Source organism: Capsicum annuum, chromosome 3 (genome assembly GCF_002878395.1).
Source record: "Capsicum annuum cultivar UCD-10X-F1 chromosome 3, UCD10Xv1.1, whole genome shotgun sequence".
In the NCBI taxonomy this organism is placed as follows: domain Eukaryota; kingdom Viridiplantae; phylum Streptophyta; class Magnoliopsida; order Solanales; family Solanaceae; genus Capsicum; species Capsicum annuum.
Window position 1 is genome coordinate 78,900,721 of NC_061113.1, and position 72,089 is coordinate 78,972,809.

A 72,089-nucleotide genomic window follows, 5' to 3' on the forward strand; every position below is an offset into this window, starting at 1 on the left:
TCAGACTCGTGACTTGGAGATGTTCCTTGTGGTATTCGTATTGAAAATCTGGTGTCTCTATTAGTATGGAGTGTATGTGGATATATTTTCTAGTCATAAGATCCTACAATATGTATTTACTCAGAAAGATCTAAACCTCAGGAAAGGAGATGACTTATGCTGCTCAAGGACTATAACATGAGTCTTTACTACTATCCAGGTAAAGCTAACGTAGTTATTGATGCTTTTAGTAGGTTATCCATGGGGATTCTATCTCATATGGATAGAAGGAAGCAGGAGTTGGTGAAAGATATTCACTATTTGGCTAACATTAAGGTTCAGTTTTTAGACTTTGAGGATGGTGGTGTATTTGTGCAAGAGGTGGCATAGTCATCTCTTGGTGTGGGGATAAAGGAAAAACAAGTGTTGGATCCTATCTTGATGAGGATCAAAGGTGATATAGGTGGGAAAAAGGTGATGGCATTTGCGATTTGTGGTGATGGTACCTTGCAGTACTAAGGGAGGTTATGTGTTCCTGATGTAGATGGTTTGCGAGAGAGTATCTTGGTCGAGGCATATGAGTCGTATTATGTTATTCATCCTAGTTCGATAAAAATGTATCATGACCTTAAGGAGAGGTATTAGTGGTACAATATGATGAAGGATGTGGAAATTTTATGGCCAAGTACATGGTGTGCTAGCAAGTAAAAATTAAGCACATAAGGCCTGGAGGATTGTATCAACAAATTGTCTTTCCAGAGTGGAAGTGGCAAGTGATCAACATGGATGTCATTATCGGTCTTCCTCGGTCTCTATATTAGTTTGATTTGGTTTTGGTCATCATGAATCGGATGACAAATTATGCTCACTTTTTGCCATTAAGGACTAAATTCTTGGCTAATGTGTTTGCGAGGTTATACCTCTAAGAGATTGTAAAATTGCATGGGGTACCTATTTCTATTATCTTAGATTGGGGTACACAGTTTTCATCTCACTTTTGGTAGTTGTCTCTGAAAGGTTTGGGGACCGAGGTGAGTCTTAGTACTGCTTTTCACCCGCAGTTATATAGGAAAGCAGACATGACTATTCAGACGTTGGAGGATATTCTTTGTGCTTGCATGATTGAGTATGGTGGTAATTGGGATCAGTACTTAAAACTTTTAGAGTTTGTTTATAATAATAGCTACCACTCTAGCATGGCTATGGCTCCGTTTGAAGCCTTGTATGGTAGAAAGTGCAGGTCTCCGATTGGGTGGTTTAAGGTTTGTGAGGCGGATTTAATCCCTAAAGCCTCATCTAATCCCTAAACTTCAATAATCAAGACTAAGTTATCCTACCCATAATAAAACATAACATTCACATTCACATGGAATATATAACATGCATCATCTTATGAAGAAGAGTAGACAAAATCCTACCTCAAAGACAAACCACAAATTCTTAAATCATTAACCAAGTGTCCGACTTTACTTCACGATCTTAAAATGTGGTAACTCTATTAAAATCATAATCTACTCATCAATACGAGAATAATGATACCCAAATATCACCATTATATTTTATGTCAAAAAATAACAATAGAAACCCCAAGTGGGTCCTACTTATGGAAATTGCATTTTTGAGGTCAACCCAATGTTCATACAGGATCAAGGAATCATAACCCCTAAGAAATGGGTGTAAAACAAGCTAATTTAGGGCTAAAATTAAGTCATTAAGCTAATTGAGGTTTCGGGTCAAGAACCAAGAATTTCACCAAGAAAGGAATGAAATCTTACCTTAAATCTGCACATATCCATGAAAATAAATGTTAATCAAACTCCCAAGTCACCCCTAAGACTCAATTTTAAGTTAGCATATTCTTTTAGGGCTCTTGGCTCTCAAGAATGTGTTCAAAATGGCAAAAACGCAGCCTAAGGGATTATTTAATACCCATACCAGGTAATCAGGTATGGCAATCACATACCCATGTGTGCAATCGCAATACTTGGTTGTAGGAGTAGGTATGGCGATCGTCATCCTACCTTGTGCAATTGCACTACTTAATGACAGTACAACTGATAGCTAAAACTTCAAAAATTTTCCATGTTTTCGGCAGTACCTCGCGATTTATTTGGAATTTGTCATACGTAAATAAACTATGTAACCATTCTAATTTTGATATTTCAGATGCAATGGAAAAGTTGGATTTTCCATCTGAGGTTATTTCGATCAAATATGGGTCTCATACACAAATTTCCAACTTTTTGACCAATAGATCGAAATGGACTTGGGTTCCTCGAGACCTGAACCAACGGTATACCTATCCTAAAATCGATATTCCAAAGCTGCTAGGCCAGACAGAATTTCTATACAAGATTGTTTTACTGATGTTTTTCTCGGTGGACATTTGGATCCAGTAAAGACTTCAAAATTGGGAATTAGCACTAAAAAACAAAAGAAATGGTCGATAACCAAATTGTCAATCCCAACATTTCATAAATGACTTAGTGCAGCTTTAGGAAAGCTCTAACGATGAAAATAAGAAAAATATGAAAAATTAACTGAAGAGTCATTACAATATCCCATACTAAAAGAACTTTCGTCCCCAAAAGTCAATGCATAGAAGGATCTCAAAATCTCCAAAGGATGAGGTACTGGGCACGCATGCTCCGAGCATGATTTCTCAGATACTCTCCCCAAAGAGAGAACATTTCAAAGAGATTTTGCCACAGGTATTCCTTTTTCAACCATTTCTTTTACTTTGCTTCTAAATAGTAAAAAATTAACTTCAACCACAAACTGGACTCCAACTGAATAGAAAAAGGATGATGCATGCAAATCTGAACTACAACACACTAATACCATCTCGACACCAACACAAATCAATCTAAGGCTTATCCAAGAAAAAACCAAATCAAGGCAAGAATCATACAACCAACTCCAAATATAAACATGACTTCTCTTACTAATCCATGCTTGCCATTTACTCCAAACCAAAAGGAAAGTCACTTGAGTCATGTCCATGCAATCTAATCACAGAGAACTTGAAGAACTAAAATTGGTCCATTAAAAGTCTATACGAAAAATAATATATGCTCATAGCGTGCTATATGGGCTCACTAATAGAGATAACCAAGGTATAAAATCCATGTCAATGCTACAACTAGTCCTGATGGCAACCAAAACTGGAACCCATAAGATCAAGACATAACTACTCATCATTGAACGATCTGCTCCAAGATTTCCCATTAACAGAGAATAAAAAAATACTAAACCAAACTCAAGAATACTACTCCTGCTGAGTACATCATCTGAAAATCTAAGCACCAATGCCACCAACCCAAAAATGAACAATCAACTCAATAAGCAATCACAGGAAAGTCTGCCTTCAACTCTCTAACTCTACTTTAGAACTGAATCACATCATGACAAGAATGGAGCATATAAATACACACCAAAAATAAGGGTAAACCATCATTAGGAGATGAACCTAACAAATGGCTGAGAACCCACGGTTAATTTTTGACCCAAAACATGCTTGGTCCTCGAGCCCACAATCAAAATCGTGGATTATACCACATCAATTTGGTTTTAAAATAACTCATTTACATTATTTCATGCATATCTAAAAGATGAATGCAGCACATATCAATATCAAAATCCAACTGCTATCGGGTAAAGAAATAGCCATAAATGTAGAACTGACCTAAAACTGGTAAAGCTCACAACTGGGCTATATAGTAAGGGATATCTAAAGCGAGAACCTTCGCACATAGGAGACAAATCTAAGTGTCTCAAACTCAAGAATGATAAATATGGCTAAATTGCTAACTCTATAACCATACAAAACCACAGAAGGTCAACTTACCTTTCATATCATAGTACATTTGTGAATCAATTAAACAAATCTAACCAAGAGAGAAAAATATCAACCTCACTTCACTATAGGAAAAGAAATCATCAAATCGAGTTATAGCTACTCAAGCCACTGAATAAGAATCGCAAAGAAATGAAATTCTAGCTAGATAACGCTAGTCTATACAGCTACCCAACAATGATCAATACCCTCAAGTAATAACATCAATATAAAAGCAATGACAATAGTAGAAAAAGAGATATCAACATCAATATAATGAATAGGTTGGACCAAAATGAACATCCAAAAAAAGGCTAATATGACACGATAAATGGGACTCAAACCCAATGCTATACCCATAGGGAGAAAATATCTATACAGATTTACACCATGCACTACTAAAATAAATAAGCCACTATTATGATCCATTTTTGAAAATTCAAAAATGTTCCATAACTTCTTGGAAAAAAGAAAAAGAAAGTCCGACAGATTTTATTTTGGAAAAAAATAATTTAGAGTCGCCGCTTAATTTTTAGAAAAATTCAGAAAACCATTTAACAAAGGTAAATTTTTAAAGAGAACCTTTAATAAAATAACTAGAGTTTAGGTAAGCATTTATGTAATTTCGAAAGAAGGTGTTAGGCACTTTAAAAAATTAAAAAAATGTGGTTTCCGATGGATTAAATTTCTTTGGCTAATTTTGAAAGTTTCTTAAGTTACTTGAAAAATATTAAATTAATTTTATGAATTCTTGAATTTATTCATAATGTCATTTGAAAGTGAATAAAATTTATTAAAACTTGTCCATTCATTTTATTTCAAAGTAATGGAATAAACTAAATCTCCAAGTTCCAATATAATTTTAACTTTAATAATTTTATCTGAATTAAGAATTTGAGTTAAATAATTAATTCAATTTCTTAATATGGATTTAAGCTACTTAATAACTAAGAAGGGATGTAAAAAATATCCCCAAGTAATTCTTCGATCTTAAGTTTTCCTAATGGAGTGAATCAAAAATTAAAAATATTAAATAACTATCATAAATGAATAATTTCAATATTACTTGCTCCCCAATGATTCATCTAAATTAAATTAAATATACAAACAAATAATTGAATTAATTCAAGAAAATAAATGGAGAAAAGATGAGATTGGGCCCCTTGTTATCCAATTGTTGAATTTGCCGAGATTTGGGCCTTGCAAAGATATGGACTCTAAGTCCATTTCCATTTGTCTATATCATTTGTACACTAACTATATATTAGCCCTTTTGTTGCCTATACTATTGTATATCTTTGTATATCAGTGTATACCTGTCCGTTTATTCACGACTTTTGTTCATTTTTTGGCCTTTGAGGAGGCTTGACTTGATAGGAAAGGGACTTGTCCTAAGAAAATATGGGAAATGGGGTCCACATGGACTCACATGAATTCATATGTATCAAAAAAGAATATAAGAATTAGCTATCAAATAAAATTGAATTAAACATTTTGGGACGTCAAATTTATCTAAGTGAACATGTAGAGCTTATAGAATGGGCCAAACAACACAACTAATTGACTCAAGTAATTATCAGTCAGCAAAGAATGCTACTCAATACAAGTACCTAATAAGCTAGGAGAATAACTTACCAAAATAGGACTTAGCGCTCTTTTTAAATTTGGATTATTCCGCGCAACTGTGATCCTTGACCAATTCAAATTCAGGAATCATGGTATCTCTGTTGAAACACAAGCAAGACCAGGAGAGATCCATTATGGGATATTTCATATTACCCAAACAAATTTATCAGTGACAAGAAACTACTTTGAGTAACTTTTGAAAAGAAATGATAAATTTAAACATTATTGAAATGAAAAAAAAGAAACAACTAAAACTTTCAACATTGTATCAAACGAAAGGAGTTTTAAAATTTAAAACAACAACTAAGTTGACAACTAGAATACCTGAATCTAACTTAACCCAAATTGCTTTAAAAATCAATCTGATAAGGCACAATGAAAAAAGCATAGTGTATTTTCAAGCACGAGAAGAAGAAAATAAATGACTTGCATTTGGGAAGAAATTATGTGAAAAAGTGTTTTACAAATAAATTGACATGCCTTCATAATCACATAATCCATATAGTTTTAAGTGAAGCACGCGATCAGCAAAGCATGAGCATTAACTTATCAGAAGTCTCTAACAAATAACTTGTATAATATTATCGCCCTCTCATTTCAAGACATATCCAAACTTCCCAAAAAATAGGTTCAAGGTGAGGTCATCTAACTATACACTTTGAATAAGTTTGAAAGTAAACATAAGGGAAATGTTTCTGCCTTTCACACATGGATATTCTGATTAGAAGAAAACTGATGAATCAAACTAAAACAAAACAATCTTTCAGACTAGATAGGACTATTGATTAATAATTAAATAAAATCACCATAAAGATGAACAAAGGATCGTGAAATCAAAAATAAAAATATCAACTCAAAAAAACAAATAAAACACCTATGGCCTTTGTAAAGCCTTCTACAACACATACTCCCAGCATCACTGCTAATGCGAAGAAAAATAATGAAGAGAAAAGATATATTTACCTTTTATAAAGCAGTGAATGGGACAACAAATTGATGACGACTTCCCCACTTCTCTTGTCCCAAAAACAAAAATGAAAATGGCACTTAAGCTACAATTCTCACAACTCTAAGGCTGAGGTCATGAAGTCCAAAATCCTAGTCGAGTGAAGAGAACGTTTAGATCCTTTTTTAGTTCTAAAAATCCCACCAAAGAACAGTGAAAAAGATGGGTTTATATAGAAAACAAAATTTTCCAAATTCTTGAGAAATGGTGGGATAGAAATTCAAGGGTGTTATTTGGAAATTTAGCTGAGGGGATGAGCTTGAATTGTACCATTTTTGTACAAATTTGAATTTAAAACATTGGGAATTTTGGATTTTGCTTACTGAAATCATGGGTTGGCTGGGTATGGATTTGCCGAGTTAAAATTTGGTTGAAATTTTAGGTTTTTTTTTCAATTTTATTGCTGGTACGATTTGGTTCACAGGTTTGACTAGGTGGGTTTGTCGTCATTTTGTTGAAGGTATGTTTGTACGCTTGAGTGGCTTTGTTGTTTTTGCTGGTTGTTGAAGTTGTACCACTGGTATTATTGTTGTTGGATTACATCTAGGGGAAAATGGGGGTAGTTGGGCTGGGTCAGCTAGACTTGGGCTGATGGGGTGGTGTAATTATTGTTGAGCTTGGGAAGAGTAGAGGGTTACTGAGCTTTTAATTAGGCTATTTATTAAACAGCCAAATTGGAAGGGTTTTAGTCAATTATGTTTAAATCTTAAACTAATTGAAAATCAATAGGCCATTTGTATTGTACTTGTGGCCAAGTTGATTTCAATTTAGTTAAATTTAATTAATTGGCTAAATTTAATCAAAAGTTGAAACAAATTAACAACTAGTTTAATCTCAAGCTTTTTGGTTCAATACAATCAAATAAATATTTTTCAAATAAATTTTTATTATTAATATTTTAGGAACAAACTATATTTAAACCATAATTTTACCCATTAGAATTATTTTTGAGACAACCCTTTATTCAAATCCCATTTTTAGTAAAATAGTTATTTAAGTAACAAAAAAATATGTTCTCGTATACATTAATACGAAAATATATAATTCATTACTTAATAACAAATTTTACAAAGATTAATAGTTTAGAAAGAATTTATCCAATAAAATAAATAATTTAATTTTATTTAAAATCGAAGAAACCAGAGTTAAACTTAGTCGTTGAGGGTAAAATTTAGGTGTTAACAACCGCCCCCTCATTTTTGGTAGGGTGGATGCAAGTAATCTTGGGCCAAGGTAGTTTGACATTCTTAGTTTTTGATCAACCGCAAATTTATTTCTCGAAAGAGATTAGTGTTCGAAGGAGTTTTAGAGAGTTATGGATGCACCTCGATATTGAGTTTCCTACATACCTCAGGTTACATTAGAATTCTGGACATTTGTAGTTCATAAAGCTTGATTTAAAAAATGATTTTTAAAGAATTCACAAGTTATTCTAAATTTCAAATTTTTATGGAATCGAAAAGCTAAGGAATAAAAGGATTGGCGGGAAGTTAGAATATAGTCAAGTTTTCAACATGGAGCCCAGCCTGCATATCCCAATGATTCAGGGAATTATATTGCTTGTAGTTCAACTCGATCGGTATAGATTCATATTGTAATTTTAATTTCATTATCTTGATTTGATATTGCTGAAAGATTTCAAGAAGATTATTGAGAATGTAGTTTTGTCATAAATTTCTAAGAATTTAACATGTAGTATAACCCCTAAGTACAAGTATTGAGTTTACATGAAGATTATGCTCTTAAGCTCCATTGATAAGTTTATTAGATGATTCAAAGCAAAGACTAATTTTTTTGATCTCAAGATAAGATATGGAATCTACATTTGTTCATCTTGATTATGATTTAAAGTAAAGAGATGCATAACTAGTTTTCAATGTATAAAACTCTTATGCTAATTTAAGGTGGATTTCCTAAAATATGAGCATATAAGTATTCAAGGAGTAGTATTTAGCACTGACAAGGAAATATGGATGAGCGTATCCTTAATTCCTAGAAACTACGAACAAATGTAGGTTAAGATTTTTTCCAATATAGATGAAGTTCAGTGATAACTTAAGATGAAGGTTCTATTCTGATGGAAAGGGTAGAACAACTCTCCCTAATATGGGTAAGACGTTAGACTCCATGGTAGCTCACATGGTTTATGTCGGTTAGAAGACTCTCCCAAAATAAAGAATAAAAAGTAAAACTTTTAGAAACTAAGTTTTAGGGATTAAAAAGATATTCTTATGCTTCATTACTCATGCTTATGATCTTGCAATTATTGATTTATTCAAGTTCAAAGTGAGTCATTTACACTTAGCATGCATCATTGAAAGTTTATATGAATATTCAGTTATTTTTGTAATCATGCATTCATCCCCACATACTTAGTACATTCCAGAAGTACTGACCCACATATACGTCTATGTGGCTACATTATTTCATAATGTAGGTACAAGTTGAAGCTCACACATCATAATAAGATAGTACGTAGCTTCCAGTCAGCAGGTGATAAGTTTTTTTAATTCGAGGACTCGAGTTAACTGTAGTTCTAGTATCACTCTTTATTTAATTGTATTGATAAGGATAGTTAAGGGTCATATCCTGGCTACCTATAGTCAATATAGTAGAGGCTTCATAGTAGGTCATTCTGAATTGATGTATTTTCTTTCAGTTTTGTATTGTATAACCAAAGTTTAAATGTTTTAAATAGTTTTGTATTGAACATGTTTAGCCAAGACAACTCTTTTGCTTATTTCCTTTATATTTATGCAACATATTCTGTTGCTCATAAGTTATGCATGTATCATGGGTTAGATTAAGTTAACTTGTGGTTCTAAGCATCGTGTAACGTCTAGGGGTTAGTATCAGGGTGTTACATATGATCTATGTCCAATATTGTGAAACTTATAATCCTACCTTGGGATGCCCAGAAACTCACCTCTGATGTAATAAGAAAGAATAGCTTACATGAATCAAAAATTTTCTCTCAGACTGAACTTTAGTTAAACATGGTACACACCAGAATCTTCCCCTAGACTTATCAAGACAAATAGCACAATCACTTTTCAAAACTATAAATTAGTGATAAAGGTGGTACTAACCTTATAAAATACAAAATCTACATTTTTCATCCAAATTGTACCATACTCTATGTATATGAATGCATGATTATGAGTTCCCATAAACCAGTATATATGTGTGTATAGAGATCCACAAACATATGCATGAGATTCACCCCTTACTTAGGAATAGAAAATATAGCATATCACAAGAGTGAGGCAAGGGTTGAAACCCTGCAAAGAGAGGGACACCCTGCAAGCTGCACTTTTAGAGATGAGATTTTTTAATATTCATATTTATATCCTTTGGAACAATTATTGGAATTGACTTTCATGGAAAATGTAACCCCTTTATCGGATTGGAAGCAATGTGTCCTTCTATGTTATTTTTTGGTTTTTTTGTTTTTTTATATTTATAGTTGTCCCAAGTCATTATAACTTGTTACAATTGATAGATTAGTTCTTGGGTATTTAATTTAGTTTTTATGTCAGTTTCTCTATTTTGGAGCTTTTGAAGTTGAGAAGAGTGACTTGGGTCAATACATCAGGTAAACAACCTTGGATAAAAATTCCAATAATTTTGTTATCTCTAAAACTTCAATTTTAAGCTAAGGGAACCCTTTGTCCGGGTATTAAGGCTTGTAGGATTATTTTGGACTATCAGTTGAATTTTGGTAAAAATTAAACCTTAGGATGGGACCTTTTTCCTTTGAAATGACCACTATTTGAAATTTCAATGGTTTGTTGAGTCTAAAATGCCTAATTTTGCAGGGATCATTATTTATTTATATGCATAAATTTTCAATTGAATCTTGAATACCCGATCGAGATGTTAAAAGTTAGCTGAAGATTTTTTATTTGTAAAATTATCTAGTGCAACCACATAACCATTTTTTTATCTTCTTAGCAAATTTGATTTAGTAGCTGGGGTTCTACTTAAGCGATACCTATTGGCGTTAACACTAGACCCTTAATCAATCTTTTTTCCTCTTTATCAGATTGATTTTAGCATCTAAAGATCCGCTTATTAGATCTAGCTGACATCACCAACAACCTTGTAAATGGTCACCCTTTTGCTTTATTAATAAAAGTGTATCTTTAGCTCCAAATGTAGGTGATGTATATATATTGGTCCCTTTTATGATATATATATATATATATATATTGATTCCTTTCATGATTTTTTAGCCAAAAATTCCAAGTGTTTACTCCATTGTTGAGTGTGGGGAGCTCAAAATAGTGTGTGAGTGTTGAATTAGAGATCGAGCTAGCTTGGGGATGTAAAAGTTATTGTTTTTCCATCATTTCCCCGTAAGTTACCGGTCTAATTTTCCATTTAATTCTCTAACTAGTTTGTGATATTTTTGTCTATTATTTGAGGTTATTTTAGGATTATCACAGAGTTGTTAGCACTCAAATCTTTAGCTTAAGCTTACTGTTCACCGCAGGATATTGTTGTTGCTCTAAATTTTTGATTCCACAAGTGGTCTTGATTGGTGAAATTTAGCTTGATTTTTGACCTGGAATGCACATTTTCAATATAGGTATCTTTGTTCTTGTCTTAATGCCTAGATTATTATTTTTATAATGTAGCAGCGATTAGAGGCTTCTTGGAAGGGAAAAACTCCAACTTAGAAAACTTTCAAGTACTTTCGATAGCATCCAGGTAGGGTAGGCTTACTTTTCATTAGACTTGGCTCCTTCATGGTACTAGTATGGTATTGTCCTAATTGTTGGTGGGTAATTACGGTTTGCGTAGTCATTTTCTAATTATTTTAATCGATTAGGGGGCTTTACGATAGATTTCAGACTTGAATTCCCTTATGCTTGTGGTTGCTTCTCCTTTAGGACTTGACTTAGCATACTAAGGGCATTACGATAGGATCTAGAATGTTAGCCTAGGTTCAGGCAGATGCTTTCCTTAGGTTAGATTCTCAGGACTTGTTGTTAGTCTTATCACCCTTTCAAGGTAGGTTGCTTTAGAATAATTCCTTCTTTTGACATGGATTATTATAGAATTATTTTGAGAGATCAACTATTGGATTTGGTTGTTATAGTTTCTATATTAATCTTGTTATCTTTGTTATCATTGACATGTAAGCATTTTGGCCCTAATCCTAATTTTAACCTTAATAAATGGAACCTTGCACTCCTTTAAAAGAATTTAGCCTTCCAAAATGGAAAGAAAAACTAGATATACTTGGGATAAATTAGAAATCTAGATTATTATTGTCTATTGCTTATTTAATTCTTTTTTGAGTCTAACAATTGCTTACTTTTTATTGCCTATTAGTTCTAATTTGAGTCCAACATATGGTGTACTGTCTATTATGTATCAATTTTGATTTGAGTGTTGTATTCATTATTATAGTTCTTTTGTTGAAAATACAATTTGATACCAGTAGTATTTATGGTTATAGTAGATAAAGAATATACGGTAGGTTTATCGAACATTTTGGCTCATTTTGTTTTCCTTGTTATTATACTTGTCCTTATATTATTATTACTTCTTTCTTGTACCCACTGTGCTTATGGGAGCTTGATTGGTTTTTTTTACAATGTGTATATTTTGGGCTTAAGGGGGTCTAGTTAGGTTATGGCTAGATATCTATTTCCACTTTTTTAGTTATTTATATTCAATTCTCTTATTTATTTAGCATAGCATATGATTTCCATTCTCATCCTTATTTATTGCCTCTTAGTATATATTTGTACTTTATTATGCTTTTAGTTTAATTGAGTTTAGTCTACATAGGATTTCTATTGAGAACATCATGTTTTGGTACTCATACTGTATCTCTGCATCTTTTCTCATGAAGCTAATTCTTGTACAAGTCATCACCGTTGACGTCAACTCAAGTGGGGTTGTTGATGGATATTCAGAGTGAGCTTTCCGTGTCTAAAGCTAATCGATCTGCTTATATTTCTATGATATTCCTATTTTGAATTTTTGCAGACTTCTGTGTATATTTTGGCACATGTCTTGTACTCTTTGTATGTAGTGGCTCTTGTACTAACATTACCAGGTCTTAATGGGATTCATTTTATATATTTTATTCCTTGACCACTTTTTCTTATGCCATATGTGTATATATCCCTTATAGTTGCTTATTATCACTGTTTTATCCTTATTTTTCTCTCTTTCAACTATTAGCCATTACTCACTGTTCGGGGCAATGGTTTTGGCTTATCTTCTAGTGCGTTGAAGTAGGTGCTATCATGACTTAAGTTTTTGAGTCATGATATGAAGACTTAAGTCTCATCACTCTCCATGTAGGGTGTTTAAACAATGTGACTCTTTAATTTAATCAAGCTCCAATATATATAAGGTAAATTCATTCTAAATTCTCTGTAATCATGGAACTAATGATGAAATCTATGTTATGGATTGGGTGAGATTACTACTCTAAAATCACCAACATAAGCCAATAAAATTTAGAATTATCAAAGTAAGCCTAAGCCTACACCAAAAGGTTAGCCAATGCTAATGGAAAATCCTAGGACATCATCTATAAAAACTATAATGAATTTTCAAAAATGATTAAAAATATCATTCGTTGTCTTTTAAAATTTTGAAGGAAAATTTTTAGTTCAAAGGGCATAATATTTCATTCATATTTCTCAAATGGCATCATAAAGAATTTTTATATTGGTCTTTGGGATCAATTTATATTTTACCAAAAATAGATTTTAGATTAAATTGTGAAAAAATAATGGAAGCATAAAGTCTCTATTATATCTTTTTTTATTTGGAATTGGATACCTAATTCAAAGAAGGTCAGAATATAAAGGTTAATAATTGATGACTTTATAAGGGACTTCTTGTTCAATTTTAGAACTTTTATAAACATTGAAGGCGACGCTACTCCAAGGAGATTTTCTTGGAGAGGTGATTTGTTTATTTAGAAGATTTTTATTTAATCTTGGCAATATAATGATAGTTTGTGATTCATTTAGATAAGGCAAGATTATATAGTAATAGTCTTCTTATCAAAGTCTGGTTCATAAGGAGGCCTTTATTACGATTCCAAAAGGTTGAGATATGACAATGCTCATACTAAAAATCATTCTAAAGGACTACTACTGATAATGTAAGGTCCACTGCTAGTACTTCCTTCTGATACATGATTCTTAGCATTCTATTTCCCTAACAATCCTCAAATAGCAGCCTCAACACTAACTAACTTTGAATTCTCAACTTCTCTTTCTACTAGTTCAATCTAGAGATTCAAAGTTAAATCAATTGAAAGTGTGGTACTACCCCTTCATTCAAGGATTTGTTCATCAAGAAACTGGAATGGAACGACTCTATTACAGAAATTAACTAAATTGATTTTCTGAAATATTGTAACCTAGAGATATTCCTATATACTCTTCTGGCTAGAATAGATTTTCCCACTTAGGTAAGCACTAAGAAAGGTTCTTTTAAGATTTCTAGTCTAACTTTAAAATTGTCTGCTATGCAAGGAGCTACACAAGTCAGAGAATCTATTGGATCTAATAGGGCATGAATATGTAAATAGAAGATCTGTAATGTACCATTGACCACTTCAAGAGAACATTCCTGACCTTGTCTGGACTAAAGTGCTTAAAGTCTGTTTGGGCATTGCCCACTGGCTGTATTAGAAGTGGCATCCTACTAATCAGGGTGATCGGACTGAGCTGAAGGACAGTTGTACTAACCCTGTGAACCTGACTAAGGACAATCTCTGATTCTATGGCCTAACTTACCACACCCAAAACATACACCATTGCTATCCCTATACATACCCTGATGATTTCTACTATATTTCTCGTAAAGTGGGTGGGTACGACCTCTTTTCATGCTACCTTGAGACTTGGAGTCTGTCGTGCTATATCAACTGACATTTCTAAACTTTGGCACTGGATAATTAGCTAAAGAATGATTTGGGGCTGAGAATTTATGATAGAAATGGAACCGATTACCACTCTCTGACCCTTACCTAAAACCACTACTTCTAACTTACTTATTCTTATTCTCTCTATCTTTCTTCCTATATTTCTCCCCCTTGCTCTGTTGAGTGTGAACCCCATGTCTAGATAGGACAACAACTTATAGGTTGTTTTGAGCAACTACTGAATTGGCTAACGTAGTGAAAACAGCTCTGAATTCTGCATAAGAGACATGCTTATCCTGGGGATCTGCCTGAATGGGTTGAGGTGCTGATTGATTTTATTTACTTTTTTCATTTATTTCTCTGGAAGGCATGTTCTGGAAGCATAAAGAAGAGAAGAATTTGACTAAGATTTTAACTTGAGTTCATACTCACTCACACTACATGAATACTGAAAGAAGGGAAAATTTTCCTAAAACATCTCATAGCCTTCTGTCCATAAGTGTGGCGCACTATAAACCCATGCACAAGACTCTACGTGATGCGGCTTTCAGATTCCCTAGGACTCTATTGAACCTTAGGCTTTGATTCAAAGTTTGTAATGACCCGAGACTACCCCCTAGTCTTCACATGGTTCTTATGACCCGAAGGACCACAAGCTAACCCATGACTAATATCTGTTGTGAGCACTGAACAATAATGCTGAATAAATGTAAAAAAAAATAGGCTGAAATACCATAAGGTTCAAAATCTGAAATAATTATAAAAAACTACATCTGATAAAACACTTGTATCTGAAATACTATTTAAACTAATCTAGTCTGAAAGCCACTAACTGACCTGTCTGAATATTGAGTTGATGGGAAAAGCCTCCAACTAAATCTAACTACTACAATACAAAAACTACTGAAATGCTGAAATAAAAGCATATCCTCGATAAATGAGGACTCACTACTAAATCTGCGACAACTGTCACGATCTGTCTAAGCACGATCAGGAAATTTGAGCGTTTGAACCTATGCTATGAAACATCATAGCGCAGGAATGTATGCGTCAGTACATAGGAATGTACTGGTTTCCTAAATGAGGTAAGGCTGGATGCAAGGATTCATATGCATGAATGATAACTGACTTAATTATATAGAGTAACTGAATATGAAATTTCATGGATAACTAAAAATACTATAAATACTGAGTATGTAATACTGTGCATATATGTATACTATAACTTAGCTTTTCCGAATCTAAGTACTAAGTTCTGATAACTGAGTAACTGATATCTAAAGTTACTAATAACTGGTTAACTGATATTTATTGACTGTGTCTGACAGTCCTGATTTTATAAAACTGAATTGAGTTCTAAATTAAAGACTAAAACTAAAACTGTGGGAGGTAATAAGCTAACCGACATGCCCTTCTCTGAACTGAAGGTCTAGTTTAAATTGTCAAGTTGCAAATAGTTAGTTACTAAGATCTGATTTATTAGGGTCCAACCTGTAACCCCAGCTGAAAGAATGTTACTACCATGAAATGGGTCCTAATATTAGAAAACCGGGATGCCAAGCCTAACTGGTGGGTGGCACCTGGGCGGAGCCAATCCTAATCTAATGGGTGACCCCTGGGAGGTAGTCAAGCCTAATCTGATGGATGACTCATCATCCTGCGGTGGCTACACAATTCTTGAGTATAGGGACTACTGCTAATAACTCCACCTATCTGATGGGGAAGCCGTCATCCCTGCACTAGCTCGATGCTAAATCCTACTCCCAACGAATAGACACTAAACTATTATACTGGACTTAATTTAACTGAATTCACTGAGTTTCCTGAGTGCTATAACTGATTGAGTTCTACTGAGTTCAGTATCTAACTGAGAGTAATATTGATCGTGACAAGACTGACACTATTTGGAAATTGAAACTGGCTCTAAATATACAGCTAAATTGTCGGGTATTAAATACCCCTAATTTAGCTGGGTATTGAATACCCCCAGGACTCGATATCATAAAAAGTAAAGTATCACATAATCTTGCAAAGATAAAAATGTATACATGTTCATATATCATCTATAGAGACATTTTATCAAACATTTATAGGTCATAAGCTTGTTCATATGCTAACATGTCATGATTTTATCACACATGATATTCAATTTCATGAAACTTGCACTTAAATCATGGGTTGAAATCCAACTACTATCATGAACATGAATTCAATCTAATTCAAATATGGAAATCATAAATATGAGATTTTGTATATTTAAAAAAGGATTCTTGGACTCTATATGTGAAGAGAACCCATAGATGAACACCTAACATACCTGAGAAGAAGAGTTCTTGAAGGTTCTTGGAGAGATTCTTGAGGATTGACCTTGTTTCTTGAACTAGGGTTTTTGCCTCTTGAGAGAGAATGATTTTTGAGGAAAAATTGAATGAATAATGGTTTAAATAGGTTTATTAGGGTTGAAATTCATGTAAAAGGCTGACTAGAGCCATGGAAAAAGAATCAAATACCCCTAAACTGTTTTGGCGAACAGTGTCTCATGATGTCGGCAATGTACATGTGATTACGAACCGATCCGATCCACTACCCTATACGAACATGATGACACAACATGACCCAGTCAGACTCAACCCACGCGATCGTCGTCCCCCACCTCATGATCGCGATGAATAAAAACCTGATCCTCTACGATTGTGACCCTTACCATTCATCGCAATAAGTAATTTCTTGGTACAGTAGAAGTTGTGTACCAGCAATAGTCTATGTCCAAAAATATTCCGAACATACTCTCAAAATTCATGTAGTGAACCACAAAAATAACCGGATAGTGCTACTATATTAATTTTAATATTTCAGACTCAATGAAATCGTCAGATTTATCAACAATTTCACTCAAGAACCATTGTAGGCCAATAAAACATTTCTCACCCAAACAATTAAATATCATAATAGGGCCTTGGACCCCAAACAAACCATGCTAATCCAACATCAAAATTTTGGAACTGATGAAACAGACAAAATTATCATCCAATGCTTGAATCTTGAAATGTTGATCAAAGCCAACTATATCATTTAAAAGTTCTCAAAGCCTAAACCTCTTCAAAAGTGTGTCACCCTTTCCCACAACTCACACATGCTATAAGGCAACAATGGAGAGAAATAAAATGATCAAAATATAAAAAATTATAAAAATCAGCACGAGCATTGTTACAGAAAGCCATGAGTTCAAGTTATTCTAATTTTGTTCTATTTTGGGGTTGTATTATATGTGTTTTTGGTTGCACTAGTTGGAAATATCATGTATGGGGTAGGTTGTAGCTAATTTGCGTGTGAAATTGAAGGGTGTGACAATACACCAAAAAAATTTTATCACTATGCGGGAACGTCACTCGTTTGGCAGACTATTTTTTCTAGACCCACAGTTTATAAGCTTCTAGAAATATGTCTAATATGTGTGTGTTTGATACAGGAGAAGTGGAATAGAGAAAAGCATAAATTAAAGGGAGCCCTACGAACAAGTCGTTCACCAAACAGCCGACATGTTGTCAATTTGACTTGAATGTGTTTGTAGGCTATTAGTAATGGTTTCTACCACTTTATTTTGTGTAGATTACCTACCGGTAGGAAGGGATTCAATCCATTGTAATTTTATGAGACCCTAAATTGAGGTATGTAAGATCTTCCATGCAAGGCATAACCCTATGCCACATGTTTCATAAAAAGAGTTTATTGAGTTAATATGGATATATGGAGAATGGTAATTCAGTTTTTGTATGCCCTAATACTTATAGTAATTATCCCCCACAGTTCACTTGCATTATAGTATTTGAGCAAATATTTACAAGTTAGGTATCCGTATTGTAATCATAATTATATTTGCCTATGTTCGTAATCTATAGAACTCATATAGTACATTTGTTTACGTTTGTAGAGATAGTTATTTTTTTGTAACATAGCTATGATCTATGAAGTAAAACATTATATATATAATTCATTTGAAACAAAGTAGAGTTTACTAATTGTTGAATTGATCAGGAATTACCATCCGTTATCTAGAGTTCATAAATTGTCATGCAGAGCTTACTATTTATAAAGTAAATTTGATTATATAATTAATTATTAAGAGGACTTCAAGGCATCAATTATTAAAAGATGAAGTACGCGATGGCGTAAGAAGGTCAAAAATATTATATTCACTTCACCCATGACGTAACACTGCCTTATGCACATGCCTGAGACCATAGACCATCAGAGCTAAGCCTACAAACGTACTAGCCTATTATAGTTATATAGCCTCAAAGTTGAGCAATTTATGACGTACTTGTAACAAATCTCATAACATTTTTTTTTATTTTTGTGAATTTTGACTATTTTACCCTTCCTTGAAGTTGTTTTGTGATAGCACTTGTGGTTTCCGGGTATAGGTGGCATAAATGAGGTGGTACGCTGAGAGTTATGCATGTTTTCATTTTGGAAGTTGGTAAGGTTGACTTTTAGTGATAATGACTGTATCATGTGGAAATTCTTAGTAGCCGTTTGGCCATGAAATTTTTTAAATTTTTTTCAAAAAGTTATTTCACTTTAGTGAAAACTGTATGTGTTTGACATGAGAATTCCAAATATAATTTTGAAATTGTTTTTGAAAAGTGAAAAAAAGTAAATTTTATTTTTACTTTTTTTACTCATACTTCTCTCATGAAATTTCAAAAACAACTTTAATTTATATTCATGGTCAAACATAATTTCAACTCCAACTCTAAAAAATTATGATTCATGACCAAACAGGTGCTTAGTTCTTTTAGCTCCAAAATGTAACTTTTCGATTAGTAAGACCTTCGATTTGACCATTGAGGCGTTCATATGGATTTTTGATTAGTTGATTGGTAAGTTGGAAGTTTGAAAGTTTAAGGCGTATGATTGAATTTGGTGAACATATGCCGACGACGACCTCTACTTCGTGATATGATAATTTCATTGAGTCCGAAATTTTGATCTTAATTTAGTATGCCTAGTTGATTTGTGTCACAAGGTTTCGAACGAATTTCAAGGGTCCGTTTGGTGATTCTTTAGCCTTTCCTTGTTGGTGCAGCTATAGCGCTAGTGTAGCTAGTAATTCTCCTTCACGTTTCTGAGGCCTTGGACACGTTCCTGGGGGAGGAGTTGGTCATCTCGAACTTGTGGAGGGCACTGCATTTGTGAAGGGGTAAATTGGGTTTGGATCGCGCATGTGGTATTTGTGATTACAAAGAAATCATTGCGTTTGCTATGGGATGGGTCGGGTCGATCATATTTGCGACCTAGGCTTCGTGTTTGGCAAGAAGAAAGGATCTGGACAGATTTGAAAATTTAGTTTTCGAACATAAACCCCATAACTCGAATTTTGAAGCTTGGGTCCTCAAATTTGGAAGATTCAAAAAGTGTTTTTCAAGGATTTCTTATATTATTTTTACACACACTAATGATTTATTTATGATTTCATCTTCAAATCTTGATTTTTCAACTGAAAATTTTGGGAAATTTCAGGTAAAGTTAAGAAATGATAGTTTAATAATTTAAAGGTCAATTTTAACTCAATTTTTATGAAATTTCATATTTGAGTTCTTTGTGATATTCAAATAAAATTTCACTTTTTGGCCTTGGGGAGTCTGGATTTACTTTTTGGATCCGAAATTTACATATTGCAACATGGGTGTCAATGGTTTCAATTTCTTATGTAGGATACGTATTTGATTACACAGGGCTCATCTGGAGGCTCTACGAAAGGATAAAGGTTCAATTTGATTTCTTAGACTTCCTTAAAGTTACGTTGAGACTTTTTTTATCTCCCTTTAAAAATATTTATGTGCTAGTTATTTGTATGGAGAGTTGGCAGTCCAGTATAGATGATATGACAAGTATATATACGGGTACCAGTGTTATGTCAAGAGTAAAAAAATATCTGGCTTGAAGAAATTGTTTTCCTTTATTCTTGATAGTTGGAATATAGTGTGAAAAGTGGGACATTGATTCTATTGGACATCATTATTATTAATGATGATTGTAAACCCCCCCACCCCCCACCCCCACGCCACCTCCAATGGTTGTGATTTGATTAAATTGGGAGAGATTGATGGCATTTGAATTTGTATTCAGTATTTTTGAGTTGAGTATGACTCTGTGTGCCTGGATTGAGATATTTGTGTTCCTCTTATTACTGAGAGTCATGTAGATTCACTTATATTCATATCATGGCATTATTAAAGACATAATTTTGAGAAAGATAATTTGAAAATGATATGCATTACTGATAGAAAAATGTTCTGATTCAATTTTACCAATATTTTACTCAAAATGACTTGCATGTCCGACAAAAAATATCCTAGGTGAATTTGACAAATCTATCGCTTGCATGTCAGATGGAAAAGTGTTACATGTGGGTTTTTTACTTGTAATTTTGATGGAAAATGGTTTCAATCGGATTCATGATTTGCATGACCAGTGGAAAAACAGTTTGGGAGGGATATACGGATCTCGCAAGTCCCCATGTATCCTAGCTAGGCATAGAGTAGTGGGAGTATAGTGTAGCATAAGTTGCGTCATATGCATTCATCCATCATTTAAATTTTATTTGAGCTAATATTTTTGTGAACACTGGTTGAGTGATTTGTTATACTCTTGTTCTAATTTGAGTTTGTCAGATTCTGTTATAGTGCTATATCTCCATTACTGTTGTATAATGGTAAGACTAGGTGTGGCTTTCCTAATTTGACAGGTATTGGAGGATATAGACGGTAGTAGCATTTTAGGTGGTGATCGCCACCATTTTATTTAGGGTCATTAACGATGTTACCGAGTACATGTGGTTTGGTACTCACTTGTTTACTTTTACAATTTATGTGTAGGTACTGAGTTGCTTGTCTCTGAATGCTGAGTCAAGAGTCTACGTGTGGAATTCCTCGTCGAGTTTCAGAGGTAAAAGATGATGATCCAGTTGCTACCAAATCTCTAAAGCAGAGTCTCAAATATGAGAACCTACATCACTGAGCAATTTTATCAATAAGAAATTTTCTAGGATCCTTCATGAAAGACAAAAGGGTGATTCCAGAGATTACCTCCAGAACAAGCAGGATTTGTTCAATGCAGGAGCATGAGAGAATATTTTGCTAGTTCAAGAAATAGTCATTGAAATAAGAAAGAGAGGCAAGTCTGACAACAATCAACATGGTAATCAAGCTAGACATGATGTAAACTAATCATATTATTGTTGTCTTTCTTTATTATGAGATAACTTTAGACTCCTTTTGAATTAATTTCTCGATTAGAGGCTGGTACTTGTGACCTCCGAGTTTTGGGGTGGAGTTTGTTGGTTTGCGTACTACTTTATCGATTTGCTTATGCAATAAGGTTCTGAAATTGATTTTTTTACTTCTTTTACGTATTTACCTTATTATTATTTGAGTGTCGGGTCGGATTACCTATCACAGGAGTTCAGAAAGGTGCCATCACGACTTGAGTTTTGGGCCGTAGCAGTACTTGTTTGCAGGCTGTCCCTCAAAGCTGAGCCTTTATGAAGTAGCGTCAGAGATCACAGACAACGAGACTTATCATTCATACAAGAGATTTAGAGATAACAGAGTTTATATGTCATTCATATGATACAAAGCCCTCGAAGCTTATTTTAATTAGAGGTTACTCTTTGTCCATTTGAAAGCATATAAGTTAAATTAATTGTTCCACAGATAATTGCGCCATTTGATCTCATAGTAATAAAGAACCAAAAGGTACTTGTATGATAATTTTTGAGTGATTCCATATGATTTACAGTTTCATAGGATACATCCTAGCATAGGTATATCTCAGTTGAGAACAGTATTGGTTCTTTCATGGTGCTATCCTATCTATACTTGTTATTCTGTCTGCCTTACATATCAATATATGTTATATCTGTACTGACACCATTATGGCATGGGTTGCTGCATTCTTTTAAATGTAAGACCAGGTACAAGAGTTGCAAACCTCCTCAGTAGACACTATCATATATCAGCAAAGCAGTTGGTGAACTCCACCTTCCCGGGGAGCTAGTTTAGAGACAGTAACTCTTTTGTTATACATATTTGACAGTATGGATATGGCAGGGCCTTGTCCTGACCACTTCACAATTGCATTATTTTTTACTCTTTCAGAGACTTCTTGGACACTATAGTATGATTGGCTTGTATAAGTTGGTCATAGGCCATTGCATATACATGAATCGTCCTTACCGGTTGTCATTAGTAATTGTAGATTATATGGATAGCATATATGTTCATGTGCTTGTCCGCCCCCTGTATATTTGGCGAGTGACACACTTCCACTTTATATCTAACACAAATTAGTAAAAGGCATCTCAAAATATTAACTTTGATGTGATTTTCACAAGTTACTCAACAGATTAAACACTCATTTAGTGAAACATCAAAGGCCTAAACATACATACAATGGTATAAAAGGGAGTATATATGAAGCAACGATGTAGATACTTATTTTGCAAGTGTCAGAATAAATCTCTTTTGTGGGACAAAAGACCATGAGCAGTACATTTTGAATTACAACAATTGATAAAGCTATATATTTTCTGTGTGGACACCTCTGGTTTCCATGGAGTTATGGTTTGTCCCTCTGTTCCGCTAGGTTTTGAAGGCTTTAAAAAAGGAGCAAATGGACAGGATAGGGAATTAGTTGTTTCATAATAGATTTTTCTAAAAACTATTAATTGCACATATTAAAGGGAAAAGGATCTAAATTATCCCTCACCTCCTATTGGAAATGGAACAAAACAATCTTTCATCCACCTATTAGCCACCCTTATACCCCCGACTCAATCTTTGTGCTCTATATTACCTTTTATTTTAACAGTCCCCATATTAAACCCAATAAGATATTTCATTAATGATGTGGACCACCCCTTATTACTCACCATATACAACAACATAACCAGTATATTCCCACAAATTGGGGCTATTAGTCACCGTATAATTAATTAAATTAATTTAAAAGACCCACCCACAACCCGGATCTCTCAGTTAAAATGACCCACCCCATTACTTAACCCATAACCTACACAATTTAACTGATATCCTAAGTAGAAAAGAACCTGTCAATTAGTGTTGCACTATGAGACGAAGCACAATCTCTTTGTATGTCTAAAAAGAAGTTCCATCCATAAAAGAATTTTGTGAGATGAGATTGTCAAGTAAGTGATGTCTTCTGCTTCTAATGCTTTATGAAGCTTATCAACGCATAACCAGCACAGAGACTAAGTTGTCATTACACTACATTAAGAGGTTCCTTTTCATGACTAGCTATAACATCATTACAAAAATGAGGAGAGCACCGTATACAAGGAGTTTATAACTTTAGGTTTTATACCAGAATGTAATCTCTTGAGAACTCATCCAAATGTACAACTTGGGATATCCATTTATTCCATGAATAACACAATTAACATTATGAATATGGGAATGCATAGGACTCTAGAAGTGAAAGTGGGCGTAAGGAATTGGGTTAAATGGCGTAGGGTATGGGTTAAGCAAGGGGGCAGATCATTTTAATTGGGAGATTCGGGTTGTGGGTGGGTCTTTTAAATTAATTTAATTAATTATATGGCGGCAAATGAAGGGGATCCATGTCATTTATGAAATATTTTTTGGGGGTTTAATATGGGGGCCGCTAAACAGTCAAAAGTATAAAGGGGCTAATAGGTTGGTGGAGGATAGCTTTTGTACCATTTCCAATAAGTGGGGTAATTTAGGCTCTTTACGGCATATTAAAGCATCTTTTATAGCATAGTGGAAAAAGAGAGGGGAAAGGATTAGGAAACAGGCAATAAATAATGGTGCAGCGTAAATTATATTACATTCTTCAGTAAGTCAGGGTGAAATACTCAATTCACTAACCGGCATGGCTTGAAATCGACGGAAGAAGTCTACTGTTATCGATTGGTAAAAATATCACTCATTCCTCTTGTCACTGCATCTTTTCTCTCTTTTGAAGGCAAGTGGAAGATGAAGCAGTCGAAGTCATTCTAGCGAGTCGCTAACAAATTTCCCATAAATCCAAACCCTATCTCAAAATGTTTGGCAGTGGAAAATCCTACTTCAAGAGCCAGCTTCTCTAACTCGTTTCCTGTATCACATCATTGATTTATCATGGATTAAAGATACAATAGAAATGAACATTAAGAAATTTTTCTTCTTCTTTTCATCAAAGGAATGATTTGATGTCAACTTCAGTCTGCTCTCTTATTGCTGTCTTACCTTTCCATTTTTTAAACTGTTCACAATATACAAAGGGTGATGGATGGAAAGTTAGGATTTCCCTATTTTCTTCTTCAGCTCAGTTTTCTCATCCATGAAGAGTTTCAAAATGCATCATCTTTTTCTCAATTTTTCTCCCTGATAGTGAGTCTCTGGTTCTAATCAAGTACGTTTTGTAAGCAAGCAAGGGAGACGAATGAAGTTGAACATTGAAGAGAGTTGAGAAATACATGCAAATTGAATAACATGTTTTTCTCCAGAAGAAAATAAAGAAAATATGAAGAAAGGTTATTTTTATCTGTTTGGCAGGTATATAAATTAAACTTATTAAGATAAAGAGGTTACTCATGTTACTTTAATTCTAAATCCAAAACTTAAGCAACAGCAGAAATGACAATTAAAACTGCTTAAACTATACGGTGAAAAGATCAGACCTGTCAGAAAGTCCTTGATAGAGCTTTTCAAGTATTTGTACTCATTTTCTAGGCCATAACCACTCGCTACAGTAACAACTATATTGTCAATCATCGATTCCTAAACAGAACATATAAAAGAAAAATTAGACAAATATTCTAATACAGGACTGTACTACTCATGAGAAGCTGGAAAAGAAAACACTGGGGTCGTTTGGTTGGGAAAGAGTTATCCCTGGATCAGTGGCGGACCCAAATTTTTTACCAAGTGGGTTCATTAAAAAAAATGATATTTGGGCCAAACTAGCCGTTGGCCCAATAGCTATATAGCCGTTTTTGGGTCCAAACGGCTAGTTTGGGCCTATTTATTTAAAAAAAAAAATCATTTAAAAATATTTTTTAATCCCAAAAAAAATTCTATAAATACCCTACACCTTCAAATCATTTTTCACACAATTTTTCACTCTCTCAAATCTCATTCTCTCAAATCTCAATTCTCAATTCTCAAATATTCAATATATTTAATTTCCTAAAGTACTCACTTTAATTTTTCAATTTTGCGATTACAAAGTACGAGTGGAAGTTTCTAAAGTTGCAACCTTCGGATACTTCCAAAATTTGGTATTGTTGTTCCATCTCTTACGTTTAATTTTTATTTATTATATTAATTGTTGAATATTTAATTTTCTTATATTTGTGTATTTTGAATTTTTTTAGTTTAATTTATCCCGGAAGCGGTAGTGGTAGTAAAAAGTGAATTATTAGCGGTAAAGGTACTTCAAATAGTAGATATACCCGTGTGCCTTCGTCTCCGGTACCGCTTGGTACACCTTTTGAGGAAGAAATAGGTGTAGGTGCTCACGATATGGATTACGTAGAAGCTCAGAAAAATTATGGTATAGAAAAACAAAATAAAGTAGACGCGGTTAATTTAGACGAAGATGATGAAAATATTGGTGAGACACTCACAGTAGGAAATGCTAATGTAAGATCTGAATCGGTTAATCTCCCTTCCCGTCCTCCCCGTGCCCCAAGAGCTCATAAAACAACTAGCATTGCATGGCAATTTTTTGAACATATATCAGATACTAAGGTGCAATGCAATATTTGTCAACAAATATATAAGCATAAAAGCAGAGGCAAGCAAGGGGTACGTTAATGAGATATATAGGTGATGCTCACGAAAGAGAGTTAAATATTACACGAGATGGTAGGGATGTTGGTGGGCCAACGCAAACTAGAATGGACCCAGCAACCGGTCAGGTAACGAAGAAGTATAATAAATTGAGGGACCGGAAAGAAATAGCTAAAATGGTAGTTATGGGTTGTTTGCTTTTTAGTTTACCTTCTTCTGATGTCTTTATTCATTATATTCAAGCAATTTATAATCCTATGTTTAATGGTATTCCTAGAAGTACTTGTCGATCTGATATTTTTAGACTTCATTCACAATATTATTTTTATTTATCAACATTGTTAAAAAATATTCAATGTAGATTGTCCCTAACTTCTGATCTTGGTCGTGCTGTAAATAAAAATGATTATTTAACCGTTACTTGTCACTGGATGGATAGTAATTTTGTGATACAAAAACGTATTCTTGTTTTTTTATATGATGAAGATCGTAAACATACCGTGTAAACACTGCCTCAAGCAGTTACAGAGAAAATATATATCACCAACATACAGAAAATGCCCCTGAGAAATAGGCTGCACTTTCAGGAAAACTGGTGACTAGTAACTGCACAATAGGCTTCCTACAATTAGGCAACTGCCAAGAACCAAGCTGGAAGGCATAGTCAGCAGAGAGACAAATAATGTGAGGCAACTCTAACAATCTCCACCTTGACTCACATTTAGTAGATTCTCGTCATTACCATAAAAACCCCGAAGGGCAATCAAGTGTTGTAAACACCAGCTAAGCTCAAAAAATGTTTGAACTTAGCAATGGGAAGTGGCTTAGTAAGCATATCTGCCGGATTTTCCGAAGTGTATACTTTCTTAACTACAATCTCTCCGGCAATCATTGTATCTATGATATAATAATACTTCACACTAATATGCTTAGTCTTGGAGTGATAAGCATCATTCTTTGTTAGATATATTGCACTCTGACTATCTGAGAACACAACAGTAGTATCTTGTGAAACATCAAGCTCAAGAATAAGACCACGTAACCATGTAGCCTCTTTCACACCTTCAGTAGCTGCAACGTACTCCGCTTCTATAATGGATAGAGCTGTAATAGATTGCAAAGATGCTTTCCAACTAATAGAACCAGAACATAAAGTAAAGATGTACCCGGACAGAGATCTGCGTCTATTAAGATCACCACCATAATCAGAATCAACAAACCCAACAACATCATTAGATCTCACCTTGTTCCTATCAAAGACCAAACCAAGATTAACCATACCTTTCAAGTATTGAAAAATCCACTTCACCACATCCCAATGGTACTTTCCAGGATTGTGCATATACCGACTTACCATACTCACCGCGTATGCAAGATCGGGTCTAGTTCAAACCATAGCATACATGAGACTGCCAACTGCACTAGAGTAGGGAACATTGGACATTATTTCAATTTCCTCCTCTGTTTTAGGACAGAATTCAGAAGATATCTTGAAGTGAGCTGCTAGAGGAGTTGAGACGGACTTGCTCTTACTCATATTGAACTTGTCAAGGATTTTCTGAACATATGTTTTCTGAGACAAGTATAGCTTTCCAGCTTGTCGTTCTCTAGAAATCTCCATTCCCAGAATCTTCTTTGCTGCACCAAGGTCCTTCATTTCAAACTCATTACTTAGTTGAGATTTAAGCTTCTTGATCAAAGACATGTCTTTTGAAGCAATCAACATGTCATCCACATATAATAACAAGTAAATGAAGGAACCATTTGAAGACTTTTGAAAATACACACAATTATCATGTTGACTTTGTGTGTATCCTTGACCAACCATAAAATTAGTTATCCTTATCCCTCCTACCAAACGACCCCTAAGAAGTTTGCCACAAAACAATTTGTTATGGAGATTCTGGAATCATCCATAATGCAAAATAACAGATTAATCCCCGACATCTGATGGATAGGAAAGTGGCTTGCTTTCTGACTTGTGACGAAAATATGGTCCCAACATTACAAAGAATGAGCAGAGAATGTATATGGATGCAGATAGCAACTTTGCCGATATTATATGGAGTAATAATCTTGAACTATACTGCAATTGATATCCAATCGCATAGAATTCTCATAAAGCAATTTTCCCCTTCCCCTTCTACTGCTCCCGCTTCTGCTACACTCTAAAAGAGCATGATAAGCTTCAAGAGTATTCTGTTTCCACTATTGTCATCATTTTTGCTAAGTAACAATATGTTCTGTCTAAGGGCCACAAATAAAAAAATCCAAGGAGGGATCCCATGGAATTCCTCATTTTCAAAATGGGAAAAGTCATCACTTCCGTCCTAAACTATACCCGAAAAGTCAAAGACACGCCTAAACTATTGAAACAACCTATTACACGCTTATACAATTTAAAAGTTAATTTATTTACACCCCAAAAGCTGATGTGGCAACAAACTAAAAAGAAAAAGAAAACAGGCGAGTTTTTTTTTTCTTTTAAAATGTAGCCACACGGACTTTTTTACCAATAAAAAAAATTTAAAGTAGTTGCAAGGTAAAGTTCATCATCTAAAAAACAAGAAAATCAATTTAAACTCAATACTTGAAATTCTATCTCTTTATTGTTTGATAGCTATTGTTGGAGAGTATTAGTTGCAGATCTTCCATGAACATTGTTTATTCCTATTTGAAATTAAAAAAAAAAAATCATAGCCTCCTCTCCTCCATCAACAACCTTTCCTCTTCTTCTTCTTTTTTCGTTTTGTCCCTCTTCTCTTCTCTTCTCTTCTCTGTTTTTCTTCTCACTGTCATTTTACTTCGTTAGATCTATTTTTTTTTTCCACTATTTAAGTGTTTATTCTTCACTATTTGGTGGTGAAATTGGTGATTAATGAAAAAATAGTTGTGGGTATACTTTTGCTTTTGACATTGAAAATGATAATGTTGTGATTTTGATGGTGAATACAAAAATTTGTGGTGATTGTTGTTGTAAAATTCGTTAATAACAACGGTGGTAGTGTAATTTTTGTGGTGGATCTTGTGAAGAAAATTAATGTGACTTTGATCTCAATTTTTTGTGGGTCATCTTAAAATTTTCTTATAAAGATTTGAGTTTTTTTAGCATTATTATGGTGGAAATGGGAGTTGTTAAGTAAATTTGTAACAAAAAATGAATAATTTATTAACAAAAGGAGAAAAATAAATACGAACAAGTTGTCTCCTCTGAAAGATCTACAATTATGGTCAAAACCTAACCAAAAAAAAAAATTATGGTTAAAACGAAAATTTTTCCACAAACTAAGAAATTTAGTAAAAACGTTGTTGCAGTTTTAATAGTAACAATATTTTGGTGTGACTTTGAATTTGATGGTATTTTGTGGAAATATTTGTGGTGGGAATGTGGGTGATAATAGCTTCAATGGTGGTTCTTTAATGGTGAATTGATGGTGTATAGTGAAGAAGAAGCAATAATAATGACATAGAATTTATTTTATTGTAATTTTCACATAATATTTGATGTGGCAGTGCGATGTTGATGGTGTGTCACGAGTGCAGAACACCTCCCATCATGAGAGTGGTTGTATATGCGTTAGGGTGTAAGAAAATTCTCTTTTAAATAGTTTAGGTGTGTATTAGGTGACTTCAATAGTTTAGGTGTGTCTTCGACTTTTCGGATATAGTTTAGGGTGGAAATAATGACTTTTTTTTTATAACCGTGGTGTCCGGGCCAGCTTGCGCGCACCTCGACTAAATACAAGTAGTTATTGATGACTTTTCCCTTTCCAAAATTAGTGTTTATGAAATGGATAATGTCCATCATTATTTCAAACTGTTGTAATAGCCATCTTATTATTTCCTTTTTAATGAAAGGTTAACTGGTAATTATAACCAATTATTAATATTTTAAAAGGGGACAAGTCAAGAGCATTTTTCAGTTTCACAGTACTAGGGCTATATAATATGATCCTTTATCCCTGGGAAAACAAAAAGCAAAATAGCGTACCAAAAGATAAACACCGAGTATCTACACGGTGTTGGCAGGCATTTTCGTGAAGTGATAAGGCATGAATTTGTTTGCAGTTTTGGCATAGAACTTTGGCAAAGCATCAAATAATGTATGTTTGATCTTCTTCATAGTGGTAATAGTCTGTTGCTGCAGTAACTAATATATGTGTATATGTTTGAGATTTTCATAAAGTGTTGTTTGTACCATTCTTTGTTACTGTAAGGGTAGAAATTGATTGTTGTAAGGGTAGAATCCAACCATTCTTTGTTACTGTAAGGGAAACAATAATGTTAAGGCAATAATTGATTAGTGATGAAAGAAATGGTTGGCACTGGAATCGCTTCTTAAAGGTAGAAATTTAAATAGTGAAGTTACTGACATTATGGGTTAGAAATCATTGGTTATTATTTTGAAATTTTTGTTTTGGTACCCTTCCCTTATTAAATTATCCTTAATTCATGGATAATGATGTGAGATATTAAGGTTTAGCATTAACCTTGAACAATAAGGATATTGGAATCTGACCCCGAATAATATAATTGATATCGTTATTTAATATTTTTGCATAGATTGAAGCCATTGAAGGCTATTTGATTGGCGTTCTACGCATAGGGAGGTTGTGGAACTTGTCGTTAGCGAGGTAAGTGAGACTTTAAGCTTTGATGCTGGCTTTTCGAATTTGCTTTATAACAATTATGTTTTTCTGCCTGGTGTTGTTGGAACAAGCGTGCGACTTGGTAGAATCGGTGGTATTGATTATTTGTGGATATGTATTTGTAAAGTTTGGTGAGAGTTGTTTAGTTATAGTTGAACATATTTTTCGTCGTTGTCGTTATAGTCTCTAGGGGCATACATAGCTGCCGTAATATGTTAGGGGCATTACTTATGCTGCCGTAATATGTTAGGGGCATTACTTATGCTGCCGTAATATGTTAGGGGCATTAATTATGCTGCCGTAATATGTTAGGAGCTTGTACATGCTGCCGTAGTAGCCTTTTTGGGGCATTATATATGCTGCCGTGGACTTGTCGGGGTGCTAGGCCTATCACCTTCACTGCCGTTTATGACAAATTGTGAGTGTGGATTGAGTTGAGATATAAGGTGGCATTTTTTAACTTCCTTTGGATCTTATTGACATTACTTCATGAGAGATATTATGTACATATTATTTGTGTATTTTGTACTTTCTAATACTTGTTCCAGGAGTATTAAAGTAGCAGGTCGAGGATCTTACTGGGTTATATTTATATAGCTCACTTGCAAACGTTCAGATACGGTTGCAGAGAGACGCTCGAGGCTGACTGTCTTTACGTGTGGATTCTATCGCTAAGGTGAGCCTTAGCATTGTTCGTGAAGGCTGTCATTCATCTTTAGTTATTTTTAGCTTATGTTTCCTTTCGTTGGGTTTGCATGCCCAAAAGTTGAACTCATGTAACTCTGTTTAGATGCTCCATGAACTTAGTGTAGGACTTGGGTTAGAGATTTATTATCTAAACTATTGTCGTTTTCATAAATCGTTATGCAGTATCTTTGTTGGATAATTACCCTGCGTTAATGATTATTTCTTGCATGTGGAGTTGTATTTGTTTTCATCTCAGTGTTTCTAGATATTGTGAATGTATAGAAAATCGATTCTTCCGGCAAGTGGTGTTATCGGGAGCCAGTCACGCCTAGGGGTTATTTTGGGACGTGACAACTGTATGTTTCACGTCAGATAAAGTAAAAGATGATGAAACCGATAACTTTATATAATTTGGGGTGATGTGAGAAAAAATGTATTAACCTGCCAACAACTACCTGGATTGTCGTGCTCAAGGGGTTGATACTTTTATTGAAGTCAAGAACAGATACCGTTGAGCCTGGCTTTAAAACTCGACATATCTCTGCCATAGCTCTATGTCTATCGACCACATTTCGTAACCCATAGCCAATAGTAACAGCATCAAAGGAGGAGTCGGGAAAGGGTAAATCAAGTGCATTGCCTTCCATCCACCTTCATAATCATATGTATTAATCCCTCAAAGTGATTCAGGGAACATGAAAAACTACTTGGAAGGAGTAAGAAGGTAAGAGTACAGAAGATAATGTACATGTAACTGATACATGTAGTGTGTTAAAACATTTCAAAACTTGACTAGATCTATTTTTTTACAAGTGGATTTTGCGAAACTGTGTTGGCAAATAACCCTCCAAACATTATCTGTTTGAATATATTGAAAGTTAAAATTACCAATGCTCACTTGATGTTCTTGTAACATGCCTTCGAACGTAATTTTTGCCGCGTCGAAGCGATTAATAATTGTTCATTTGAGAAATCAAGACCGGCCGCCTGCAAAGCCACACATACTGATGAAAAAGTAAGTTCAGTAAAATTTGACATCGGAAAATTCAGAAATTAAGATAACTAGCCTAGACCACTTCGATTATGTAATCCTGTTTCATTATAAAAACTGATGTAGATATAAGCTTACAAACTATAGTCAAATAACAGAAGATATTTTCGTGACATGAGAATTATGTGGCTCTGCTGTGAGCTGATTTTTATTAAATGTTTGAAATGAAAAACGGAACATTTGAATATGAAAACGGCAGATTTCATTTTAACGGGAGCCAAACTCAAATGAAAGAATGGCCAGTAGCAACCCAGAGACCCAAAAAGATTGAAGATCAAGGAGGGACAACAAAAAGAAACATTAATTAACAGGCAAGACTGACATCAGAAAGATTCTGAAGTAAATAATCTTTAGATGTAGTAATTTTAGGTCTCAATAATAATCATCACCCTCAAATCGCAGTACAAATATATGGCTAACATTTATAGATCAACTTTGCATATTGAAACACATTTGGCATTCAGAAAGTTGAGTAATAACATAGGACAGAATAAGGCTGAGAATTGGAATAAGTAGAAGAGGAACAGTACTCCAGAGAACTAGTTTAACTGCTAAATGATGCTATTCCGTAGATACACACCAGAGGAGAAAAGGTAAAACAAAGCTAACAAAATCAACCTAACAATCTGGACCTTTTCAACTAAAAGTTACATTATCACCAGGCTCAAGGTCATTCAAGAAAATTTTTCTTTTTCCCTTTCAAGGAGTAATAAGAACTTATAAGAATTGTGCCAGAGATGGCTTCTCCTATGCGAAGTTATAGGGGCCTCTAATGAGATTTTTCATTAAGCAGAATCAGAGAGGCGGAATTGGAAGATGCATAAAGAGACACATTAATTTGCTATGTTATGAAGGATGTTGATTAGCATAAGAAAACGTAACTGAACAGAAATAAGTTAATTTCTGATTCTCACAACAGTGAAGAAGATTTGACAATTAAAATGATTTCTTGATAACAAAACAGCAGGTGATAGAACAGTTAATGGAGCACAAGTTTTTTTCTCTTCCTTGTAAGGATATTATCTTTCCTAACTTCTTATCTCCATGTGATAGTTAAACACCACAGTAATTCATATCCTCTCTTTCCTATTTTTCCTATTGTTTTCATTTCTAACAAAACAAAGGAAGGATAATTATGTCTTCACATTTCGGTAATTCCATAGAGCTGTCTAATCAAATAAGCTTATGGCATTTCTCAGAATGGTCAATGAAACAATTGAGTTGCTTCTCGAATGGTGAATAATAACTAAAACCCACAATCACACAGTGGAAGAACAGAAATAATGAATAACAAAATAAAAGCAAGCCAGGGATAACAAATAGAAAGAGAAGTGAACCTTGCCATGGGGTCCAACTCTTTCAGACAAAAGAAATGTCAAATCCCCACTTCCACAACAGATATCTAGTACGTCGTCCCCTTCTTTAGCTCTGCAATACAAGCTCAATAGTTTCGGATTAACTAGGTCATAAACATTGTCCAAATACAAGAATTATCTGACTAGGAACAGAGTAAAAGATGTAGAAATTTTATTGTCCTGTGGCTCTCATCCCCCTTTAAAGACTTAAATAAGATGCACTAAGCCACTAACAGTGTAACAATTTTTCCATCAATTATACTGCTAGTTTATAGTAAGAATTGGCCTATCAAAAGGAAAAAGATTTATTAGCTATACTGATAGTGCAGAGAACTTAAAACACATTCCTAATGTCTGGCATGTTTTCACTTTCCTAAGAAACAGTTTATTTCAATATTAACCATTATTAGTTTATTAACAATGCACAAGCATGTCATGCTTTACCTAGTAAGAGATGCAGTTCTTCTGATGCGGGTTCATCCGAACATAGTATTTGTTATACGAAATGCAGATATATAATGTTTAAGCCAAGGGTCCTTTGGAAACAACCTCTCTACCTCCACGAGATAGGGGTAAGGTCCGCATACACTCTACTTAGACCCCACTGGTATGATTTCACTAGTATGTTGATGTCATACTGTTTTAATAATGAATCCCCTCCGGCTTTAACCGTAGAACGGTAGAAGGGAAACATTTGCAGACACAAAAGAAGCTTCCATCTTTCTCGAACTGTATGAAGTACCAATTGGACAAAAGATACTGTCAGATGAAAGGAAATATGGCATTTCTTCGTTACCAAAATGTGAATGGTGCCAAAGAAACAGGTGAGATTATGTAATATCAGTATCAACTGGGAGAACATTCCTTAATTTTTTGGTTTACAGATTCTTGTTTTTAATGTAAAAATCATTTTTATGATGAAAGAGAAAAGATGTACTCAGAGTAAATTTTGACATCAATGTCATATCAAATGGTGACTGTAAGCATTTAAATTGTATTGGATTCAAATTCATAAAATAACTTGTCCTACATTTTAAATTCAAGATATATTAGTCCAAATAAATATTGTTGGCTAATAGAATTTGATAAATATTTGAGTCCAATAAATATGAAATTAACTAAAGGTTCACTTTTATTGGGCTAGTCCATTTATTAGGGATACAAATTATGAGTCACTTCATCAACCCAAGATGTCATCTTATTCTAGAGGCCAAACATGACCACATGTCAAATGACGTAGCATTTTGATTGAAATGAACAAAAGCCAATGGTCTCAATGCCTTATACCAAAATGACGTGGCATGCCTAGACAAATCAAAGGCCAATGAAAATGTGTCGTATATCCAAGCGGCATGTTCTGACTAATCAATTGTGATCTTGTAACTGCTTCAACTTGATTGATCGGTGATTCAAGTCGATCAATCGAAGAAAACAAGCTTGTCATCATCACAAGTCTTCTCCCTGAAACTCCTTTTCAAGGTAGGGTAAAGTTTATTAACAGAGTACCAAGATTTTCCAGAAATTATAGAAGAAAAACTCAGCCCAGCTAACCATTGCACGCTTCTCCCAAACATACCAAGGAAATCAAGATATTGATCCACATTCTCTTACAAGTCCCCCTTATGCCAAGTAGTAACGAATATGAATACAATTGTTTTTTACCACCGAAATGTGATCTTTTCGCCTTCAAATCATATATTGTTTCTCTCCAGCCTTAGAATCCACAATATAGCGGAATTGTTCTCCAAATTTGCTTCAGCCTCTACGTCTCTCATAACTATAACTATAAATGGGAATCCTCATAATTCAAAAAATGGACAAGAATTCAGGACAAGAAACAAGACAGAGCTAGGGGATTAGAGGCTATAAATTTCTCTACAAGCTACAAACTTCAAGAATTCAGTTCAAGTTTGAAATACTAATTCTAGTACAAGTTTGAAATAGTCAAAGAGGTAAATCAAATACCCAAGACGATCAAGATCAAAGTTACTTGCACATGAGATAATTATTATCTCTGGCGGTTATCAAAGCACTCGTGACGACCAAATTAAATCTACATTCAAGTTGAAGATTATAATTCGAAATCAAGCTCTAAGAACCTTGAATTCACATACAAGTTAAAGATCAAGCTCAAAGGCCTTGAACTTAATTGAGAAAAGAAGATTTAGAGGAATTATAGAAGTTGTAGTCATTCAGAGTATTGAAACAGAATTCTACTATCATTACAATATTAATTTACTGTATACAGTATCCTGTAAAATGGGACATAAACGGTATAAAATAGGAGGGAGTGAGAAAGAGCTTTTACCCGCTCCAAGAAACAGCCATTCTTTTCCATATGCGGTGTTGACCCAAACTCAGGAGATCATTCAACTGCAAGCATAACAATTGTGCAAACAATAAACTTATAGCTACAGAGGAAGTGACAATTTGAATAGCGAATTCCTTTTTAGTGCAGAAGACACGTGGTGCGCACGTTATCATAAACAGGGGCAATGCGGTTAAACAGTGCTTGACGGTCAGCGGAAAACCGAATTTTCAAGTTGCGTGTCGGACGGAAACTGGACCGGGGAAGTGAAGAAAAACCAAAGGGAAGGGAAGCCATTGTCACTTCGCTAGCTGCAGCTCTGCCCTTTTTTCTTTACCTTACCTTATACTTGTTGGCTGTAGCTCTGCCATTTGATCGGGGATGACTTTTATTTATTACTTGTTGGCTGTAGCTCTGCCGTTTGATCGGGGATGACTTTTATTTATTTGTTTAGAAGGATAATGTCAGTTTTGTCCGTCTATAATGGTCCCTCTGTATATCATAGATGTTCTCAATTTTAACTTAAAAATGATAAATGTCAGTCAGTTGAAATCAGTGATGCTCCTACAAATTCTTGCGTATCAGCTACACAATCTGTTGCAATTTATATCGAATTAATTTGACTTTGACATCAAATTTAAAAGGCATACATATACGCTGAATTTTAATAAATTGTACAGATATAACTTTTGTCATACTTTGTGTATAAATATATTTTACCGTTAATAAAAAATACAAATTTATCTCTGCTCTTTGATAAATGGAGATATACACTTTATCATACTTTAGTTATAAATATACCCTTAAACTTTGATGTCTGGTATAGATATATTCTCGTCCTATTTTAGGTACAAATATACCCTTATCGTTAATGAAAAGGTAGATATACACTCTTCTTACTAATGTCAGGAAACGTGTCACAATCCTGTTCATTTGACCTTTTTTAATTTAATTTATCCTAACACCACCTCAAAATAACTCTAGTTTAACCCATAACCCGATCCAAATAATAATCCAAATTCGATCCGGTCTAATAGAAAGAGAAAGAGAGAATGAATATGTGTGAATAGAGATGCGTCTTGAAGGTTCTATTAAACCAGGTCGGGTTTGGGTTATTATTTGAATCGGTTTGTGGGTTAAACTAAAATTATTTTCGTGTAGGATGAAATAAATTAAATTAATAAAGGGCAAATGAACAAGATTGTGGCACGTGTCCTGCTGTTAGTGAGAAAGGTATATATGTATTTCATTAACGGCAAGGGTATATTTATACCTAACGTATGACGAAGGGCTTATTCATACCATTTATCAAAGTTTAGGGTATATATGTACATTTTAGTTAACGGCAAGAGTATATTTATACCTAAAGTATGACAGAGGATATATCTGTACCATTTATTAAAGTTCAGGGGTATATATATACCTTTTTATTAACAGCAAGGGCATATTTATACCTAAAGTATGATAGATGGTATATCTGCACCATTTATTAAAATTCAGGGGTATATTTGTACCTTTTCTGTTTAAAATAAGTCATATGCATACAGGCATTTTAAAATTAAATTGTTACTAAATAAAAAAAGTAACATCCTTTTTTGAACTGACAAAAAATAAAGTGAGTCTTTTAAATTGGGACAGGAAGAGTAATACACAGTTTGAATAGGGGCGCAGGATATAACACAGATAAGTCCTGAAACTCGTACCATGTAAATTGTTTTTAAAAACAAATTTTGGACCCCAGGGCCCTTTTTATTAATTTATTAACGAAGCCTTTATGGGCTTCCAACAACCCAAGCCAAAAAACAAACAATAAAAAATATTTACAGCTAAACCCGATTAAAAATTGATCAGATTCAGATATTTTGTAATGACCCTTCAGGTCATTTCCTGGATCTCTACACTAATTCATTGTTTAGAAATTTTCCATAGCTTCTTCAAGTCATTTATGACTTGCTGGAGCTGACAGTTTGATTACCGGATAGTTCATTTGATTTTAAGAGCCAGTTCTCTATTTTGAAGTTTTCGCTCTTGAGACTTGGGTATCGGGCTTAAACTTCATGTTAACGGCCTCGTATGTCAATTTTGACAGTTTTGTTAGATCCAAAACATCTATTTTAGACTCAGAGTCTTTGGTTCGGGTCCCAACGCCTTCGAACTCATTTTGGGCTATTTGGTGGATTTTGGTCAAAATAGTCATTGGGTTCGGGACCCAGATTTCATCGAAATGATCTGAGATGGAAATTTTGAGGGTGCTATTAATTGTGAAATATCGAATTAGGTAGGATAGCATAGTTCGTTTGTGTTCACGGGATTCTGTATGAATTTCGATGGGCTGATCAGAAACTTGACAAATTTGCCAAATTTCTGGTACAGACTTCAGCTGGTGTGACCACTTAAGCGACCATTTGATCGCTAAAGCAGAAGAAGCTAAAGTGGCCAGAGAACTACTTTAGTAGAAGCATGATATTCCCATCGATCGCTAAAGCGGCCAAACTACCGCTTTAGCTGTAGTGCCCCTGGTATGAAGGACTGCTTAAAAGGTGACTCACCTCTAAAAGTGGCTACTAGAGCTAATAATGGAGGGGATTCCAATTTTTGCGCTCATTTATTTCATTTCCCAACTTTCACAAGCCATAGATATGGCGGCGTCAGTGGTTGGTGACTTTATAATTATTTTTAGTGGAACTTCTTTTTTAATTGCATTCATTGGGCTCAGTTGGATTATTTTCTCTCGTTTGTGCCTTTTAGGCTTATGGGGGCCCAGTTAGGCTGTAGTTAGTTTGTATTCTTTTCGATATTATCTACATTGTTATTTATTATCTGTCAGCCGGAGCATTATTTCAGGTTTGCCTTTTTATCCCTGAGTTTAGTTTAAATTCTCGTATCTTATTATGTTTTTATTATGATTTAGCTCAGTTGGATAATGATGCCTACTAAGTACCTATTATTTTGGTACTCATACTATACTTCTTCATCTTTTTTAGGTGCGGATCAAAGTACTAGTTGTCGTTGCTGACGTTCTATTCGGGGCATAGTTAGAGTTCGGTGATAAGGTTAGCTCTCAGAGCCGGAGTTGATTCTCTCTCCTTTCTCTATTTTGGATAGTCTTTGTATTCAAGACTATTTGTATATTGATACTATTAGTGCTCTTATTCTTTTATTAGTGGTTCTTGTACCAACCTTACTAAGTCGTGGGATAATCTTTTGTTATTTTCTCTCTCTTATATATATGTATGTATGTTATCATACTTATATTTTTTCGCCTACAATCTATTTGTATACTTAATTTCTGTATTCATTAGACATTCCACCAACTAGTCCATTACGTGTCTTTTTGGGCTACGTTTGGTTTACCTATTGGTGGGTTGGAGTAGGTGTCATCATCACTCATGAAATTAGGTCGTGACATATTTAAAACAAGACCCTATATTGGAGGGTTTCCTAATCCTCCCCTTAGCCTTATCTTTTCTTTTGAGCTTCTCTCGCCGCTGCTAAGGATATATACCTTATCTCTCTCGAACGCTGGTCTCCACCGCCTTTAGTTATGGGTGATAAATCTTCCTTATTGTCAAAGGAGCTAGGATTTGTTTTTTAGCTTTCAAAGGTATGTCTCTATTCTTTTCTTTCCTTTTTTCCTTCACTGTCGACCTTTGAACCATCTTCCTCTTCACCCATTGCAGGTGTGCCTTTCAGTGGAGATCCATAAGTTTATGTGAAACTAAAAAAAAGGGCTTGAACCATGTATTTCAGCTTTGCAGTTCCCTGCAAGTAATAATGCTCTTAATTTTATCTCTTCTGTTTCGATCCATTCGCTAAACCTTTCTTTCTCCTCAGATGAAGCAGAAGTGGAGAAAAACAAGTAATCCCAACTTCCTTCAGGATGAACTCTCAGTTGGATGTAGGTTATGAATTACAGATCAGGTTCCTCGACCCTCATTTTTTGTTAGTGATAGTGTCATTTTTTATTTTTTGCCATAACTTAGACTAGTTAGTACTCTCACAGTTATTTTGCCTATGTAATGGCCACAAATGTAAATATAATAATTGTGACACAACTGTGGTTTTTGTATGCTTTCTTACCTTGCCTGGTTGTTATGGTTGTGGTTTGTTCTCCTTGTTTTGTCCCTAATCGTTGGTATCTAACTTTTATCCATGTTAATTATTTTTCCTTCCCATGCTTGGTAACTGAGTAAAATTATGAAATTGTTGTATTTCTTCTTTATTGATTGGTGTGTTTGTGATGAAATTAGCTAACTAATTAGCTTCTCTAAAAATGTGACTAACTTGATTATTTAGCTGACTTATCATGTCCTTTATGTCTCCCATCTTCTCTATAAACTTCTGAGGTATCCTCCATTCTCCTCTGATCATCTTTTTGAGATTTTAAAAATCAATCCCAAGGTTGATTTGTTGGAAACCTTGGCTACTACAAAACAGTAACAATTTCCAAATAGCCACCATCTCTGCCTCCATATTGGTAGTTATTCTAGGTTTTGAGCCTCTACATATATTAAGTCTCCATTCCAGTCTTTTATTCAAAAACAATAAGAGCTTTGGCCCGGATTTCCTTTACTTGCCTATTTATGTTACATTTTGTCTGTAAGACCCCATAAATTTCAACAAATTTATTTTTGACCCTTCCTCATGTGTAATATCAATTTTCAACTTAAATTGTAATTAAGGATATTAAAAGGATATTTTTGGGAAAGTTTTGGAATTTTAAGAAGGGGCTCGGGGCCATTTTGAGACCCTGAGGTAATAAGCCTCCGCGATAATAGCATGCCACGCCACTTAGCCTTAGCTATAAGGATGTGGAACGGAGGCTAAGCTCCGCTATAGCGGTGTGCCACACCGCAATGTATTTTTCGTCCAATTTTTGGTTTTTTCACTTGGGGTGAGAGGGTTTTGGTCCTTTTACTCCTTAGACGACTTTATAACATCAAATGGACCATTTTTCTTCAGGTTAAAAGATCAAACACTACTATTCTCTTCTTTAACTTTCCAACCAAGAAAGCTCAAGGGTTTTACAGAGAATTCATCATTCAAGCTCCAAACTTTGATTTCTATTCAATTTTTTTTATATTTCAAGCATGTTTTTCATTCCTTAACTTAAATTTTACATGTATTTATTTAATCAATATTCATGTGTTTTAATTGATGGGTTCGAAATTAGATTAAGAGGTTTTGATTGTTATTACTTGATTTGCTTTTCCCATGTTTTAAATGGATTATTCATGCTTTAATTGATGGTTTTTGGGACTGAATTAGTGCATTATGATATTTATCGAAATCGGTGACATGGGTTTCCCCAAATTAATGGATTTTTGGCTTGGTAATGGTATTATCCTAAACCCACCTTGCAATCTTTATTTTGAAATATGGATATTTGCATACTTTAACTTACCTTTGGAATATTACATTATATTAAAGGATAAATAGGTAAAAATGGTTTTGGAAAGGCCTTAGTGGCCAGGTTTTTATTTTAAATGGAACTTGGGAGTCTAATGGTTATAGGGACAGGTTTGGCATAATTGAATTAGGTTGCAAGCATATTGGTATGATGATACCATGTTGGAAAACTCATTAATAAATACTCTTTGGTTAATGGTTGGGTTTATGTGAATACTGTTTTAATTCAGGCTTAAAAAGAATTATGTAGCTCACTGTGAAGGTGTAGTCTTGGGGATACCAACACTGAAAACTACATTTGCCGGGGTGGGATTCTATATGACCACATATCTAGATACACATTATATTTGGGATGAATATCTCCTTGGTGTTTTTAGCCTTTCCTCGGTTCGTGCGACTAACACACATTAGGACCCTTCCAGTAGGGGGAGCTGGACCCAATAGCCCGTTGGTATATTTAGGACGGAGTGAGCTACATAGTTTGGGCTAATGGTTTAAACTCTCATATTCATGACCCTTGTCCCTATCCCAACATCCCATATATGTATATATAAACGTTGTGCAAGTGGTTTTTGACTGATTTTTAGCAATGACATTATTTTATCCTTTTTTCCAAAGTTACATGTCGGTTCTCTCCCTTTAACTGTCCTTAGATGATGTATCATTTCATGATGTAGGGTTTGAGGGCTTTTTTACTATCCCTATGCAACATTAGGTGGTGAGGTACATCTGTGGATCTACTGTGAAATGGTGAGCCTCTATCTTTTGAAAGACCCCATCATTTCATTAGTTTCTTTACTGTCTTAGTATTTTGGACTCTTTTGTCATAGTTGGAGGCATGTCCCAACTAGTATTTTTGGTTTAGAGGCTTTTGTGGACAAGTGTTGGGTTTGTTGTTTGTTTTGATTCTTAAAACTTCCATTTGGTCTATCTATCCTTCTTAGTACTATTTTGGTTAGCTTTCTCTATTTACATTTATGTGTTTTTGAGGTAAGGCTAAGGGGGTTGTCTTCGGCCCATAGTGGGTTTGAGATTGCCTGTTATAGCCCAGCTCGAGTTTGGTTCGTGACAAGCTTGGTATCAGAGCACGGTTTTGGGTCGCAGAGTGTCCACAAAGCTGTGTCAAGTAGAGTCCCTTTTATGGGTATGTAACGCGCCACACTTATAAGGGGGAGGCTATAAGGCAATTAGGAATGTTTTCCTTTCTTGTGTTCTATTTCAGGCTATAGAGTCTAGTTATCATGAAACTTCTCTAAATTCTTGCTTACTCATATTTCAGATCATGCCTCTCCGAAGATCCGACGATCATAGAAACTCTACTGGAAACTTTGTCCCACCTGAGAAAAATGTGGAAGGAACTCGTCCTTTTTATAGAGTGTAGACCCGGTCTAGGATCCCTGCTCTTGACTGTACCTCTCTGTATGGGGTTCCACTGCTCCCTGCTAGTCTTCATCAGGCTTATTGAGCTGGTGATACTTATGCTTGGTCACATCAGTGAGATATCTCTAATACGGAGTTTCGTCAGTCTATTCATGTGATTGCTCAATTAGTGGCATCACAATATAGTTGGTTTGATCTTAGTGGTCCTACTGTTAGTTTATCTGAGGTCACTCGAGTTGGTCAGTTTATGAGGTTGATCCCCCCAACCTTTACAGGTTCTAAGATTGAGGAGGATCCTCAGGGGTTTATTGATGAGATGGATAAAATCTTTAGGGTGATGCATGCTACTAATTTAGAAGGTGTTGAGTTTGCTGCTTATCAGTTGAAGGATGTGGCTTACCAATGGTATAAAAAGTGGAAAGCAATGAGGGGTGATTATGCTGAGCCGGTGGTATAGGATGTGTTTTTAGGTGCTTTTCTTGATCGTTTCTTTCCTCAGGAGTTGAGAGAAGCTAAGGCTGAAGAGTTTGAGAACTTGAAGTAAGGTAAGATGAGTGTTAAGGAGTATGCATTAAAGTTCCAGAAGTTGTCCCGTTATGCTCTGAAGTTAGTGTCTAAAATGAGATCCAGAATGGGGAAGTTTGCTTTTGGTTTGTCCCGTGATTTGGTGTTGGAGTGTAAGAATGCTATGTTGAATAATGATATGGACATCTCCAGACTGGTGGTTTATATGCAACAGGTGGAGAATGAGAAAAAGAAACAGATAGAGATGGGAGAGAGGTGGAGTAAGAAGTTTAGACATTCAGAGTAGAGTAAAAGTCAACAGAATAGTGGGAGAGATGGTAGACAGTGAACTAAGAAGAAGAATTAAGGAAATTCATATTCAACAACTAGTGCTCCTTATTCTAATCCTTCTGGTAATTGTCGTTTTCAGACTAGTAGTGGTCCTAAGGCACAATATACCCAGTATCAAGTTAATGGAGCTCAATCTACGCCACCTTACCCTCCTTATTGATTTTGTGGATAGCTTCACCATGGACATTGTGAGAAATAAAGGAATTTGTGTTTTAATTATGGTCAGTCTAGTTATCTATAATGAAATTGTCCGATAGATAAAGTTACCACGAGAGATAATAAGGTCTCCATAGCCACTTCTTTGGCTCCTACACCTAAGAGCTCTACTTCAGGTACCGGTAATGGCCAAAATTACATTTATACACTTGCTACTCATCAGGAATCTCAGGCATCCCCAGATGTTGTCATTGGTATGTTACAATACTTCTCTCATGTTGTTTACTGTTTGTTTGATTCGAGTTCTACCTTATCTTATATGACCCCTTATGTGGCTGTACACTTTGGTTCTGGTCCTAAAAGTATTTTCGACCCCTTTTCTATTTTTACTCTGGTGGGTGATTCTATTATTGTTAGAAAAATCTATAGTGGTTGTGTGGTGTCCATCTTTCATAGGGAGAGTGGTGTCCATCTTTTATAGGGAGACATTGGTGGATTTGATAAAAATTAATATGGTGGATTTTGATATAATCTTAGGGATAGATTGGCTTCTTTCGTGCTATGCTTCTCTGGATTGTCGGAATCGAAAGGTCAGTTTCTTTTTCCCTAATGAACTAGTAATTAAATAGGAGAAAAGTTCATTAGTACCCAAAGAAAAGTTTATTTCCTATCTTATCTTAGAGCGCATAAATTAATTTCCAAGGGGTGTCTGTATTATCTAGTTAGGGTCAAGGATTCTAGTTTTGAATGCCCCTCTTTCCAATCTGTCCCTGTGGTTAATGAGTTTCCTGAAATTTTTCCCAATGATCTTTCTAGAATTTTTCCCGATAAGGAAATAGATTTTGGGATTGATCTTCTATTGGATACTCGTCCCATTTCTATTCTTCCTTATAGGATAGCTCCAGCTGAACTAAGAGAACTAAAGGCGTAATTAAATGATCTTCTTGATAAGGGTTTCATTCATACTAGTGTTTCTCCTTAGGGTTCTCCTGTACTTTTTGTGCAAAAAAAAGATGGATTTTTTATGATACGTATAGATTATCATCAGTTGAACAATGTTATAGTGAAAAATAAGTATTCTTTCCCTAGGATCGATGACCTCTTCAATCAATTTCAGGGTGCTAGGAGTTTCACTAAGATTGATCTCCTTTTGGGCTATCATAAGTTGAAAATTAGGGAGGTTGATATTCCCAAGACCATTTTTCACATCCAGTACAACCATTATGAGTTTTTGGTTATGTCATTTAGGTTGGCTAATGCTTCGACTACTTTCATGGATCTTATAAATCGGGTGTTTAGGCAGTTTCTGGATTTGTTTGGTATAGTCTTTATTAATGACATCTTAGTGTACTCTAAGAGTGAGGTGGATTATGCCAATCATCTCTGAATTGTGTTGCGAACTCTTAATAACCAGAAATTGTATGTAAAATTTTCTAAGTGTGGATTTTGGCTAAGCGATGTGACTTTTCTTGGGCACGTTGTTTCTAGTGAAGGGATCAAAGTATATCTATAGAAAGTTGAGGCAGTTAAGAAGTGGCCTAGACCTACGACTCTAATCGACGTTAGGAGATTCTTGGGCTTGGTTGGGTACTATAGGAGGTTTATGGCGAGTTTCTCATCTATTGCTGCTCCACTGACGAAGTTAACTCAAAAAAGGTTAAGGATTTGTGGTCTAATATTTGTGAGGATAGTTTTGAGAAGTTGAAGGATAAGTTGACTTCTGCTCCAGTTTTGACCCTGCCTAAGGGAACTAATGGGTTTGTTATGTATTGTAATATATCCCGTGTGGGACTGGGTTGTGTTTTGATGCCGAATAGTAAAGTTGCAGCCTATGCTTCAAGGCAACTTAAAGTTCATGAGAGAAATTATCTAACTCACAACCTAGAGTTGGCGGTTGTGGTCTTTGCTTTGAAAATCTATTACTATTATCTATATGGGGTATATGTGGATATTTATTCAGACCATCAGATCTTGTAGTATGTATTTATACAGAAGAAATTGAACCTCAGTAGAGATGGTGGCTCGAGCTACTTAAGGATTACGACGTGAGCCTTCTCTACCATCAAGTAAACCTAACGCTGTTATTAATGCTTTTAGCAGGTTGTCTATAGGGATATTATCTCATGTTGGTGAGAAAAAAAGAGGGTTGGTAAAGGATATTCACAGGTTGTCTAATTTAGAGGTTCGTCTCTTGAACTCTGAGGATGTGGAGTGATTGGTCAAGAAGTATTTAAATCATCTCTTAGTGTTGAGGTGAAAGAGAAGTAGTCTTTGGATCCCATACTTATATAGATTAAGAATAACGTAGGTCAGCAAAAGGTTATTTTATTTGATATTAGGGGAGATGGCATTATGGGGTATCAAGGAAGGTTGTGTATTCCTGATGTTGATGGGCTTTCGAAAAGGATCTTGGGTAAGGCTCACGAGTCTAGATATACTGTTCATCCGGATTCTACTAAAATGTACTATTACTTAAAGGAAATCTACTAGTGGAATAATATGGTAGAGTAATATGAAGAGAGATATGGTGAACTTTGTGGCTAAGTATATGGTTTGTCAATAAGTTAAGGTTGAGCATTTGAGGGCTATTGGCATGTTCAAGAGATAGAATTGTCCATATGTAAGTGAGAGATGATTAATACGGATTTTATTATGGGTCTTCTGTGGTCTCGCAATCAATATGATTTTATTTAGGTCATTATGGATAGAATGACTAAGTCTGCTCACTTCTTACCTGTAAGTACTAACTACTCAGCAGAGGATTATGCTAACTTGTTCATACAAGAGATAGTTAAGTTGCATGGAGCGTTGGTATCCATCATTTCAGATTGGGGTGTGCAATTTTCTTCTTGCTTTTGGAATTTGTTTCAGAAAGGTTTGGGTACTCAGGTAAACCTTAGCACTGCTTTCCACCCTCAAACGGATAGACAAACAGAGCGTGCCATTCAGACTTTGGAAGATATGCTAAGGTCCTATGTGATTGACTTTAAAGGTAGTTAGGTTAACCATTTGCCTCTTATTGAGTTTGCTTACAATAATAATTACCATTATAACATCCAAATGGCTCATTTTGAGGATCTTTATGGTAGAAGGTGTAGGTCTCTTATTGGGTGGTTTAAGGTTGGTGAGCCTAGGTTGTTTGGACTTGACTTGGTTCACCAAGCCTAAAGAAGGTGAAAGTGATTAGAAGGACACTTAAGATTGCTCAAAGCTGCCAAAAGTCTTATACAGATGTGAGGGAAGGGAGTTGGAGTTTGAGGTAAGCAATTGGGTGTTCTTGAAGGTTTTTCTTATGAAAAGAGTAATGAGGTTTGGGAAGAAGGGGAAGCTCAGTCCCCGTCACGTTGGTCCATATTAGATTTCTAGGAGAATGAGGAATATCGCTTATGAGTTAGATTTACCAATGAGTTTGTCTTTGATTCATCTAATTTTCCATGTGTCTATGCTAAAGTAGTGTGTGAGTGATCCTTATTTGTTAGTGCCTGTTGATATTGTTGGTGTTATGTATTTATTGTCTTATGAGGAGGTTTCGGTTAAGATATTGGATAGGCTAGTTCATAGACTGAGAACTAAGAATGTAGCTTTGGTGACGGTCCTTTAGAAAAACCAAAATGTAGAAGAAGCTACTTGGGAAGCAAAAATATGAAAGCCAAGTACCCATTTTTATTCCCTATGTTGGTTGAAATTACTTAAGGTATGAGTTTCATTCCCCTTTTCTCGCATTTTGAATTTGTCCTTGGTTCTGCGATGATCTTTCTATTATTGTTCTAAAAATACACCCTATCTCCTTAATTGGGGATGAATGATCCAAAGGAGGGATAATGTAAGACCCCGTAAAATTTTAACAAATTTATTTTTGACCCTCTCATATACGTAATGTCAATTTTTGACTTAAATTGTGATTAGGGATGTTAAAATGGTGTTTTGAAATTTTTGGAAGGGGTTCAGGGCCATTTTGGGACCCAGAGGCATTAAACCTCCCGATAGTGGTGTGCCACGCCACTTAGCCTCCGTGATAAGGGCGTAGTGCGGAGGCTAAGCTCCGTGATAGTGGCGTACCATGCTGCTATGTATTTTTCATTAAGTTTTTGTTTTTTTTTTTTCACTTAGATGAGGGACTTTTGGTGTTTTTACCCCATAGACGACTTTATAACATCAAATTAAATCTTTTTCTTCAGTTTAAAAGATCAAACACTACTATTCTCTTCTTTAACTCCCAAATCAAGAAAGCTCATAGGTTTAAAAAGAATTCGTCATCCAAGCTCTAAACTTTGATTTCTTTTCAATCAATTCTATATTAGGCACGTTTCTCATCCCTTAACTTAAATTTTACCTTGTGGCATTTCTTTAATCAATATTCATGTGTTTTAGTTGATGGGTTTGAAATTGGTTTGAGGGGTTTTGATTGTTATTACTTGATTTGTCTTTCCTATGTTTTAAATGGATTATTCATGCTTTAATTGATGGGTTTTAGGAAAAAATCGGTGCATTATGATATTTATTGGAATGGGTAACATGGGTTTCCCTAAATTGATGGATTTTTGGCTTGGTAATGGCATTAACCTCAATCCCTCGTGCAAACTTGATTTTGAAATATGGATATTTGCATAATTTAACTTACCTTTAGAACATTGCATTGCATTAAAGGATAAATGAATAAAAATTGTTTTGGAATGCCCTTGGAGGCTATGGTTTTGAATTTTAAATGGAACTTGGGAGTCTCATGGTTATATGGACTAATTTGGCATAATTGAATTACCTTGAAAGCATATTGGTATGATGATACCATGTTAGAAAATCCCTTAATAAAGACTCGTTGATTAATGGTTGGGTTTATGTGCAAACTATTTTAATTCATGCTTAAAGGGAATCGTGTAGCTCATCGTGAAAGTATAGTCTCGAGAAAACCAACACTGAAAACCCATTTACCGGTGTGGGGGTCTATATGACTATGTGTTTAGATACACATTATATTTTGGATGGCTATCGCCTTGGTGTCTTTAGCTTTTCTTCGATTCATGTGGCTGACATGCACTAGGTCCATTATACAGGAGGAGATGGACCTATATAGCCCGTAGGTGCCTTTAAGATGGAGCGAGCTACATAGTTTACTCTTTCATGTTCATGACCCGTGTCCCTATCCCCGCATCCTATATATGTATATATAAATGTTGTGCATATGTTTTTTGACTGGTTTCGGCAATTACATTCTTTTATCCTTTTTCTCGGAGTTACATATTAGTGTTGGCTCATTGACCATCCCTTGATGCTGCATCATTTCATGATGTAGGGTTCGAGGTCTTTTCTGTTACCCATGTGCTACGTTAGGTGATGAGGTACATTCGTGGATCTACTGTGAAGTGTTGATCCTCCATCTTTCTAAAGGCCCGGTCATTTCACGAATTTCTTTACTGTTTAGTATTTTGGACTCTTTTATCATAGTCGGGGGCATGTCCTGACTTAGTTTGGTATTCTTGATTTAGAGGCTTTTGTGGACAAATATTGGGTTGATTGTTTATTTTTATTCTTAAATCTTTCATTTGGTTTTTCTATCCTTCTTATTACTATTTTGGTTGGCTTCCAGTGTTTACAATTATGTGCTCTTGAGGTAAGGCTAAGGGGGTTGTCTCCGACCCATGCTGGATTTAAGATTGCCCATCACGGTCAGGCCCTAGTTTCGATCATGACATTATTTATCCCTCCCCAAACCTCCTCCATTTTACAATAAAATGATAAAGTGTAAGTTTGTACCTTTGGTGTTTTTCCACTATTCCACTTCACTAAAAAAGATCATCTTTAATCTACTGAAATTTAGTTTCGATTAGCTGATACATATTCAATTTGACATTGATTATGCATCTTGGTAAAAGAATGTCACAATTCAAAAACCTAGGTTCATGATAGAACTTTTCACGGCAAGCCTTGACAAGTAAGTCTATCACCTAAACTGATACCAAATGATAAAAACAACACCAAAATCCGAGGTAAGGCTTCTAGAACAAAGCAGAACCACACATATACAATAATAGTGGAAAATACATGACAATGATACCATAGTCCTCCCAAAATCTGGTGTCATAGTGTAAGAACCAACTAAATACATCTTGAAGTCAAAATATACAACTGATAAACCACAAAGGAACACAATCTGTCTCTAAATATGAAAACAAGACATAAACTAAACAAAAAGAGGTAGTAGATCAACTCTGGAAGCATAGAGTGACCGCTACCTTGAAGATACTCCAATCACCGCTCGAAATCAGCTATCATGTAGAGCACTCGTACCTGGATCTACATTGAAGAGCAGTGGGGGTGAGTACAATCCACTTATATTCAGTATTATAGATCGATTGAGCAAAGTAGAAAATAAAACATATAAAAGGCACACTATGGACAAGTCACCTGCAATTATAAATTGTCCCAAAATGCAACCCACACCGTCTCTCCCAACAGTTCCACTATATACACATTTACCAAAAATAGATGTTCAAAAAAGTAGCACAAACAGATAAATATCATATCAAGAATGAAAATCTAACACAGAATGAGCTCGAAGTACAAAATGTAATGAAGGTGATGATGATGATGATGTGTTGCACGAGGTTGTCGCACAACCTCCGTATACACCTACTGATCTATGCTCCCGAGGTAGGACCCATGGAGAGGTTCGTCATTCCATATGCAATCCAATATCCAATACCAATCTAAGATTCATAACTCCTTTATGGTACATACACTGACAAAGGGTTTCTAAAGAGTCACATTTTATATAAAAAAAAGCCAGTATTTTCATGGTTGTACCAATGTTTCATGAATGTATATGATATGAAGATGTAATGCTCACAACCAACCAGAATGATAATTTTTGAATCCAACTAATATACCAATCCATATGAGACAAATATCTACTCAATATGCCAACCATCCGTCTAATATAGTCTATATGCCAATAAATTAAAATATACAATAATGTGCCATTAATACTACATAAATTCCAATTTAGTTTTTTTCACCAGAAAAAATACAGCCAAATATACATATACAAGGACAACAACATCGTATTAGACTCCACACAGCCACACATAGAAAGTAATATCTCAAAACCACCAAATAACAACTACGAGCCCATTTGGATATGATTAAAAAATAGTTTTTTTAGGTCAAGTGATTAAAAACTTAAAATACGTGCTTATAAATTAAGCAAACAAGTGTTTGGATAAAAGTGCGGAAACTAAAAAAAGTTGTTGATATGTTTGGTAAACAAGTGATGTTAAACACTTTTTTGTTGTTAAAATAACTTAAATGTCCTTAAAGTTGTTAACACCATAAGTAAGGTGAATTATTTATAATTTTTAATTATTTGAACAAACCTATGATATGATGATGGATTTGATGAAAACAAAGAAGAAATGTGAAGAGAAAATTGGAGGGAAGAGATTAAGCGAGCGGCAAAGCGAAAAAAAAAACTAGTACATATTTAGGGCTCGTTTGGCCATAAATTTTTTTCCTTTTTTTGAATTTTTTTCACTTTTTTCACCTTTTCGAAAATTGTGGTGTTTGTCCATGAAAATTTAAAAAATTATTTCGGAGTTGCATTTCAAAAAGTGAAAATAGCTTTTTATTATTTTAACAATTTTTCACTCTCATTTCCAACTTTCAGTATTATTACATATAACCCCAATTTTTAAATGTTTACACAAACAACTATTATAATTACAACCAACCACCAAAAAAAAAATATTATTTATTTTCTTTGGTACAACATCATTTTTAATTGTTACAGATATTCTAATCTCTTTTCTTCTTTTAACCAAAATTTACTAACGTGAAGTAAAAAATAATAAATGGCAATCTATGGAGGAAATATATCATTTTTGTTTTGAATGAACTATATTATAGAAATATAAGGCCTAGTACATTATATTATTTAAAAGTGAGAAATTTAATATTTTTTCTTGCCATTCTAATTTTTTGTATATGTCATATAATGGGTATTATGATTTTAATAAATTATTAAAAAGTGGTCAATAAAGTCACATATCAAACATGACATAATGATCCATATTTACGATACAATAATATTCAAGGAAAATCAATATCATCAATAAAGAAAAAGCAAAAAATTAGCACTAATCTATTCAGAAATAATTCATCCGTAATTTAAAAAAAAAAATTCAATAAAATAATTAATTCAAGTCAAAGTAATTAAGAATTTTCATCAACAAATTTAAGAATATATAAAATATATTTATATCCATCAATCATATTTATCAAAATATATTTACTCTATTCAATCGATTATGGTTAGATAAACTTACTTAGCTCGTGCTTGCGATATTTTTATTCAAATTTTAGAAGAATAACAATCATAATAATTAGTTTTTTGTTAATTATTTATCAATTGAAGACATATACATTATTTTCTCAACATTTGGTTGTATGTTAGTAGGTAAATTAGTAGTTAAGTGATTTTGATAATTTTTAAAAGTTGAGGGTATAAAATCATATTTAAAAAAGATTTTCAAAAGTCTAAAAAAATTCAGAAAGATATGGCCAAACACAACTCCAACTCTAACTTCATCTTCAACTTCAACTTTAACTCCGGAAAAAAATAATTTTCATGGCCAAATGGCTACTTAAGGGCTAAAGTTTAGGATGGTATTGGAATTGGAGGAAACTATAAGGGATAAAAAGGTAGATGTTTTGGTTAAATCTAAAAGAATTTTGACCTAAAAAGTAAAAAGCTGGGGTACGCAACTTCTCACTTTTTGATTCTTTTAATTAGTTTTTAGCTTTTTTAAGCACTTTTTAATTTTATCAAACACCTTAAAAAGCTAAAAAAGAGATTAAAAGCTGGTTTGACCAAATTTTAATCCTATCCAAATGAGCTCTACATAGGCCCCCACACGGGCACAACACAATAATAAAGTCATTTCCATGATTAGTTCTATACCCATAACATGATTTTATACCAACATTAACTATCCAACCCAGTCTGAAGAAAGTTACGCTTAACCTATCTTAAATACAGAAAACCAATCCAAAAATCCTTCAACACCGAGTTTCTCCTTGTGAACTGACTCAGAATGAACTAAAACACATAAATATGGAATCTACACGTTAAAAAAAAGCCAAGGATACCTATATCTATTTTTGGATTGGGGTCAAAATGGACCATCGAATTGGATTTTCCAAAAAAGAAGGGTAAAACAAAAATTTTAGTTCAAAAATATATTATCCATGATTAAAGGAACCCATAGAAAAAAAAAAGTGAAAGCAGGTTTGAAATGGGGGTTTAAATCGAAGAATTACTAATTTAGATCTTTTGGGCTAAAATTCCCAAATTTCACTTTTGAATTCAAGTTTTAGCAAGATTTAAATGACAAGAATCGAAGATAAGTAATTAAAATAGGGATTTAGAGCTCACCCAAGCTCAAAAATTGAAGAAATAACCCAAAAACTCGAAACCTCAAGCTTTAAGTGTAAAAAATGGTGGAAAATTGCGAAAAGAGGGTATATAACCCACCAAGACATCACTTAAGTTAACATCGATCGCTTAAGAGGCCATCACTTAAGTGACCAGGTCTTGTTTTTGCCATACTCTCCTGGCCTGCATGTGTCACATAGGCGACCCAGCTGTCGCTTAAGCGTTAATCGCTTAAGTGACAATTGCTTAAGAGAGTCGATCATCGCTTAAGCGGCACTATGGTTGTCAAGCCAATCCGCTTAAGAGATTAAAATGTTTCTTATGCAGATGCACCAGTTAAATGGTGCATCAGTTAGAGTCTTGGAGAATTCTAAATCTCCGCGGGCACCTTGAGATTCATCCAAAATCCCGAGAATGCAAGATCCATGATTTTTACTGTCACCTCTTCAAACTTGTATAGTTGCTTTAATATTGCCTTTTTGACCACAATATCCATCTGATGGTTCATATAATACTTTTTTTAGCAACACATGAAAATTCGTCACTTGCAAGAACAAGAATTATGTTCCTATTGATTAGCGCCTTCTACGTTTAGGTTTCCAAACTTCTGCTTGAAAAAATCTTGCCGCTGTAATCACATCACATGCCTGTTTTCCCAGGCTTAATTATTTGTCATTTTCTTTTCCTTCACTCTTTTTTATTAATAATTTTGTAAAAATAAAATAACTTCTCTGTGAAACCTTCGACACAATTTCTTCTAATCATAACTTCGTAATTTTATATTTTTTCCTTTTGTCAATTAGGGAATCTTTTCTTTCTAACAACAAAATATCATTTTTTGGACTATTGAAAAATATGTTCCATGAATACAAAATATACAAAGAAGAACACAAAGATAAGGGCATAAATATATGAACATCAATCACAAGATAGGATGCTTGAAACACATGCGAAAGACTTTTCCAAACATGATATTTGCTCCTTCTCCTCTGCGAGATTGATTTGGGATTATATACAAATAGTTTTAGTGAATATGACTAGCCTACGAAATTTTGCACTAAGCAAATACTGAAAAAATTCTCTTGAAAAGAAAGAACTTATTGAACTTGATCTTTCTGACAAGAAAGAGTATTTTGGAGAATGCTGTAAAGACACTTATCCGTAAAAGTTTTTCTATAAAACTTATGTTGAAATCTACAGAAGTTAGATAAAAATAGAATAGGTGGAACTCAAAGAATGAAAAGACACAACATTTTATCAAAGTGCAGTGCCGGCTTAAGGGGTAGGCAACTAAAGCCATTGCTTTAGACCTCCTAAAATTCAAGGCCCCATAATTTCCTTAGTATTAATATTATATAGTATATATTACAGAATCATCACTATTATTATTTTAAAAAAATTAGATTTATGCTTATCTTTTGGAAATTTTATAAAATTTAGCCACAAACAAATATATGTTATTTAGATAAACACTTCCTCCATTTATTTTATGTGCCGCCTTTTACTTTTCGGCAATCAATTTCACTAATTTTTAAGCTAAATAAGATAAAATTAATACAATATTTCAAAATTTAGATGTTAAAAAACTACATAAAGTGTACTATATATTACATTTTACCCATGTCAACATAAAGAAAAAATATATTCAATATAAGAGTTAAAATTTATATAGTCTGACTCTCGATGTCAATTAATTCTCTTCATTTAATTATCTCAATTTTGTAGTACTAAGCAGATGTTAATTTTTCTTTTCATACATTTGGAATATGTAGTTCTAAGTTTATTTTCAATTGAATTAATGACTTGATTCACTCTTTATAACAAATAATCAACTCCAAAATTATTAGATGGGAATTTGTTTGCCTTTCTATTATAATATAGTCATTAATAAAAAAAATTCACATATCATATATTTTTTACGAAATTTAAGTAATCTGCCTGTTTCGATTTATGTGACATTTTTTTCTTGTTAATTAAATGTAAGGGCCACTTTTTAAAGTTGGCTTTAGGCCACAAATCTTGTTGAGCCGCCTCTGTCAAAGAGACACCTCTACATCTAGAGACACATCTTATTAAAAAAAGCACTCTTCAAAATACTTATATTAATTTATTTTTAAACAAAAATTCAACGGGCTACTCTTCCACTTGTATAGAAAGGCAAACCATATTAAGTTTCATAATCGCTACTCTTCCTCTTGAATTTCAAGGTCATACACAAACAATAGAATTCATGGTATAAGCCAAACCACTATATTATTCAAATCATTTTTCCATTATATGGATATTTCAAATTGGTAAATCGATTTAAAAGTTATGTTCAAATAATTTATCAAATTTCAAGTTCAGTGGATCATCCATAAAGTAAATTTATAATTTTAGAGATGAAAAATTTAAAATCATTACTTTAAAAATTAATTCAACAACCTCATTCATAGGATAAAATATGTTCATGCACATATATTGTAGTATGAAATAAAATACAAGGAACCGATGTTGACTTGTCCTGCATGTGCATAAAGTAATAGTTTATATCTCTTATAGTCAAGGTATGTTTGAAAAAATATATGTAGAAAATAGACATTCTTAAGAGAATGTTCAAAAATTGACATACCTCGAATCTCACTAAAATGTTTTATAAGTGCTCAACATATTCTAATAAGTAATTGAGATAATAAAGTTTCGAACTTTAATTGAATTCTATAAATTTTTCATCCTTCATGAACAATATAAAATTATAGAAATAAATTTCATGTCCTAATAGTTTTGAGAATCACCCAATAACTACATGTACTTCAATAGGTTACAAGAGCACCAATTATCTATCTAGTAGCTGTAATTAAGAAGGGAATTACCTCCCAAAGAATCCATGAGAAACCTCCTTCAATAATCTTAAATCAAAGTATTAGAAATTACCATATATGTGTAATAATCCTTCAGGTTATTTTCTTAATTTTCATGAATTTTTGATGTTTTGAGTCCCTAGTGGCTACAGGCCATTTAGGACTCGCTGGAACTATCGGTTTGACTATGGGGCAGTTCGTTTGGATAGTACCTTCATCTCTCTATTTTGGAGCTTTTGAAGTTAAGAAATTAGTTTCAGACAAAAACTACTAGCAAATAGCCTTGGATGAGAATTACAACAATACCATTAACTCCAAAACATTGATTTTAGGATTGGGGGATCCTTGTTTCGGGTCCCGAGGCTTCCAAACTCATTTGGGCTATTGGGTGAATTTGGTTAAAATAGAACTAGGTGTTGGACCCATATTTAATTGAAAAAAATCTCGGATGAATTTTTTTATGATTCAATTGAGTCTGTATTATCAAATTTGGTGTGGTAGCATAGTTCATTTGCACTCACGGGGTTCTATAGGAATCTCGACCACCTAATTGGAATCCGTTTAGACTTATAAAATTGATTTTTTCCCAGCCTCTGGTGCATCCATTGTTGTTCTTCATGATCACAAAGTACAAGTCATATTTACAAAGGGTGAAGTTCTTGACCTTCATGATTGTGAGACTACTCTCTCACATTCGTGGTGTGGGTAAGCTCCAACCTGATTCGATTCCTTCTTCATGATCGCAGTTAGTGTCCTACGTTCGTGATAGTATAACTCTTTTTCCTTCGTGTTCAAGACCTATTGACTGCGTTTGCGAAGGGTAACTTGACCAGGCATTACGATCGCGACCCTTGGCCTCCGCAATCGTGAAGGCTAATTGCCTGGAAATATATAATCCCCTTCTTTCTATTTCCACTATTTTCTAAGTCCTAACCAACCATTATTAAACCCCGGGGCTTGAAGAAGTGTGGGAAATCATAAATTGGAGTTGGGATGAGTAGCGGGTGTTGAGGCGACCATTTTTCATTAATTTCTTCGTAAGATGTCAACCTACTTCCTCCATTTAATTCTTGTTTTCCTCTTATTTTTGCCATTTTTCATGGCCAATTTGAGCCTCGATTTGTACTCCATTTATGCTTAATTTTTGAGCACACATTCCTTGTCCTTCAAGGGATCTCGTAATGGATTAAATTTTGAGATTTCATTACCGGTCCCTATGAGCCTACTTTTTGATCTAATTTTTGACATGAGCTTTTATATAGAAATATGGGTTTCATTTTACTCCTATTGATGTATAGATTATTATTTTTGTAGCATGGTGATATTTTGGAATCGTGGAGCAAAGATGATCGAGTTATGGATGATTAAAAAATTATAGCTTAGCATCGAGGTAGGCTTCGATCTACTATTCTATATAAGATGGTGTTGTGTATAGATTATATGTTAGGTAGGGATTATATGATGGTTTTATGAATAGAATATCATGACGTAACCTAATTAGGGAATTCAGAATAGAAATATTACCCAAACCTTAGCATAGGATATCCGTTATGGCCATAGAACCCTATTATCTTTGATTATAAGCATGTTAAACATAGATTGAGGTTAAATATCCTTTAGTAAAAGACCTATCACTGACTTAGGCATTTCCATCGTAGTTTTCCAAATTATGATGTAATATCATGCAAGTTATATATTGTTGTTCCCAAGGTTGTGGTTATTATACCAGTTAAACTCAAGGTGAGCATTTTATCCTTAGAAATGGCATGATTCTAGTTTATGGATGCTTAGGAAATTATGGTTATATTGTTTGGATACTAGTGATGGTATACACACTCTTAGGCACATTTATTATCACTTAGTGGTATGATTCGAACTAAATCCTTTATTTTACTACTATTTTCTAAGAAAGGAAATTTGTTTCCACATTTTACTTTTAAAATAAATTCTTTTACAACAAGAACCGTACCACCTTATTTAATGAAATATGAGATTCTGAAAATAAATATGATAATTTGAAAAACTAGTCCTAGGTTGATTCTGGTCCATTATTAAACCACTCCTTTACCACTTTTATTTATTTGCATCGATAAAGATTTCAACCTTTCGATGCTATTATTTAGTCCCAAATTCAATCTCGGGCAATATATTTACATCCTTACACTCTTTTAGTCCTAGCTCGAGGATAGGCACATAGTATTATATATCTCTTCGGTACTGGATGAAGTAGATAGATGATGATTGTAATTCAAAATCTTGGTTGGGACCAGGCAGTGTATACAGATATTCTGAGTTCCCTATTGGTCCCTTAATCTATGATCCATAGTTTTGGAGAGCGATGGTCGCTGTAGGTCCTGCCTTTGCGAGCTACTTAGCTGGAGGAGGTGTATACTAATGTTGGGCAGATTTATGCACTCTAGTGTCATTATTCTAGATTATTTAGTCTAGTTTTGAGGATAATTCATATGCTTTATGTGTTAATATAATATAAATAAGCATATATGTGTTCAAGGACGTGATTACAATGGTTCAAAGTGTTTTCAAACAAGTTTATACTTAATTGAGTCATGTAGAGATTAATTGAGAAAACTAGTTTGATTAGCTTGAGCTAGTTGTGTGTCTAGTTAGTTTCGATGGATTCTAGTGTGTTTAAGGAGTTCCAAATGATTTTAATGTGTAATTATTAGAGGAATAACTTGTTTGTAATGGGCAAAGTTCAATTGGATTAAGTTGAGAGTCGAAGCGGTAAGTTGAAGATCGATAGAACTAGGCTTATCTTAGCTCTTGTTTTGATTCGTCGTTATAGATATTATGTTGTTGTGGTCTCTAATATGTGGTGTATGATTATGTACGAGGATTTATGCGCATAATATGGTGATATATTGATGATAAAAAGGCTGAAAATTTATTGGCAATGCACTACAAAAGGCATGGAAAAAAGATAGGACGTTCAATATTTCGAATTTATTTTGGAGGCTAATTCCAGTGAGTTAACGTGATATGGACGCGACACACCACTCCAGAAATGCTATAAACAGTTCCTTGTGTTGGATACATCAATGATATTATCAATGTGTCGCATTGGATAGTTTATCCACGGCCAAAATGCAATTCTATTTATACACGGCTTGGGCTTTGTCTTATTATTAAGAAATTACACTGCACACGTTTTGAGGAGTTTGGTGGGAATATCTTGTAAATCACATGAAATGTTTTAATCCAATAGAGTTTAGGATTATTTTATTATATAAGCTCACTTTGTGGGAATTTTGGATCAGGGCTAATTCTTGGACAACTTGGACGTAGTGGAGAAAAAATGGAGGCTGCTGCACGCTATTTTTGGTTTTATTATTATTTTATTTAGCTTTTAATTGTATCGTAACATGTATTCAATTATTTGGATCGTGATTATGAATATTATTGGCTAAAGGCCCTCATTCCGGGGTTAAATCCAAGAACATGAGTACTATTATTTTGAATTAATTTTGTTTAAACTTGCTTATCATTATTTGTTGTTTGTTTATTCTTGATTTAACTATTTTAAGGCTTGATAACCCTTAGAATACATCAATTGTCAACCTTGTGATCTCGGGAGAGAGAATAGGGTGATAGAATATGGGAATAAACAAAGTATGGTTTGTATTCTTTTATAAAATAAGGAGTTCAAATTGGCGTCTAGGACGGGGATGTACTTAGATAACTTACTTGATTCACACGTAGAATGATATCTTAAAGAACTTTATTGGATAATTATATCCCCGCTCTATAATATAGTTGTAATATCCAAATTAGGTAAATGGTTAGAGGTCGGAAGACTATGATCATGCAATTAACCCTACAAATGAACAACCAAGATAAACAAGTTAATGAATGAAGTTCAATAACATAGTATGATTGTTCAATATGCTTTAACCCCGGCTTTTCTCCTATTGATTGTTTCAAGACCTTTATTTTATGCATTGTTTTCTTTACTTTAGTTTACAGTATTCGAAGCTCTATTTTAGTTACCTTTGCATCAAATTAATCTTAGAAGTTAAGCTAAAATTGAATCATTATTAGATCAAGTCCATGTGGGATCGATACTTGGCTTCTTGAAGGCCACTTTACTACTTGGTACACCACGTACACTTGCGTGTGCACTGTCAAGTTTTTGGCACCGTTGCTGGGGACTTGTAATTTGACAACTGTTTATTTTTAGTTTTACTTTTAAATTTCTTTGGTATTTTTTACACTTGGTCTTGGTTTTGTTTTTGCATGAAATAGGTTTACAAAGTAGTAAGCTGGCAAAGGATCAGGACTTGGTTGAACTAAGTTTAGAACCTTAGCAGTTTTTCCATCAACGAAGAAGAGAAGTAATCCTTCTCCCCTGTATTCCTTAAATCACAGAAGACCAAGAGAATCTTGCCATCACGACTGATGAACAAGCAGCCCACAAGACAGTCAGAGAAGTGGCAATCCTACTTCCAATTAATTTGGCCTCTCCATTTCAGAAGCCGACAGCTGGAGGAAATTTTGAGCTTAAACAAAATATGGCATAACTTCTGATTAGCAGTGGACAATTCACAGGGCTTTCAAATGAAGATTCACAGGTCCACTTCTAAAATTTTCTGGAAATTAGTGACATATTTATTTCTACGGGTGTGAATGAAGATTATGTGAGGATGACACTTTTCCACTTTTCACTGATTGGGGAAGCATAAAAGTGGTTGAATGCTAAACCGACAAATTCAACAATATCTTGGGATGACATGGAAGAAAATTCCTTTTCCGATTCTTCCAATCTGGTAAGAATATGAGACTTTGTAGTGAGATAGTGTGCTTCAAACAGAAGCCAGACGAGAATCCTTATTATGCTTGGGAGCACTTTAAAGCACTTCTTCGGGACTGTCCACACTATCAACAGTCCAATAAGGTATTTGTTAATACTTTTGTAGAGGCTCTTTATCACAATAAAAATTTTTGCTAAATTCAACTGCAGGTGGTCAAGCTCTTGAGATGACATATGATGAGCTGTACACTTTATTAAACCACATAGCTCAAGGAAATCCAAAGTGGCATAGTTATTCTAGGAGTGCTACAAAGAAAGTTGCAGGTTTGTTGGAGGTGGACCAATACACTGCTTTATCAGCTCAAGTTACAACTTTACAAAATATAATAAACACTCAGTTCAACAGCCTGAAATCGAGAGTTGCATAGCCTGTAGCCACAGTCAATCCAATCCAACAAGCTATAGGTTGGTGTGAAGTTTGCAGGAATAGTGGATGTTTTGTGGCCATGTGTGCTTCAAATCCAGAATCAATAATCTATGTGGAAATACTTAAAGGCCAAATTATGGTAATGCCTACAACATAAAGTGACAGACTCAGCAGTGGAATGCACAACAATAGCAAATTCAACAACCACAGGGACAAGGAAATTAGTCAACTAGCAATGTGGAAGAGATAATTAAACAACTTTTAGCTAGTTAAGCAAAAATAGCTGCAGACATGAAAGGTCAACAGGTAGAATTAAAGAATCAACAAGAAACCACAAGAAGCTTAGAGTTGCAGTTGGGGTAGTTACAACAGACACTAAATACCAGGCCTCAAGGAGGTGTGCCAGGAGATATAGAAAATCTAAAACAAGTTATGACAATTACTTTGAGGAGTGGTAAAGAGCTCAATAAAGAACCTTCAAAGACAACTGAGGAGGTAGATACAGATTTGACTCCCCCACAAGTATCCAAAAAAGTTGCTAAAAAATCGAGAAAGTTTGAGTACTCAAAAGAAAAAGCTGCTGAGGTGGTGAAGAAGATCCCTCAGCTATCTTTCCTATAAAAGTATATGAAGTCAAATGAGGATCCGTGTTTCAACAAGTTTTTTGACATGTTTAGAGAACCACATATTAACCTTCCTCTTTTAGATATTTTGCAGGGTATGCCTAAGTACGCTAAGTAATTGAGGGATGTGGTGGCTAATAAAGTTAAATTTCAGGATGTAGAAGCAATAGCACTCACTGAGAGTGTAGTTTTGGGGTTACTCAAAAGATGCTGACAAAGCTTAAGGACTCAGGGAGGTTTACTTTGCCCATTCAAATTAGCAATAGTGAGGTGGTGTAGGTACTTAGTGATTTAGGGACGAGTATTAACATGATTCCCCTATCTCTATTCAATACATTAGGCTTGGGGAAACCTAGACTGAGCTCTGTACTATTATAGTTGGCGAATGGAACCATAGCTCACCCAAAAGGAATTATTGTGGAAGTCCTTATAAAGGTTGGTAAATTTATTATTCTTGCTGACTTTATTGTTCTAGATTTTTAGGTAGACGAATAGGTACCAATTATCTTGGGGCATTTATTCTTAGCAACGGGAGGAGCGTTGATTGATGTAAGAGAGGGTACTCTCATAATGAGGTTGGAGGATGAAGTGGCAGTTTTTAAAATTTATAAATTAGTCAAAACACTATCCCACTATAAAGACTTGTGTATGATTTCTATAATTTAAGGGGATGAATATGGGGTGGTTAATCTATCAAGGGACTCTCCGGACACCCTCATTGAGAAACCCAGTCTCTACTACTGCAACCTGACATGATGGAAATTGATGGGCCTGAAAAGGATAAAGTTGAAAAATCAGGTACCCTTGAGAGTTCACACCTAAGAGAGGTGAAAAAAATAAAAAGATAGAGACCAAGTATGAGAAAGAGAAGGAAAGAGAATGACTGAGTCATAGTCGGGTCGTGCCGTGACACTAAATCAGGCGCTGCTTAGGAGGCAATCTAAGTTAAGGTATGTTTTATTTTTAGTATTTTTAGTTTTTACTTCACATAGTTTTTGATTGGTTGAGTCGCAGGTTGATAGGAAGTCTGAGTACCGAAAACCTGAGCTAAGGAGCATGGCAAAGACTGAATGTAGAATTTTCGGACCCTTTTGATGCAAAAAGATGCTACTAGATAGGCCTAGAGACCTCATGGAGTATTTTTATCTCTTACTTTTAAGTCCACTTTAGGGATAAAGTAGATTTTTAAGTGTCGGGTGGGGAAATTTCACAATTTTAGGCTCAATTTTAAACTTTTTTTTGTAAGATACTCTTATTGGTGCTATTTTTGATTGCATGGTGCAAATGTTTTAGTTGTAAAAACATGTTAAATTGTGCGAATTACTACTGTTGAGACTCTTAGGCTCAAGTTTGTGACTCTTCTACTTGTTGGCTTAAATTTGAATTCATGTTATTGTTTGGTTGAGAGTCTATGATGATCCTGTATGAGTCAAGCATATGCCATGTGCGTGTAAAGTTTTTGTATATTCTTTGTTGTATGTGATATCTAGAACTTGCCTGGTGTGTGTGCAAAGTGAAATTAAGAATGGGAGTTTAGGAGATGATATAGGCATTTCTTTGATAGCCATATTTATACCTTCTTTGGACCTACCCAATGTGCATAAGCTTAGTCAGCCCCATTGGGCCTTTAGCGTTTTCTTTGTTAGCCTCATATGGAGCCTAATCCCTTCTTTTATAGACCTAAATTTACCCAAAAATCTCCTAAGCTCTTTAATGTAAAATTGAGTAAGTAAGGAGTTTGAAAAATAAGAAGAGAAAAGTAAATGAAGCCCCAAAGTATATTTATTGGCGTGTGCAGTTGTTGGGGTAGGGATTTAGAAAAATTTTTTGAAAAAATTTTTAAATTTAGCTCGGATGTGTTATAATGAACCTGTTTTAGCCCTGGTCCTTATTAGACATTGTGCACCTCAACTAAGGCAAATCACTTAAGTTGAGTGTGGTTATCATAGGGGTGCATAGCATAAAATGGGTGCGAAAAGGGAAAACTTTAAAGGGTGGCATACTCCTGCCATAGTTTTGTTAATTAAACTTGATGAGATAGGGTGTAAACAAGAGATATGTGTAGATAAAAGTGGTGTAAATTGGTTGTTGAAGAGTGGTTTTAATTGTATAATGTAGTGTATTAAAGCGCTTAGGGAAGATAGTCACTATTCTTGTCTAAAATAGTTCCTACTTGTCCCTTAGCCTACATTACAACCCAAAAAAGACCTAATTGATCCTAAGTTCATTATTCTGATATTAGTGGAGTACTACATTAAGGACAAGCCTATGGGCCATTGTATGTAAATTGTGAATTCTTTGTGAGAGGGAATTTAACTTGATTCTTGTACCCATTATGTTATAATTTGTATTTATATGAGTGATTTTGGGTAACATTCTTGTTGTAAGGGGCACATGTTTGATAAATTTGAGTGATTTGTAAGATGTCCTTGATTGAAAGATAAGCATGAGTTTTCCAACTAGGTGAGTCAATTCTTCAGGCTAGGATGTTTTGAAGTAGCGTTCTTGAGCTTCCAATTATGTATTTAACATGCTTAGTGGAGAAACTTGCATTCGTGTAGTCGTTGTAGTACTAGCTTGAGTGTCTTCCATTTAGTATAAGTGTATGGTCTCCTCAACTTATGATGCTTAGAGATAAGAGTTGTTCGAGAATGAACAATGCTTTAAGTGTGGGGTGGTGATTTTGGGTGCATTTATGCACTCTAGTGTCATTATTCTAGATTATTCAGTCTTGTTTTGAGGATAATTCATATTCTGTATGTGTTACTATAATATAATAGACATATAAGTGTGCAAGGATGTGATTACAATGGTTCAAAGTGTTTTCAAACAAGTTTGTACTTAATTGAGTCATTTAGAGTTCAATCGAGAAAAGTAGTTTGACTAGCTTGAGCTAGTTGTGTGTCTAGTTAGTTTCGATGGATTCTAGTGTGTTTAAGGAGTTCCAAATGGTTTAATGTGTAATTATGAGTGTAATAACTTTTTTGTAATGGGCAAAGTCCAAATGTATTAAGTTAAGAGTCGGAGCAATAAGTTGAAGATCTATGGAACTAGCCTTATCTTAGCTCTTGTTTTGATTCATCGTTATGGATATTATGTTGTTATGGTCTCTAATATGTGGTGTGTGATTATGTATGAATCTATTTGAGCTGAATATGGTGATATATTAATGATTAAAACACCGAAAATTCATTGAAAATACACTACAAAGGCATGGGAAAAAGATAGGACGTTCAACACTTAGAATTTATTTTGGAGGCTAATTCTAGTGAGCTCATGTGATATGCACGTGACGCACCACTACAACAATGCTATAAGAAATGCCTTGCATTGGATACAACAACGATATTATCAATGCGTTGCATTGGATAGTTCAACCACAGCTAAAATACAATTCTTTTTATACACGACTCGGGCTTTGTCTTATTATTAAGAAATTACATTGGACATGTTTTGAGGAGTTTGGTGGGAATATCTTAGAAATCACATGACATATTTTAATCCTACAAAGTTTGGGATTATTTTAGTATACATGCATACTTTGTGGAAATCTTGGATCGGGGATAATTCTTGGACAACTTGGACATAGTGAAAAAAAAAGGAGGCTGCAGCACGCTATTTTAGGTTTTATCATTTTTTCATTTAGCTTTTAATTATATCATAACATGTATTCAATTATTTGGATCATGATTATGAATATTATTGGCTAAACACCCTCTTTTCAGGGGTAAAGCCAAGAATATGAGTACTATTGTTTTGAATTAATTTTGTTTACACTTGCTTATCATTATTGGTTGTTTATTTATTCTTGATTTAACTATTTTGAGGCTTGATCACCCTTAGAATACATCAATTGTCAACCTTGTGATCTCGGGAGAGGGATTAGGGCGATAGAATATGGGAATAAATAAATTATGGTTTGTATTCTTTTATAAAATAAGGAGTTCAAATTAGCGTCTAGGATGGGTATGTACTTAGATGCCTTACTTGATTCACATATAGGATGATAGATTAAAGAACTTGATTGGATAATTACATCCCCACTCAACGATGTAGTTGTAATAGCCAAATTAGGTAAACAGTTAGAGCTCGGGAGACCATGATCATGCAATTAACTCTACGAATGAACAACCAAGATAAGCAAGTTAACGAATGAAGTTTAATAACATAGTATGATTGTTCAATGTGCTTTAACCCTGGATTTTCTCCTATTGATTGTTTCAAGACCTTTATTTTACGCATTGTTTCCTTTACTTTAGTTTACAATATTCCAAGCTCTTTTTTGGTTACCTTTGCATCAAATTAATCTTAAAAGTTAATCTAGAATTGAATTGTTGTTATATCAAGTCCATGTGGGATTGATACTTGGCTTCTTGAAGGCTATTTTACTTCTTGGTAGACCACATACACTTGTGTGTGCGCTTGGGCACTGTCATATATATATTTGGTCTATAATGGCACTTAGATTGGACATGATATTATTAATTTATGTTGCATTTGTTCATTCATATGCATTGACTATCACTAGATAGATTGATGATTATATCTTATCGGCTTTATGGGGGGTTATATAGGTATAAATTATGATTGATGTTTTGTTAGTGCTTGCTTCACCTTCTAGGCTTATGGGGGACCAAATTGGTTATTGTTTGTCTGGACTAACAAATTACTTTATTGTTGGTTATGTTGATTAGTTTGAGGCAGGATGATTTTGGAATAGGTTCTGAGGTTGTCGATGGATTTTTAATTCCTTTTCTTTCTTATAGTAAGATATGTTATTGTTAGATTATCTTATGTTTACTCATACTTTGGTTAGAGACCCTAATTTTTATAGTATTATATTTCTTTCTTGGATATGATCCTTAAGAGGTTAGATTGATTCCCTAATTTATTATCTCAGAGTTTAGTCCTATATATATATATTTGATATTACCGTATATCTTTTATTAATGACCCTCTGGGTCATTTTCTGCATTCCACTTATTTTCATTATGGAGAGATGTCCTATATCTAGCCCAAGTCATTTATGACTTGCTAGAGCTGACATTTCAATTTTCGGGTAGTTCATTAGGTTCCTAGAGTCAATTCCCTATTTTGAAGTCTTCGCTGGTAAGAATTGGCTACTGAGTGAAAACTTCAATCAAACAACCTTGTATGCCAATTCTGATAGTTCCAAAAGCTTTGGAACATTGATTTTAGGATAGATGGACCGTTGGTTTAGGTCTCAAGGCTTCTAGACTCATTTTGAGCTATTGACCGTAACTTAAGAAAAAAAGGCAGTTGGGTGTGGGACCCACTTTTCATCGAAACAACCTCAGATGGAAATTTTGACTGTTCCATTGAGTTTAGAACATTGAATTTGATAGGTTAGCATATTTTTTTTGTGTATACAGGATTTTCAATGAATTTTGAGGGGTCGTTGGAGACTTGGGAAAATACCAAGTCTCCAACTGGTGCACCCACTTAAGCGCCGTTTGGGTTGCTTAAGCAGCAAAACGATCACTTCTTATCCAGTTGAGGGCCACTAAAGCAGAATCCCCACTGATTAAGTGAAGTCCACTTAAGAGACAATAAGACCGCTTAAGTAATGTGTGTTCATGCAGTAGGTATCACTAAAGCGGCAGTTGCTTGCAAAAGGGGTAACCGCTTAAGCCTTAAATGTTCCTTAGCTCAATTTTGTCCCATTTTTCACATAAATTCAAGAATAAAAACCCTAGAATGTGTGGGAACTTAGGAGAAACATTGATAGGAGACTTGGGGTGTTTGTAATCTTAGATTACTCGTTTCATCTCTGAATTCTTTGTATGTTTGCATCAATTCCATGGTTTATTCCTCCTAATTTCCCAATTATTCGTAGAATGATGGTGGGTTTTTAAGCACCATTTGATCTTGAAATTGACCTATTCTTAAGGGTAAATACTCCTTGAGCATTGAGGGACGTGTTGTTAATCTCAAAAGTTCAATTTCGCAAGCGGGCCCCATATGAGATTGTTACATAATTTTGAACCAAAGCACAAAAAATGCAATATGGGTACATTTGTCATCTTATTTATGAGTAGTTTATGATTTTGATAGCGTGGCATCTTGTGAAAACTTCTCGAAAAGAGAGATCTATGATTTAATGGATTTCATTAGTCTTTTCTTCGGCCTTCAGGTAGGCTAGGTTTACCTTTCTCACAGATTGAGCTAAGTCATAGTATATTTACAATATTATGCAAGATATAGTTGGGGGTTAATTCTTGGTTATATGATTAGTATTATTTGAATTATTTAGCCTATTAAGGAATCATAAATTAGGCATAATAGGTGTAGTTGCTCTTTTTTATAGGTAGGATTGCTATCTTAGGGATAAAAGTGGCTTTACCTAGTAGAAGAATTAGAAACCTTAGCCTATTCTAGTGTAGAAATTTATCTTAGAATGGATTTTAGGGATTAAAAGTAGGCCCCTCCAACCCACCTTATGCCAAGATTCTTGTTAGCTTCTTGCAGACTTTTATAAGTATGTTTTACCATTTAAATGTTTATTTTTGGTGTTTGAAGAGGCTAGATCCACGATACTTATATTAGATTAGCACTTGGGAATCGGTATTAGTTTTGGACAATTTTTGATGGTTTATTGATATTGAGTTCTGGTTCAAGTCCGACAATTGATGATATGAGTTCTGATTTAAGTCTAACAAATGATGATGATATTAAGTTCTGGTTTGAGTCCAGCATTGAGAGTTTATTTATGGTATGCTATGGCATGGATAAATTCACGATTATGGCTTGAGATATGTTTAATTTATGAATTTTTTGTTATTTACTTTCTTTGCTAGCACACTTCGGGTTTATGGGGGCCTACACTGGGTTATTTAGTTTTCCATACTTACTGGCTTATGGATGCTAGTCCTGTAGTATTAATTGTTTTTTTTCATATTATATCTATTTCCGTTACTTATTTACAGCATTGGAGCATTATTCTAGGTTTGCCCTTACCTTGAGTTAGTTTATTTATCTTGCATCTTTATTTTACTTATATTACGATTTAGCTAAGTTAGCCGATGATGCCTACTGAGTATCGTGGCTTTGGTACTCATACTACACTTATATACCTTTTTGGTGCAGATTCATTTACTAGTGGCCACTATTGACATTACGATCGTACTGCTTTGAGTTCGATGGTACGGTGAGCTATCAAAGTTGGAGTTGCCCTTTTCTCCTTCTTCTACTTTGATTAATCTTTCATTATTCGAGACTGATGTATATTGACTATTGTAGAGTACTGTTATTCTTTTTTTCTAGTTGCTCTTGTACTGACACTACTAGGCTATGGGATGTTATTTCTATCTTATTTATCTTTTAGACTACTATTATTACTTGAATTATTGTTGCAAGTCTTTATTTGCACATTTCTAGATTTTATGCCTTTTTCCACTAAATTAGCCCATTGCTTATAGCTTCGGGCTATGGTTTGACTTTCCTAATTATATAATAAAACAGGTGAAGGCTTTATCTGCAAATTCTGGCTTTTATGGCTTTTTTGACCAAATTATCCCATTACTTATAGCTTTAAGCTACAATTTAGCTTATATCGTGGTGTGATAAAATAAGTATCATCATGGCTCGTAAATTAGGTCGTGACAAATTAGCATTAGAGCACTTGGTTCACTAGTATTGTTGGTACATGAGAAAGTGTCTAGTAGAGCCTTCCAGATCAAAATAATGATGTCCGTTTCCTATATTTGGGAGGCTACAGGACATTCTTAAGAATTATTCACTTTGTTCACCCATTTCATGCTAAGTGTCTGAGTTTATTTCTAAAGATTACTTTGGTTCCACTCTTTCATAGATGGCTAGGATACGCGCTATCGCTACACAAGATGAGGACCCTATATCCTTGACTAGGGATCCTATCATAGTTTGTTGATGAACTAGAAGTCGATGATAACCTAGAGATACAGACCCAGCTATGGACCAGGACAAGGGGCAACCTTATTCCTGCTCCTAAGTCAGAGATTCTTTTACCTTATCCAACGGTGAGCCAAGGACCAATCTAAGCTTTATCGGAGTTTATTTCTTTTTCATTACACAGGGATGCACTGGTTTAGCTCTTGGATTGGGAGTGGTGCACCATCTGATGGTGCACAAATTATATATCAGAGTGGTACTAAGGTGGAGGCGCAACTTGTATCTACGGCTCCCAGAGTTGAGGTCCTTCCTACGTTTGTGGTTTCTCAATTGATAGTTACTCAGGCAGTAGTTTCCTAACCTACTATTCTTAAGATAGCTCTGCCTAGGATTTATGGTGCATTGTGTGAGGATGCTTATGAGTTCTTTATGGTTTGTGAGGATAGGCTCCATAATTTGGGCCTAGTTGAGACTCGTGGTGTAGATTACACTACTTTTAGATGGATTTAGCATCACGACACTGGTAGAGAGGTCATCTTAATTTCATTCCAATTCGATCTCCCCCATTGATATGGATTCAATTCTCCAAGGTCTTCTTGGAGAAGTATATGCCTCTCAGTCTTAGAGATCATTTGAGAGATTAGGTATCAATATTGAAGCAGGGATCCATGACTGTTGTGTAGTATGAGGCTTGATTTCATGAGTTGTCTAGGCATGCCACATCTATTTAATTATCGAGTATGAGAGAGTTCATTGCTTAGTCTGGGGATTGAGACTCCCTCTCCATATGGCCACAAAGTTTGATTACTGTAGGTAGTTCTTTTGCTGATGTTTTTAATAAATCATAGGTTATGGAAGAGATGCATTACGAGGCCCAAAGGGGCAATAATAAGAGGCCACAATGTTACGGTAGTTTTTGGAGAACCGTGTGGATCACAATTTTGAGGTAGTGGTTCTTAGGGTAGGTATCCTTTGCATCAGTTGTATCGGCATTAAGGTAAGTCTAGTAGGCCTATTTATGCCGCTCTTCATATTACCAATAAAGGCCAGTCTAGTTACAGTTATCATTCTTTCCAGAGTACTAGTTATCCACCAAGGGGTTTATCTTATGGTTATTCCAGTTATGGTGGTTATTCGGGGACAGCCAAATATTTTGTTTTTGGTGTATCGCCTGGGACATGTTATAGTTGAGGGGACTTTATCCATTTCTTGAGAGAGTGCCCTAACCATGGAGCAATGGTTCCATCAACTAAGAGTGTTCCACCTATTAGAACAGTTTTGCCCTCAGCTAAAGATGGAATGTATGGTTGTCGAGGTAGTCCCTAGGATGCTTGTAGAGGTCCTTAGGCAGTTAGGACAAGAGATTGGTCTAGAACCCAACCAAGTGACGGGGATGGTCAGTTGTATGTTGTGCCTTCTAGAACTGAGGTTGAGTCTTCAGATATTATTATTATAGGTATAATTTTTATGTGCCATGAACTAGTATTGCATTATTTGATCCGGGATCCACTTATTCCTATGTTTCTACTTATTATGCCCCACAGTTAGAGTTATCTTGAGATTTCTTATCTGTGTCATTATGTATTTACTTCCATGGGTGATTCTTTAGTAGTGGATCGAGTTTGTATATCATATGTTATGACTGTTCGAGAGTTTGATACTTAACCTGATATTATTATATTAGACATGGTGGATTTTAATGTAATTCTAAGCATGGACTGGTTATCCTACTATCATGCAGTCTTGGATTATTTTGTTAGGTCATTACCTTAGCATGCCTGACATACCCTCGATTGTGTGGTAAGGGTCTATTAGTTGCGAGCCAATAATGATTATTTCTTCCAGGAGACTTATTTTAAGAGGGTTTAAGTCTTAATTATCTTATATTTGTGATGTTAGTATGGAGAGTCTATCGATTGACTCTATTCCTATAGTTTGTGAGTTTTCTGATTTTTTCCATACCAATCTACTTGGTCTTTATCCTGAGTGTGATGTTGAGTTTATTATTGATCTTGAGCTAGGCACCAGACCTATTTCTATGGCACCTTACTGTGTAGCTCCTATCAAGTTTAAGGAGTGAAATTCTCAGC

At 34.5% G+C, this 72,089-nt stretch overlaps 1 protein-coding gene across 1 annotated transcript; it reads right to left on the bottom strand.

Moving 5' to 3' along the window:
• Nucleotides 1-24,181: 24,181 nt before the first annotated feature.
• On the bottom strand, nt 24,182-36,835 carry LOC107863754 (2-phytyl-1,4-beta-naphthoquinone methyltransferase, chloroplastic). Its single transcript, XM_016709877.2, has 7 exons — nt 36,393-36,835; nt 36,225-36,289; nt 33,899-33,989; nt 32,409-32,497; nt 31,966-32,161; nt 25,061-25,160; nt 24,182-24,495 (listed from the first exon to the last, which is right to left on the bottom strand). The coding sequence occupies exons 1-7, from the start codon at nt 36,519-36,521 to the stop codon at nt 24,395-24,397; spliced, it is 771 nt and encodes a 256-aa protein (XP_016565363.1). The 5' UTR covers nt 36,522-36,835; the 3' UTR covers nt 24,182-24,394.
• Between the last annotated feature and the right edge of the window lie 35,254 nt (nt 36,836-72,089).

What these genes read in the sequence shown, in the direction of transcription:
- LOC107863754 (XM_016709877.2), bottom strand. Translation starts at nt 36,521, where the DNA reads ATGGCTTCCCTTCCCTTTGGTTTTTCTTCACTTCCCCGGTCCAGTTTC. An exon ending in CCTTGAGCACGACAATCCAG is followed by an intron (nt 25,161 to 31,965) that starts GTAGTTGTTGGC and finishes TGTTCTGTTTAG; the next exon opens with GAATCGATGATTGACAATAT. An exon ending in TATCAAGGACTTTCTGACAG is followed by an intron (nt 24,496 to 25,060) that starts GTCTGATCTTTT and finishes GATGTGATACAG; the next exon opens with GAAACGAGTTAGAGAAGCTG.